Source organism: Tinamus guttatus, unplaced genomic scaffold (assembly GCF_059628265.1).
Source record: "Tinamus guttatus ecotype Peru unplaced genomic scaffold, ASM5962826v1 Tinamus_guttatus_pri_ptg000315l, whole genome shotgun sequence".
Taxonomy (NCBI): Eukaryota; Metazoa; Chordata; class Aves; order Tinamiformes; family Tinamidae; genus Tinamus; species Tinamus guttatus.
In genome coordinates, this window is record NW_028288849.1 from 238,589 (window position 1) to 309,967 (window position 71,379).

Below are 71,379 nucleotides of genomic sequence, written 5' to 3' on the forward strand. Positions count from 1 at the left end.
AACTCTAGCTGAAAAAGACTAGCAGATACCCTTGCCAATGCATCTGAGCCATTCAGTTAGCTGCCTGTTATCCTACTGATATTTTAAATAATGCAGAGGGAGTGATCTCATGCACTATTTTTAATTTATTTAAACCCAGAATCTAAAAGGACAGCCCCCATAGGCAGTCTCCTCTTGTCTATAATGATTAGTTAATTCTGAACAGATATTATTTCAAGCCAGATGGTCTAAATTGATTGCACCCATATGGATTGAAAGGTTGACATTTGAGTTCAGGCCAGGCCTTAGCCTGCGCCCAGTTTTACCCTGCTTGAAGAATAACATATCTCAGGCTGGTGAAAAAAGCCAAACAGTAAGCACTAAGCACTGGGAGAATTTGGCCAAAGTGTAAATTCAAGCTCAGCACTGAAGTGACACAATGTCATATTGAACTAGTTAAAGTACTACAAAACAGACTGCAGAGAAGTCACAAAGAAGTTCCAGTCATAAACAGCAAAAAAAATCTTACCAATGTAATGATCAAGCACTGGAACAAGTTGGCTACAGAGGCTGTGCAATCTCTGTCCTTAGAGATTTTCAAAACTCAGGTGAACATAGCCGTGATTAAACTGATCTAGCACTAAAGGTAGTGCTATTCTGAGATTTGAGGGATCCCTTCCAAACTAATTTTCTATGATTTCTATGAAGTATACTCTGAACAAGAAATTGAGAGTATAGTCTCTGTTAAATAATCCTCCTTGTATCATGTTTACAATAGAGGATAATCCTGTGAGTTCTCTTTTTCTCTATTTTTTTTCATTGCATTAACACATAATTCTAAATTCACAATTCTATAAGGTTATAGTGCAAATGACCTGAATGTTAACAGGATACAAAATGCAATGATCAGTTTTGTCCAATCAAAAAATGTTTTACTCCATAGATATAGAACATTATTTGACAGTGAAATACTTTTAAAAATCAGTGAAAAAAATGGTACTGAACATTCATGATCTTCACCCCTCAGTCACCTTACTTGTGATCTTAAATACTCAATAATCAAACATCATTTGTCAAACATACCACAAAGATATCGATACATGTACATAATATACTGTACATTATGTTCTGCTTGTAAGCGGGCATAGTAGGCACTGCCCTAAGACTACATATCTTCACTGAACTCGCTCAGCTCAGAACGTTACTGTGAGACGACTAGATCTACAAAGTATCATCACCGCCCACACCTTTGTGATAATCTTCTTTATAGTAATACCTGTAATTATCCAAGGCTTCAGAAATTTTTTAGTTCTTCTAATAACCGACAGCCCAACACGGCATTCCTGCACTGAAACAACATCAGTTTCTGACTACTGCTGCCCTCCTTCGCCCCCTGTTAGCAGGAACAGGATGAGCTGGAACTGGGCAGCACTGGAACTGGCTGCCCAGAGAGGTTGTGGACTCTCCTTCTCTGGAGATCTTTAAAATCTGCTTGGATGCCACCCTGTGCCACGTGCTTTAGGTGTCCCTGCTTGTGCATGGGGGTTGGACGAGATAGTCTCTAGAGGTCCCTTCCAACCTCAACCATTCTGTGGTTCTGTAATTTTACGAGCTGCTATACCATGCTACCTGGAAACCTCAACCATGTTAGAGGCTCTGTGGACTTGGCCATTGCACCAATCTAGCAGATATTGCCTCCATCCTATGGGCAATTAACTTTTTCACTACAGACATCAGCATTAAACCCCAGCTTTCTCACAACCTCAAACAGGCCTGTTCATTTGATCTGTCCTCATTATCTCCTTCTTATTGCTACTCTGCTCTTTGTGTTTGCTGCTGTGCTCCACATAGACCTAGACTTTCATGCCATTTTCTTCACTCCCAGCAGAGGAGACCCCATTGCATATCAATCATCTATCACCCAGAAAACATACATCCTCATCCTACCAGCCTTCAGAATCATCTCACGTGTAATCATTTACTGTGTAGGCAAAATAGAACCATTTGGCTGCATGGAAAAGACCAAGTCAGACTGTCTCTCAGATTCCTAGGATTTATTTCTTGAGCCCACCACGTTATTTACAGCAGGAATGGTAAAGATGGAGAGTAGGACACAGCGGGAATAGATGTAGATACCTGAGGCTACTTCACATCCATCACCATAATCTTAATAGAATTACTTTTTTAAAACAACATTCATTTTCTTCATAGAAAGGCATTATTAAAGATAAAGGTCCCTGAGAATATCATATAACAAAACTAAAAAAAAAAAAAAAAGAAAAAATTGAGCAGCTCCATTTTCCTCCTTCACAGCAACATTTCCACCCTTACTCACCAAAAATACAAGGCAGAAAAAAACAATGAAACACAACGGCAAACTCTGTTTTAAACCAAGGTGCAAAACTAATTTTACTTGGCAATCAAAATTTGAACTATACTACAGAAAGCTCTATTGAGGTTAGGCAATAATTTAAGAAAAAAAAGGAAGGGTAATTCTTGCTGACCCTGGTGTCAGTAGCAGCAATGTGATTAAGTAATTGAACTGTTCTACCTGATGTTGGAAGTATTGTTTTCTATGGAGTAATTAATCTTTAAATGGAAGCAAATACAAATACAAATACAAGCAAGCATATGTAATGTTTAAAACAGTCTTAGGTTTTAATTTTCCTGGTAGTGTTGACTATATAAAGCAAAAGCTCAAGTAATATCTAGGTCTGCTAGCTTGCAAGACTCTCAAATATACAGGTTGGTTCGGCAAATTTGCCCTCTGTAAGAACATTTAGCTTTTCAATAGTTCTCTCTCTTTTTTTTTTTTTCTTTTTTTTTTTTCTTTTTTTTTTTCTTTTTTAATAGGCCTGGGTGAGGTAAATCAGAAGAATATATAGAGCTTTTCTGAGGAATCCAGAGATAGTTAACCAAGGTTCACAACCAACCAAGTGAGCTTAGCCATAAGGTCATAAACTACAAACCATTTTGTTTTTTGCTTGGTTGTGGATTTGTTTGTTTGTTTGCTTGTTTGTTTTTAATAGGTATGGTTTATAATCATATCATTTTATGTTTCTCTTACTGATATGTTTGGGGTATTTTTTACTAGAAATGAAACTGAAAGGTAACACTCTCACATACTTCACATTTATTATTATAGAGGCATGCCACTGCACGGTGTACAGATTCACATTTCATCCACATTTTTTTCCAGTAAGAGTAAGAGAGATGAATCTGTGCTATTATTTTGTGAGAACATGATCAGTTTCTTGGTCTCGCAAGAGGGGTCAGGAGTTAGACAAAAGCACTCCAGCAGTGCTAGGTAGATACATGAGGAAAATCACTAGGTGAGAACATCAGCACAGAATTAGACTCTATAACCTTATTGCAAACACAAAAGAATTTAAGTATTCAGAGCTGTCAATTAAGCAAGTTCAAACCTTAGCTTTTTTTTTTTTTTTTTTAACTATTCAAGCTCATTATTGCACTAATTATATCACCACAGGTTCCACATATAAACTTCAGATCCTTCAGACATTTAAAATTACCTCCCACATGTGTGCTAATGCACCTCAGGTTGACATGGCTGAACAGCTCAGCATCTGTATTGTATTTAGGTCCGAATGAGACACAAAGTGCACAAGATAAAATATACTTAGTTTCTGAAGCAGAAACAGTGACAACAGTTCCCATTTCTAAGTGCCTAAGACTTGGATTGATGATTCATTTGCGTTTGGTGTCTTTGACTGAATAAACCCTGCTTAGTCTACACAATGGCATAGTTCCCATAAGATTGCAAGGGAATATATCTGAAGCCAAAGAACCAGAACAGCCATATGTTTATAGCACATTGCTATATAGAGCGCTTGTAAGAAATAGGACATGTATGCTTTTACTCTCCAGCACAGAGGAAAGAATTGAATTTAAATCATCTGCACCCTTGTGTGTGCTCTGTTAGTAACCTGTACTATGAAGTATGAGACCTCCTTCACTCTGAAAGAACAGATACATGGTCTCACCTTCGTATGAATTTCTAGTCAGAATCCTAAGCTGAGGTATCTGTAGATGTTGGGGCATCCCTCTTATGCCAGTAACCTCAATAAGACCAGGTCAAAGGTGCAAGAATGGCATGAAATAACATTTATTATTTAATTCCTAATGTATTTCCTGGTACAATTTTGTCCTGTGTCAGCTAGTAATGCCCCAGCCAATGCACTGTTGAAGGCAAAGGATGGCCCAAGAACTGTTTCTGACAGGTATTTTTGTAAAAGGCACCCTGGAGAGCTGAGCTCTGTGGACCTGTCCACTATCCACAGGGCCAAAGAACAGGCTTTAAATCCTTTTTGTTAGGTCTAAATCTTAAAGTCTATGGAATCTACATTTACTCCATACATATCTAACTGGAACTGGACATAGCTAGAATTACCCACCTATTGACAAATCTGTGTGGCAAGGTGCCAGTAGTATTATTCCTATGTTGTCTGAAGCATAAGATCCAACTTATAAGCATATTTTCCTAGCTTTAGAGCAAGCAGCCTTAGCTGTTTCTGTAAATTTGAAACATAATACCTCAGTTTAGCCCTGATTTAAGTTAGACCTCTTTCTCAGTGAATTTAAATCCATCTCACTCATAATAAACCATTCTAACAATAAGTCCTTAAAATAATTCAATTTGGTAAAATAACACTGGGTTTCAAGCCTCCAAAATTTGAGTGGCTTTCAACTATCAACATAAGAAAGGGCCATCTCAGGGCAAAGAAAGTCAATCTGTAGGTGACCCAAGTACTTCTTTATCTGCAGTGATGAAAACTTATTAAGCTCAGATACAGGAACTGTTTTATGTCTGTCTGCCAGCTCAGTGATAAGAATGAGATCAAACGAAGTCTTTCTGTTTGCTTGGTTTTTGTGGTTTAACACTTGCTAAGTACTGCCAACCACAATTCGTTAGCTGGCACCAGGACTTCTTAACTTCCTAAATGGACATGATGTCCAGAATAGTTGTGAGTGTAAGAGCTATTATTTTTATCTACATAACTTAATTTTTACAGCTCTCTATTTGCCTTCCTGAGAAAAGGAAGGAAATTTTGCATTCTGCTTTCTAGTTACTTCTATTTTTCTTTTAACCATTTGTGACTGGAACATTAAAGCACTGAATGAATTCTTTATTTTATTTTTAGGTAAGAATTTCAGTACACACTACCTTCAAATCATCTGTACATCTCCTGGATGTACAGTTCTGTGAAAAGTTCAAATGCAGCATTTTTTTATGTGGAACTTACTTAGGTTGTAAATTAACAGTAAAGTGGTCTGAAGATTTTAAGAGGTAATTGCAAATACTCTTGAGACTTTTGAGAGATGTGATTTATTATATTAGAATGTATACTGGGCATTTTATATGTGAATTTATTAACCATACCCTGAGGTAATGCAAATTCTTTTCTGTAACAGAATGATTCATAAGTCAGCACTAGTGCTCTGTGACATGATGAAATGACAGCTTTCACTTCAGTATACACAAATTTCTATAAATACAATGTGACACCTTTGGTTTGCTGTCAAAGGTTTCACATTTGAAAATATGTCCAGTTATGCCCTGTGGCTCAGCAAGCAGGAGAATATCGTTTCTGAGGAAAGCATTACACAGCTCCTATCTCAGGTTGCTGTTTTTAATGGCTCTCTTTCTTTGCCCAATGACACTTGGGCATATGGAACATGAGCCAACAGTCAACACAGAGAACACAAAATGCAAAAAAATTTACAGGGGATATCCAGAGTGGTCAGGATAAAAGGAATAAGACATCTCTAGAAGGGAACAGGATGAAAGTTAATTTAGGTCTAGGTTTAGATTAATGATATACAAAATGGTTAAGCAAATTAAAGTTCTACCTGAGCTGAGAATGGCTAGGAAGGCATCAGCTCCATATGGCTGTCAGTGCACTTTCTCTTTCTTCTTACAAGTCCTCAGAAATTGGCTGTTAGAAAAACTGCACGAGAGACAAAGCAGAAAAATGGTTCTGGAAAATCTTGGCCTACTTCCACTTTCCAGGAAAGACTTTAGTGTTTTGTTTCTGTTTGTATTAAGACACTCTCCAGCTAAACAAACCTTACTCTCTGTTCCTCTGGTAAGCTTTTGCTCAAATATCCCATTAAAGCACAATGCTGTCTGAGAGTGAATCCTTTAGTGAAGTTCTGAATTTTCACTCTGCAAAGATATTAAATAATCTATCCATTTATGGGAAATGAGCATCCAGTGCTTTCATTAGGATATACATTCAGTCGAGGAAAGTGTGTTTCAAATGACAGGCAAGAATCATGACGGAGCAGGGCAGCTGGAGTAGCTGAGGGGAGCTGGGGCAGCACAGATGGGCCAAGTCAAATCATGGGTTTGAAAGTCCCATGAACAGCATCAAAAGCATCCAGACCTTTAGAAGGAGGAAATGCTCAAAACTCTTACACTTAATAAAAGTACTATATAACCTCAAGGAAAAGGCAGCAGGAGTTGGGTCCAGGTGGACATTGCATCAAAATAATGCAATGCTAGCAAATTTCTGTTGCTGCTGACTGCTGCATCTCAAGAAACAGTTTAACTCAAGAAACAGTAAAGAACTTCTCCATTCTGGTTCTAGCAAGTTAACATTTATTTTTCTGCTTATTATTTACCCCTTTTGATTTCATAATTTTTCATCAGTACTTATATTTGACTTAATTTGCTACCCTTTGCAAGGAACTTTTAAACTTACACGTGTCAATAAATATTTTAGTTTCCCTGGAACACTTTCAAATATTATTTTCTCTAATTTTAATGCTGAGTTTACTAGTGCAACACAAATATTCACCACACTGAAGATCAAGAAATGTTTAGGAATATTGATATAATATTTTAACAGTTTCTAGAATATTAAGAACCCTGCATTGTATAAAATAAAAATTTTGAGAGATGGGGGTGGAGGATGAGATCTAATTTCCCAATTTTACTGTAAAAATAATCCTTATCTGCCAGATGTTCTTTTTTGCCCCCTAATGGACTGATTTCTTTATTGATTGTCTTTTCACTTGGCACAATGTGTACCTCTTCCTTGTCAAAGTACGTGAAAAAAAATCTGTAGAATAAGAGAAATGAGGTTAAGAATAAGCGAAATGAGGTTTTAAACCTCACCATTAATGTAATAGGTTAAGTTAAAATAATTATGGATTTCAGTAACAAGCACAGGGATATAGGACCTCAAAATAAATTATGAGTTGTGATTATAGTAACAGAGATTGCATAATAAATTGAGCTGGGCCAATGACTGAGATGTTTTTGGCTCTAGGGAAAAGAGATTGTTTCTTCTTTAGTCTAGCACAAGACATGTCTTATTATAAACAGGATACTCCACAGGGTTTATATGGATTCATCACTCTGTTATGGCTTGGTTTATAAATTTAAGGGCGCCAAAAAATTCGGATAAACCAATACTACAAAGTTTCAGACACAATCATGAAAAATCCATGTTGGTTTAGGCCAGAACTGACATTTTACAGGTTTTTCCAAATGACAGAAATAAAAAAAGGCGGGGTGGGGGTGGGGGGTGGGACTGGAGAACTGTGCCACAGGAAATGCATCCTTCCTTCTATTTAATCTGGAGCTATCATTTTAGTGCAATACAAATACATCTCCTTATCTATGAGCAAGGTTTTAAGATGCCCAGCAATAGTTTAAAAGTAACTAGCTTTTGAAAAGTAGGCTTTGACAGGACAATGGGGCTAAAAGGCTCTCTCCTCTCGGTTGTGCGTACAAAGAAACAAGCCATGCTTTTCTCTTTGAACCCGTTCTTCTTCTGGCCTGTAATACACTTCTCATGGCCAATACAGGCTTTTAAAATGAAATTGTAAACAATCTTTTAAACCCGATTCTTGGCCTCTGTTTTACCAAGCTGCTTCAATTAATCAAAAATATTTATATGGATTTAATATCACATTTGTAGTTCTGGCATTTCCTTTCCTTTTTTTTTTTTTCTTTTTTTTTTTTCTTTTTTCTCATGGTATTACCAATCCCTTTGCAGACAAGGTGGCTTACTGGTAAAGCTTCTATGCATCCCTACTTATAAAATTCAAAGAGACATTGTTACCTACAAAGAACACCCACATCACAAGCGCCTTTGAAGATGGCTTAGTAAGAAAAGGAAAGAAGGTATGAGAGAGGATGAAAATGTGAGCTGTATAATTAAGAAGTCATATGAGAGATTAGAAATTGATTAGGAAAGGCAATGGAGAATACAGAGCATTACAATTTGGATGAAACATCTACTCCTGTCCTTATTTGCATTCAGTATATAGCGACCCCGAGAAAAGACTGTCTCCCTGATGAGCTCTTAACACTAGTCAGTATTACCAACAAAAGGATAACGGCTTACCTCTAGCATTAGAGGCAAATTGCACTTCAGTGTGTGTATATACATACTCATACTAGCACACATACTAATATTAATAAATAATATTATGTAATACAGTGTGTACTGGCAATCTATATTTGCATACATGTTTTGCCTTTGAAAGTATAATTAATTGCCAGGTATCAGAGCAGCTAAGGATGTTGCCTGTCCAAAACTTTATTTAATTGAATGTTTTTGCATGCTCTGACACTAGTACTCCAGCAGCTTGGTGCTGAAACAGAACAATTACTACATCCACTGATTTAAAAGCAGAAGTGGAAGAAAGAAGCAATAATTTTCAACTATTTCCTTTCCCCAAGTGCAAGACTGCCTTTGCAGTATGTTTGGTAATCTTTATTTGTTTAACTCGGTCTGAAAACTAACTTTTCTCCTCACTATTCAGAATTAAGAATTACAGAAATACCCTGGAGACTTCATAGCCAAAACTACAAGTTAGTTAAAGCAAGAATGAAATCACTCTTCTGCATCAGACATTGAATGTCACATCAGAAGGGAATGTTCAAGTTTGGTATTTAGGTTCAATATACTCACCTTTCTTGAGCCAGTTATACAGTTCTCTGACTAATAAGTACTGCCAAACATTTTAAATTAAATTGTTTTGAACAGTTAGTAGATTTTAGTTTGGAAAGGATTCTTCAAGTAAAGGTACTTCTCACTAGCTACAAGTTTCCCTCTCACACCTCCTGCCCATAAATTCCTATTTGAGATCAATTATAGGCATTCTGAATTAAAAATTAAAAAACCTTGGGCTAATCCTAACCAAAAGTGTTTAAGAAATAACAAAAGAGTCTTCATCAATTAATATGTATGTAAACAATATGGATAAGTTTTTCAAATAAAGTAATTTCTTTCATTCAATTTGGAGCTTTATAAGTAGATGGCCAAGACTGTACAAGTGTGTGCACCCGAAGAACATATGAACATGTCTTAGATAATATGGTACTGAGACATTCAGAGACATGAAGAGAGTGTCTTCCTTGTTTCTCAGCTGCTTTATAACTTTCTGCGGAAGTAAGATTCTCCTGCTTTTTAATTTAGAAATGAAGGGAGTTTTAGTGGTCTATACAGCGGCGATTGGCACAAAAGTTAACTCTGGCACAAAAGTTATTAAGTTTTTGAGAAATAGTACTCTGGAGGGTATTATTAAAGGCTCTAGAGAGCCCTTAAAAGCATCCTACAGCCATAGAGTAATTAAACATCCCTACAGTGCATGCTGTTGCTGGCATGTTGTTTTTTAGAAGAAAATGCTTTCAACTGAGTTTTCAGTACTACCTCCTGATACATCCTACCTGCTGCCTCAGGTCTCTGGTTCAGTCAGTCTTCTCCAGCACTGCTCAGTGTGCTTGACAATGATTGTAGTTATGTGGTTGTCAAATGAAGCCTATAAAAGTTTATGAAATTTCTGTCTCGTTTAAATAAAGCATAATTTCATGAAAGAAGCAGATGATCAGGATTTACAGAGAAAGTTAAGAAGATAAAGAAGGATGAGGAATAAGACTAGATACAAACTTAATTGTCACTGTCTAGCTGTAGAAGCCCTCCCTTACAAATCATCTATATTTTCCGCACTTCAAGTGCAAAGAAAGGATTTACAAATCTACTCATATTAATTTAGGATTTATTAGGATGATTTGTAAATTAATCATAGGAATTACACATAGAGGGTAGGATTTATAATCCTAGTGGAGGATTATAAAGTGTGATGTAGGATTAGTAAATCTATTGTATGGTATATAAATACATTTCCTGCCTTCTAAAGCTAGTTACTTAAATCATACATCTAAATTAACGATGTTTATGTGTCTAAATTAACGATTTTTAATTCAAAACTGGGTAAAATATATGTAAGATATATAAAATATATATATGAGTGGCAATGTAAGACAACTTAGTACAAAGTCTAAGGAAAGCACATTAACAAATGAAGTGTATAGAACAAAGTCAGTGTGGATATTTTACCAATATAAGGGTATGAGAGAGAAGAAGAGGTAATACTACCAACGCTTCCCAGAACCAATTTTAAAATAAGCCTGTCCATTTGGAAGCAAGCCATAGCCTACACCAGCATACGCTGTGATCAATGACAAGGGGACGCAGAGACTGCTGGGGAAGCAAATAGAGTTTGCTTTGACTAAGGTGGTTATGGTAGCCAGCTCTGATAATAGCATAAAGACCAGAGAGAAATTTTACTACTATAGCCTGACAACAAATTTGCCATCCACGGTGACTTTAGCATGTCTCCTTTCCTTTTTCCTTAAGTCTTGAATAGAGCAAGGAAAGATTGGCTTGCTAAGCAGCTGGCACTGAGCCATTGCAACATTAAGAACTGCCTTCATCTTGCAGACGGACAAAATAACTAATAGTGGTAGTGAGCAATTTAAGACCTCTACTAGCACAGCTTTCTAAACGCAAAAACTTAAAATAACAGAAAAATGAGAGCCCTGAGCTGACCTCCAAATTATTCAGTAGAAGTTACTACAACGCAGAAATTACACTCAGACTTAAAATTCAGAAGAAAAACAACTGGCAGCGTTATAAAAACAATCTGGGCAATTTGAATCACACCACAAAAGTGTCTGAAATCTTCCTTGGCTGGGACTTGGATTTAATTTGCCAATTTGTAGTGGGTTGCTTTGTGTTTGAAAACACTCTACACTATTTTTATTCTGTTTCTAAATAGCCATAATATATGCTGTGTTTATATTTTTTTACTGTGAAGCAGGGAAAGGAAGTCAAAGCAAAACTGAGGCAAAATGACAAGTTTCACCAGAGCTTTGAATACAAAACAAATTAGTCAATTTGGCCATATTTCATAAATATTTAAACAAAAACATCTGAGGAAGAAGTGAAATTTTTCCTATTGTTCTAATGATTTTTGCACCAGTTTTATTTTTTCTTCCTTACAGTGCAGTTGTCAGACAACACTGAACAGACTGTCATATAAACGATCACTGCACCATGTCTCCCTTCCTAACACAAGACAGGTTTTAATTGTTATTAATTTGCTGCTACAGCTTACTTATTAAAGCACTGTCTTTGGCTCAGAAAGACCCTGACTCAAAAACCATGATCTTCAGCAATTTCTGCTCTGAGAGGAAGGCACACTACATGCTTATCTTATTTTTAGTTTCTTTCCTTGGCATCTTTTTTTGATGGCTGTTGGAGACAGACTATTTGGCTAGACAGATGCGTGGTTTGAGCTGGCATAGCCACTCTTGTCTGTTTTGTAAGACTCATGTCGGCTGTTTATTTACATTAGCACAGACTAGTGCTTTTCACCACTGCAGCACAAATTGAAAGATGATGTGTAAAATTAATGGCTAGCCAGATTTATATCTGTGCACCTCTATCTGTTGACTCTTCTTAGCCCTTGAAAAGTCAAAGACAGCTAAGAAATAGTGAGACAAATTCAACTCTTTCCTTGCATCAAGGGAATCTCTTAACAAATTCCAGTAACAGGCTCAATCACTTATTCTGCAAATCCATTCATGGACATAGAGTAAACGAAGACATAGTTTATCTTTTAAACTGCTGACAAGCTTGAAGATTCAGAGAAATGCAGGATTTGATTTTGAGATCCTGGAATAAACTTGCAGAGCGAAAGATAAGGGAATTTTTTGCTTCTTATTAAGAAAAGAACTTCTGATTTCAGGTAATTGGAACTAAGGACTTAGATGACAATTTTGCCGTTACATTTTAATATTTATTTATATTTCATTTACGCTTCCTCATTCTTTTCGGTGCTTTTCTTATATACTGCTTCAATTCTTATAAAATGCAACTGAAGAGAGTGTCTTGCTTTCCACCTGCTTTTCTAGTTTTGCAGAATCATAATTTAGGTTGCAAAAACCTCCTGAGGGTCATCTAGTACAACCTCCCTGCTCAAAGCAGGTTTCATTAGATCAGATTACACAGGGCCAAGCCCTGACAAGTCTTGAACACATCCAATGGTTGAGACTCTCTGAGCAACCTGTTCTGAATGGAGGGAAAGGATCACCTTTGTCAACCTGTTTGCAACGTGCAGAATAATGCAGCCCAAGAGACCATTGGCCTTCCTAGTTCATGGTTAATTTGTTGGATCTTCTCTGCAGAGCTGCTCTCCAGGAGGCAAGACCCAGCCTGTATTGGTGCATGGAGTTATTCTTCCCCAGACACAACACTCTGTACTTTCCTTTGCTGAACTGCATGAGGTTCCTCTCTGCTCATCTCTTCAGCTTGTCACGGTTCCCTCTGAATGGTCCCCTCTGTGCTCAGCCCTCCAACGTATCAGCCATTCCTCCCAGTTTTGGATCCTACGAGGAGAGGCTGAGGGAGCTGGGCCTGTTCAGCCTGGAGAAGAGAAGGCTGAGAGGGGATCTAATCAGTGTATATAAATACCTCAAGGGAGGGAGTGCAGAGGACGGTGCTGGTCTCTTTTCAGTGGTGGCCACTGATAGGACTAGAGGAAATGGCCGGAAACTGAAGCACCAAAAGTTCCACAGGAACTTAAGGAAAAATTTCTTAACTGTGAGGGTGACAGAGCACTGGAACAGGCTGCCCAGAGAGGTTGCGGAGTCTCCTTCTCTGGAGATCTTCAAAACCCGCTTGGATGTAGTCCTGTGCCACGTGCTCTAGGTGACCCTGTGTGTGCAGGGGGGTTGGACTAGATGACCTCTAACCCCTTCCAATCCTAAGCATTCTATGATTCTATGATCAGCGAACTTACTAAGGGTGCACTCTGTCCCTTCATCCAGGTCATGCATGAACAACAGAATTGGATCCAGGATTGATCCCAGGGGGACACTACTAGCCACAGTTCCAGTCAGATTTTGTGCCACTGATCATAACCCTCTGAGCTTTTCCATTTAGCCATTTTTCAAGCCACCTGACTGTCTGCCTCTCTAGACCATACTTCCTCAGCTTGCTTGTGAGAGTGTTACGGAAGACAGTGTTGAAAGCCTGGCTGAAGTCAAGGGAAACAACATACACTGCTCTCCCCCAGCCAGTCAACCCATCATAGACTAGGCTGATCAAGCATGGGGTTGGTTAAGCATTTCCTCTCTGTCATCCTATCAGGCAGCCATAGACAGCAATCAGGTCTTCCCTTAGCCTTCTCTTTTCTGAAGTGAATAAACCCACTTTTCTCAGTCTCTCCTTATATGTCACGTACTCCAGCCTTCAGTCATCTTGGTGGCCTCCACTGGACTCATTCTAGTATGTCAATATCTTCCTCATAACGGTGAGCCCAAAACTGGATGCAGTACTCCAGACACAGTCTAACAAGCGCCAAATTGGGCAGAAAGATCACTTCCTTGGACCTGCTGGCTACACTCTAATATAGCCAAGGATACATTTCTATTCCCCACAAAATGGAGTGTCTAGTAAATACTGTTTGCATTTTCCTCTCTGTGCAGAAACTCATATGGCTCAATTGGCTCTGATGCATCTGCTGATGAGTGCTTTTCTTTTCCTCAACAGGGTGTTATACCTGCTCTGAATTTGCAGATATGTAGGTGAAACATAAAAGAAAAGTCATCCCCACCTTGACAGCCTCCCACCACTGTTTGACCATTTTTTTCTTGTCTTGTATGGCTCATGTTCTTGTCTCTTTAGAGTTTCTGGGAACAGCATGTCAATATTGTCTTCATCCTCAATGGTGGCATCCAGCATGTTTACCTCTCCCTTCTTTGCACCTTCACCTGGCAACTCAATGCCACAGGCAGAGCATGTGCCCCACACCAGAGAGGTCCTGCTGTTCCCAGCCCTAGGGAGGTGCACTGAGGCACCCAGGCTGCGGTCTCTTCTCCCTGGAGTCTGGTCTGGATCAAGACCTCCATGACAATGCCAAGTGCATTTGTTCCAGCTGGTCCTGAGGACACCCAAAACATGTCATCCTTTAAGCAGCCTTGGGCAAACTTGAACAGAGTTGCCAGGCCCCTCTGGGCCCCTGCTGTGATAAGTGCTGTGAAAACTGCTGTGCTTCTGCTGTGCTCATATGTCTGGAACCATAGCAATTGCTTCCCACTCACTGCTGCTCCATTTTCTGCTGTGTCCTTGCTTCTCGGATTTATAGATAGCATCTGGACCTGGCAGCAAAGAGGAGACATGACATATCAAGTTATAAGAAGAGGATTTAAACATACGAGAAGAGAATTTAAATTGAAAATAAGTGAAGTAATAAAATATTAACTCTTCCCAGTTTTTCCAACTGGGGTGTTTAACCTTGTAAAGAAAAAGATATAGCATATACTACACTAAATATGAAAGCTAATTTCACTATTTTAGCACTTTTATTTTAAGTAGACATTTAAAATTCTTTAAATCCCTACTAGAACTGGCCAATTTAAATAGTCATGTCAGTATTGTGCTTACTGTTTTATCTGCTAGTATAGCACTGAAAGACAAAGGAAACCAAGCTTCCAGACCCTAATTACTTATAAATGCATTTGTATTGATTTATTGAACACATTGTTTGTGGCCCCTTATTGCAAAGATTACTTTGCTTGAGATCTCTTTACCTTTTCTCCTGACATATGCAAATAAAACATTTATTTGAAAGTCAAGAAAGCATGTTTACGTTACTATTCCTGTCTGACAAAGCACACCTGTTATGCTGTCAATGGATAAATTACATCTCCTATAGACCTCAAAAATAAAGCATGAAAGGGAAACGTCTGCTATTTGAAGTAACATGGCACACAAAATCTATGAATGGAAAAGTAAACAGCATGAAATATTGTGTACCAACATGTGTCAAAGTTCTGCAGGTTAGTGTTTGGATTAATTATTTCATCTTTAAGTAGTCACTCCAAAGGAAGTGGTAAGCTGTTTTTTTTTTCTCTTCTTCTTCTTTTAATTTTCTTTTATTTTTCCTCTTGACAATGACAGTTCTTTCATCTGAACTAAGGAGAAAATCAGTCCTCTAGAATACTAGTAACAAAATTGCACACAACGGTATGAGAAGCAAAACTAAGAGAGAAAGAGGAAAGAGCAGATTACCAGTGGCCAATATAACCACACCCATGTCTTGATGCTTGTTAGTCCTAGTCTTAAAAATTCCCCATGATGCCTTTCCATGCCTTTCCCCTAATCCATGCCTTTCTTGGACATTTCACCAGCGTCTAAGTGCACTGACCATCTTTAGGGTTAATCAAATCCTATGTTCTCCTGCAATTAAAAATTAAGGATGGTCTTTTTAAAAACTCTTTTTTTTTAAAAAAATAAGGTCTTTAAAAGACCTTATTATTATTACCTTATCTTCATTTTAATGTTTGGTCCCTTTTGGGACACATGGACACATTTTTTCCTATGGTATCTTTTTATTCGAGTCCTTTTTGAATTTTTTTTTTTTTCCTCACTGGTATCTTTGTTTGCTTTTTTGCTAATAAACTTTTAGGAAGGTGTTGTTTTGCTTTGGGAACTCCTTCCCAAAACCTTTTGATGACATTTTCCTAAAGTATTGTCATTTTAATTCAGTTAAAACTAACTAAAAGTATCTTTAAAGGTAGGTTGTTTTTTATTATGAACGATTCATTTTATACACACTGTTTTTACATACAGCACATATCAGAAGACACATTACTGATCATAAGAATTTATTTCTGTATTCTAGATTGTTTCTTACAGGAACAATAAAATCAGGGTCTTTGTAATTTTTAATGGCACTTATGCCTTTTTTTACTCACTATTAATTTCCCTCCCATTTTAGGTGCTATTATTGGGCAATTTGCAGGAAAAAGGTGGCATTTTACACCACCATGTGCGCTAAATGCCTCCACCATCATGCCTAGTGACACTGAGTAACCCCCCAAACCTGAAGGAATGCATACAACTAGTAAAAGATGCGAAAAGACAAATACCTGTCACTATGGGGAGACTGTTCATGAAGCAGCCACACTTTTACTCACCAGCATGACCATTCTGGGATGACTGAAGGTCTCTATCCCTCTTGGAGATTTCTTTCCATGGCCCTTCATCAGAGATGGTTGTGAGAGCAGCTAGCATAGAGTTAAACATTTTAACTGCCCCGTTTCCACACCACTCCCCGTATTTGCAGTCCTTTATATCCATCCACGTTGAGTTTCAGCTGTCATTACATTGCTTCTCCATTCTCCTTTTGCAATTTTTCAAGCAACTCTCAGGATTTAATATCCTGAATAACGTGGTAACATTAGCAGATGTTACCACATAACATTACCACAAAACACTAGCAGATTAGCAAGCACTGCTTGCTCTTTTCATGGGTTTTGTGGGTTTTACTAACTGGCACAGCTCTCAAAACAGCTTCCTAACTAACTCCACTGCTGACTATCCTCCATTTTGAAGGCTGAATATTTAATTTCCTGTTTCCTGTCTTGTAACTGAATATGCAAATTCCTTTCATCTTAGTTCACTGTCTTAGTTTTTTTAAAAGTCCTTTGTGGAGGATGTAGTCAAAGTTTTCTTCTGAAAATCTTTTTACTTGAGACTCTTAAGATTACCTCTTGTACAGAGCAATCTGCAAAGGGTAGCTACATTATGAAATGAGAAAGTAGATTTGGATTTAAGAACAGCAACAATAAGTCATTAAAAACTGACAATGTTTAGAAACAACTATGCAGCAGCCTCCTGCTGTACAAACTTGGCTATCATTACTAAGTTTCATAGTTTTACTGAAAATGTAAAAACACAGATTCATTATAGATGTTGGTTTTATGACATCACAATCTTTCCTTTTCCCAACACCCTATTTCTCTACATTATACATCCCTTAGACTGCATCCCTCAGGGGATAGACAGATACCCTATTAGAAACCAGAAATGGATTTTGTAGAAATAGAAGTCAACTCTGAAAAATCCCTTTCACTTCACAGGTACCAACTGTCTTATCTTTCAGAAACAGTCTAAGTAATAGATATCTAATTAAATTCTGTGCAGTTCTTCTAAATTTGTACTTCTAAATTTGAATGCCAGGAGCCTTGTCTGATTTCTCCACTTTGGTAGTTAATGTAATGAAAGAAGTGCTGCTCAAAAATTTTTCTATATTGTAGATTGCCATTGTAGCCACAAAATAACAGACTATTAATTTAAATTTTTTTGGTTGTATTTTTTTTATCTTCTTTAATTCAGAGTTTACATATAGATTATTTAATACAAATTCATGAATTCACAAATTCTGGAAAAATGTATCTGAAGAAATTCATCCGTTTTACCTTTCATTTCTTTATCTCTATACACAACATTTTTTATCCGGGGTATCAGGTTTATGTTGTTGTTTTGCATATTAAACTAATTCATATAATCATAGACGAACAAGAAAAAATGTGACTATCTTTGTATGCATTTCCAATGAAAAGTTTCTTTTCTAATTTATTTTGACTGTAAAATATCACAATCTATCATGTATTCTCTGTTATACCAGCAGAATAAAAACAAGATTCCAAATTGAATAAACACTAATACTCTTTACAAACATAAAATTATTAAGGAAAACAGTATGAAATTTGAATATCCAAGAACTGTGAGAATGACTAGAATTTAGCGTGGCAAAAGTAAAATGTTAGTTTCTGTCAGTGTTTGCTGATACTAAGAAGAATGTCCTTTCTTTGATTTGGCTCGAGTTTTTACCATGACTTCCAAAATACTGAATTCTATCTTCGTTTTTAAAAAACTGCAGAGTTGTAGAAATGGCTTTTTAGACATTTCTTACACTGTACTTCATACATCTCTCACATGATTAATGGGAAGTCAGAACTGGAAAGTATACGATGGACACCATGTGACAAATTCTTATCGGATTTTAAAATATTTAAAAGGGGTTTGTGTTTATTTTGCAGCAAGATATTTTCTTAAGGAATGCCTATTCGTTCTATTCAAGTAGTTAAAAAGACTTTGAATCTCATTTGTTTTTTAAAATATTCTTAAAAGGGATATTAAGAATTTATTTTTGCTGTAAAAATTACCAGGTACATATAATTCAATACTTCGCTTAGTTCCATATTAATGTGATGTTCATCAGAAATCATCTGGAAGAATAGATCTCCTAAAGTAATAAAGGTCTTAAAACTATTACATCCAGCACCCTGCACGTCAACTTCTGGAGAGTGCACTCATCTAACTCTTCCAGTAGGCCAGAGAAAAGGACAAAGAAGGAACGGCTCAGATCTTCTAAAGGGATTGCACTTAACGCTGGATATATGCAAGTGTAAATGCACACAGCTGTAAACACATGCAGCATGGGGAATAAACAAGCCAAACTGGAGATGTGTATGCAATTGCAGGGCCATGATCTCATTGCAATTACTGAGACATGGTGGGACAGCTCTCATGACTGGAACACGGCCATGGATGGCTTCAGGCTTTTCAGGAAGGACAGGCCAGGAAGGCGAGGTGGCAGTGTTGCTCTTTACGTGAGAGAGCAACTGGAATGTATGGAGCTCAGTGTAGGGGAGGATGAAGTGCAGGTATAGAGCCTGTGAGTGAGGATTAAAGGGCAGGCCAACAGGGGCAACACTGTCTTAGGAGTTTACTAAGGGCCTCCTTAGGACAAGGGAGAGGAAGTGGATGAGGCTTTCTACAGGCAGCTGCAAGAAGCCTCATGATTCCAGGCCTTGGTCCTTATGGGGGACTTCAACCACCCTGATGTCTGGGATAACTACACAGCTAGGAGCAGACAGTCCAGGAGGTTCCTGTAGAACATTGCAGATAACTACTTGATGCAGGTGGTTGATGAGCCAACAAGGGGAGGGGTGCTGCTAGACCTGATACTATCAAACAGAGATGGTCTAGTAGGAAATGTGAAGGTTGGAGGCAGTCTTGGCTGCAGTGACCATGAGATGCTGGAATTCACAATCCTGCGAGGAGGAAGCTGGGCAAGAAGTAGGATTGCAATCCTGGACTTTAAGAGAGCTAACTTTGACCTCTTCAGAGAGCTCCTTGGAGGAATCCCCTGGGCAAGGGTCCTAGAAGGAAAGGGGGTCGAGGCAAGTTAGATACTATTCAAGCACCACTTTCTCCAAGCTCAGGATCGGTGCATTCCTATAAGAAAGAAGTCGAGCAAGACGGGCAGGAGACCTGCGTGGATGGACAAGGAGCTGTTGGGTAAACTTCATGAGAAAAGGAGCACATACATAATGTGGAAGAAGGGCTAGGTCACATGGGAAGAATATAGGAACATTGTCAGAGAATGAAGGGATGCAACAAAAAAGGCCAAGGCCCGTTTGGAATTAGAGTTAGCGAGAGATGTCAGGGGCAACAGGAAGGGCTTCTACAAACACATAGGCAGCAAGAGGAAGACTAGGGAAAATGTTAGTCTGCTGCTGGATGGGGAGAGTGCCTTGATAGCGGAGGATGCAGAGAAGGCAGAGTTACTAAATGCCTTCTTGCCTCAGTCTTCACTGCCAAGGCCAGTTCCCATGTACTGAGCCTGGAGACAAGAGAGAGACCCAAGAGAGAGGAGGACTTTCCGATGGTCAAGGAGGATTGGGTTAGGGATTATTTAGGCAAACTGGACACCCATAAATCTATGGGCCCGGATGGGATGCACCCAAGAGTGCTGAGGGAACTGGCAGGAGTCATTGCTCAGCTGCTCTCCATCATCTTTGAGAGGCCATGGAGAGTGGGGGAGCTGCCAGAAGACTGGAAGAAAGCCAACATCACTCTAGTCTTCAAAAAAGGCAAGAAGGAGGACTGGGAAACTACACCTCAGCCTCACCTCCATCCCTGGAAAAGTGATGGAGCAGCTCATCCTAGAGACCATCTCTAGATATGTCAAGGAAAAGAAGGTGACCAGGAGTAGTCAGCATGGATTCACCAAGGTGAAGTCATGTCTGAGAAACCTGATAGCCTTCTACGATGAGGTTACTGGCTGGATGGACGATGGAAGAGCTGTGGAGGTTGTCTACCTTGACTTCAGCAAGGCTTTTGACGGAGTCTCCCATAACATCCTCATAGGAAAGCTTAGGAAGTGTGGACTGGATGAGCGGACAGTGAAGTGGATTGAGGACTGGCTGGATGTCAGAGCCCTGAGGGTGGTGATAAATGGGCTGAGTCTGGTTGGAGGCCTATGGCCAGTGGGGTCTCACAGGGGTCAGCACAGGGCCGGTGCTCCTCAACTTGTTCATCAATGACTTGGATGAGGGCACAGAGTGCACCCTCAGCAAGTTTGCAGATGACACCAAACTGGGACGAGTGGCCAACACTCCTGAGGGCTGTGCTGCCATTCAGAGAGACCTAGACAGGATGGAGAGCTGGGCAGAGAGGAATCTTATGAGGCTCGACAAGGACAAGTGCAGGGTACTGTACCTGGGGAGGAATAACCCCCAGGCACCAGTACAGATTAGGGGCTGACCTGCTGGAAAGCAGCTCTGTGGAGAGGGACTTGGGAGTCCTAGCTGACAACAGGTTAACCATAGACAGCAATGTGCCCTCGTGGCCAAGAAGGCCAACGGGATCCTGGCTTGCATCAGGAGGAGCGTTGCCAGCAGGTCGAGGAAGGGGATCCTCTCCTTCTACTCAGCTCTGGTGAGGCTGCACCTGTAGTATTGTGTGTAGTTCTGGGCTCCCCAGTACAAGAAGGACATTGAGCTTCTAGAGAGGGTCCAGCACAGAGCCACAAAGATGATTAAGGGACTGGAGCATTTGTCGTATGACGAAAGACTAAACGAGCTGGGCCTGTTTAGTTTGGAGAAAAGAAGGCTTCAAGAAGGTTCAAGTACCTGCGAGGTGATTGTAGGGAGCACGGGGCCAGGCTCTTCTCTGTGAGGCTGGTGACAGGATAAGCACTAACGGGTGTAAGTTAAAGCACAGGAAGTTCCACCTTGAGTGAGAACTTCTTTACTGTGAGGGTGACAGAGCACTGGAACAGGCTGCCCAGAGAGGCTGTAGAGTCTCCTTCTCTGGAGATCTTCCAAATCTGCCTGGAAGCCACCCTGTGACACGTGCTCTAGGTATCCCTGCTGGAGCAGGGGGGTTGGACTAGATGATCTGTAGAGGTCCCTTCCAACCTCAACCATTCTTTGATTCTGTGAAGTGGCTTTTCTTTGGAAGAAGTGGGCATGAGCAACATATGCTTTTATATACACCTTTATTTTCATTTTAATTCTAGGGCAAATTGCAATATGGATCAAGCGGTTCTTTGTTTTTGGAGTGCTGAAGATTCCCAACTGGAAGAGATTTTCAGAAAGATCTTTTCAGACAGCCTTTCAGACAATTAAATCTAGTTAATTTTTCTGGTACTCAGCACCCTCTAAAGATCTTCCAGTCAGATTTTGCAAAATAGCTCGGCAGCTGACAACTAACTGGCAATTTACCCATTTATTTGAATACCTAAATAGGACCATGACTGCTTTAAAAATCTCTCCCTTGACAAATCTTTCTCTTGGGGTCAGGACTAAAGATGGACCCAACTTTAAATTTAGGGTAGTTAAATGGAGTCTAAGATTCTTCTGAATGGAGGGAACTCAGCTGCAGCACTTGAGAGTTAAGACCTAAATTTCATGCCATTCTTAGAGACAGAAATGATCTTTTTCAGTTTCCCTGTCCTCTAAGCCATCATGAGATACTAATATGAGCTGAAATTGAGCCTCTCATTTCTGACATGTTAGGATGATATTAAGACATTAATGACAATGAAGAATTGCTTGTCTGCACAGCATATTGTATATTGTAGCATTCATTGCATACAAGAATCTTGGAGTGGTGACAATGATGACTTGGTACGTACAAGACTTCAAAATTACTGATGTCACATATAGAACATCAGGTTATAAGTGTGACTCATCTTGGTGCCTGATTTGTCACATATTGCACAGATTCAAGGACAGCATATTTGCCACATTAGCCTGTACCTTTATTCATATTTCCAAAATGACCTCACAAGCATGAAACAATCCCACCAACGCTGATAATTTTTAAATGACTAGCTATCTTGCTAGTGTCTGCATTAAATTTACTGAAGAAGATTTGTCATTTTGTCTTCTACGTTTTACTACTACACATAACCATGTCCCCATTTAAAATTAGGCTAAAAAATTCATTATGAGAAAGCCATAAATAGAACTCAAAATTTGTACTTTTTATGGTTATTTGTATTTTTCTTGTTGGGAGTGGGGAGGAGTGCAAGGTGAGCAGCCTTGAAATATTGAAATATTTCTAATTACAAACTTCCAATAATCTAACAGAATGTAAGACTGCCTGAGGAACTATGTTGATTCCTTCCTCACTCATTTCTTAAAGTATTAAAGATGCATTATTGGGAGTGCTCTGATAACTGCTTATATATCTATTTATTTTAGCTCTGCAACTGTTTGTGTTAGAATTATGGACTTGGTTTTCTATTCAGACATGTAGTTAGTTTGCTTCCTTGCTGAGTCTTGAAGCTATTTTTGTTCAAATTATATGGAGAGATTTCATACAAAAGATTTCTTTGTTCACAGACTATCCAAGAAAATAGAGAGGGCTTCAGAGGCATCTGTAGCTTCAGGGCGCAGTAAATTAGGTCTTGGCTAGAAAAATAAAGGGAATAAAAATTGTAATATGTAAAAGGGTGGATGGGGTGTGTTGTCTTCCACTAATGACAGGGGAACAATATTCTGTTGTAAGTTTAAAGTACATTTAATCTACATACTTCTTCAAAACAGTATATATTCATAGATAACAGGATCTTCTCTAACATAAAGAAAAAAAAAGTCTGGTTTGTATACTTTCTGCAGACCAAATTACACTTTTCTAAGAAGAAAGAGGAAGGAATCAGACCAGAAATAGCCAAGAAACTTATATCATCCTGGTGACCGCTCATTTTTGTACCAGCCACAGAAAATGTTGAGGAAACTGGTTCCAGAGCAGCTAGCCTTTGTAATAGCCTCAGCATAACTGTTATATCGTTATTGTTATGAAGGAGTAAAGTCAGAAAACAGCATGTATTATTAGGAGTTGCCTCAGGATAGAGTGGTTTTCTTGTATTCTTTCTTTGCTTCTTTTTTTTTCCCCCCAGAAAAATCATATGCAGTTCATGCTTGCAGTACTTCCAGGCAATCCCTGAAAGATAACTCAGGAGAGTCCATGCCATGAACATCCCAGGATAAGCCTGTCTACTTGTGCTTTCTTCTATATATATGCACACTGGAGATCTGATATTTGATTATATGAAAACGAGGTTTTAAAACACAGAGATCTAATAGGATTCAAAATCTGGAGGGTTCATTTTTGGCAAATTAAGGCTGGGAAGTTGATTTAGGTCTTCTAGTGGTTGACTTGGGTTTTGTTTGTTTGTTTATTTGTTTCCCAAATACCATGATTGCCCTCTAGGAGGGCTTTCATGGTCGCACCCCATAAAACCTGTCTACTTACTGGCTTTCCTAAAAACTCCACCTCCATGGCAAAATATATTGGTGAAAAAATAATTCATGGTGTGGAATATTTTGTTTCCTGGGGAAGATGTCTTGTTAGCTGTGTTATTTTTACTAATAATTAAGTTTAGCTAGCTGGTGCAGAGCAGCAAGTAGAAAACAATGAAATTAGTCTTATGTACAGCTTTGATAGTTTGTTTTAGATCCAATATTACTTTTCTGCTTTAATACAAGCTGTACATAGTGGATTATTGTTCAGTCAGTTGATTAACCTTTAATATAGGAGTGGGACAGAAGATTTGATTTGATTTTAATCACAGCTATGTAGAGATGCTCTTAGATGATTTTATATCTCAGAGCCCTAACTTCCATTCATTGAGTGCTAACTTGCATATAGGAGTGTATGCACCAGCTATTCTTTAGTTAATAGCATTTTTATTTCTACTTCACTCTTTTCACACTTCCAATAGGTTCATTTCAGTCTTGTTTCAGCACTTATTACAAAGATGTATTTGGATCCCTTTAAAGATCTTTAAAATATAAGATCCATGCATCTGATTTATGTATTAGCAGAAAAGCTAATAAAGGAGGAAGTATGTCTTACTGGAAATGTTCAAAAAAATAATAATATATTGAAAATAAACCAGATGCTATTTTTATACATCCTTATTACACCCATGCATCTGTAAACTAAATAGAATATGATATATATGTTGAATTCGTTTGTGTAGTAAGCTAAAATCTTAGTCTATGTGGTCTCTTAGTCTTCATGTGGTGTTGCTTCAAATCTGGAAGGAATTGTTTCTAATTTAAGAATCTAAGCAATAAACCATTAACATTATAGACAGGTTTTCATTAAAGTGATGAAGTATTGGTTTGATCCACAACTATGTCAGCTAGAGCTGTTTTCTATAAAAAGTTTAATGTCTTTTTTTTTTCCCTCATTCTTCACATGAAAAAGGTTGTTTATAACCAAGTAGTTTAAACAACCACTAGTGACAACAGAATAGAAACACGGAACAAGGAAATAATACATTAATAGGCAGTTAGATAAAGAAGACTCATTCAAGATACAGGTTTTACTGTAAGGTGGTTAAGAGCTAGTCATAGAAAACCTTTTCTACTGTTTAACTTCAGGAGCTACAAGAAGATAGGCCTGATCTCAGGGGGACCCGCAGACACAGCCTCCTTTATTTCAAAGCAGGGAAATTAAAATATGAATCTAAGACTAGTTTAAGCTAGCTAATGTAGCTTCTAACCTAGAAAGATACCAGCACTCATTAGAGAAATTTGTATGCACTTACCTAAAATATAAGATGACCTGCAATATCCAGGATTAATTTACTGAGATCAATTTTTTCTCATTGACAGAATTACTGGATGGAATGGTTGACAGGTGTGATATACCTTGATTTCAATAATGTTTTGACAATATCACATCACACAAAACTTTCATAAACAAACTAGGGAAATAAATTCTAGAAGAATCTGTTATAAAGTACATAAACTATTGCTCACATAAGTTCCAAAGTAAATATAAAATATTTGTTGAGAGTTTCTCTGCCACGAAGAGGCTCCAATTTCCCTGGATAGCCTCCTCTTGGGCTCCCATCCATGCACCCTCTCCCCCATCGGCCCAGAAGATGCATGAGCCTTTTCCCTAATCCCCATCTGGTCTCTCGGGGTCTGATCACTATAGACATGGCTGGGGGGGGGTCACTGGACTGTGACTAACCCTAGTCACACTCACCCTAACTGAAAGCATGCAAAGCTTAGAAATGGCCCTGAAATAAGGGAGAATTTACTAACACACAGTAGACTCAAAGAGTCCTCATTTATTCCATCTTGAAATTCAAAAGAATATCCAGCTCAGGGTCTGATCTGTTTGATATGATCCAAAAAGGTGACTTCCTAACCAGATCCAATGAATCTTTCTTACCCCCTTCAAAATAAAAAACTAGCTTAATGTCTTAATGTCAGTCACATTTTTTTTCTCTTCACAACATTTATTTCAAACTAAGAAAGTGGGAGTGGGGAGAACCTGAAGCTACTAAAGAGTATCAGCTTGAAAAGTTGTAGCATGGCACTGGAGCCTGCCTTTGCAACTAAGCACCTTCTGGCAAAATTTTGGACAAGCTATGGCTCCTGGGAAAGGATGAAAGAGTGTTTAAGACACTTCTAAAAATAACCATTTCTGTGCAAAAGTCTTATTTTGATCCTTTGTATGGACAGTGGGTTCTTTTCTCAGCATTGCACAGGCACTTTCAAAATGAATGTAGACTATGAAGAAACAGAAAATGTCTTTCAGTAGTTAGCCAAGATGCAGCAGTAAAACACCAGGGGCCTTTTTGATTATATAACATTTTCCAATGATTCTTCCAGAGATATCTGGAGTCAGACTCTTTAAGGTGGTGCGTGGTGCATGGTGGGAGAACAAGAAACAGCAGATATGAACAGAAAAAAAAGAGGGTTCAATCCGATACAAAAAATATCTTTTTCATGCACTGGCACAGGTTGCCCAGAGGGGTTGGTAAGTCTACCCTGTTGAAGGTTTTCAAGACCAGACTGAATAAAATCCTAAGAAACCTGCTCTGACCTCATAGCTGACACTGCTTTGAGCAGGATGAGTCTGTGAGGTCTTTTCCCTCATTAATTATCCTGTGTTCCTATTACTAGCAGTTTTTCAAATAATTAGCCAAAATGTCTCTTTCTCAAGCCTCTCCCTGACTTGGTTTTCAATGAAGTTCGTAACATTACCAAGTACAGAATATAGTTTTACTCTTTTAGTGAGATTGAAAATCCCATCTTTTTACAGATTGTGAGCAAAAATATTGTACTTTAAATACTATTTATGATCTAAAGAAGACTAAGAGACACAGGCTTTCTCATTCATACTCACTTTCTATATCAAAAGTGGAAATATACCATCTCTTTATATGGCTGCATGCTTTATCAGAATTTCTTTTCACTTAAATGGAAGTTTGGCAAAACAAGAGAGGGTTTCATATCTGAGGTAAAAAGGAACTGATTTGGTGTGAGAGTGAAACACTTGACTTTTTTTTCTGCATTCTAAGAAAGTCTCTGTTAATATGTTGCATTAATGCCAGGGTTGCATTAAATACCTTAGAAATGATTGATGCTCTGCAACTTCTTACAACTATGGGATTTCACAGTTCCAGACGCCCACATACAATACAATAATAATAATAAAAAAAGAAGTAAAAGTGGATAGTAATGCAAAACACAGTGTCCATAAGGAGTCAATTTCTATCACTAGATGAAGGGCATTTCTGTGACACCATGCTTATTGGTCTATTTCTTCAAAACTTCAGTGATTTGAAAGAAAAAGTATTCAAAGAGAATCTATTAGGGTATTTTCATATGCTTCCATTTCCTGTGAAAGTTTGATCCATCCTGTCAAAAAAAAAAAAAAATGACATGGAGATGTCCAAGATGTTTTTGACCTAATCATTGCCATTTAGGGTTGGCAGGTTTCTAAGGGAAAGGAAACTGTCTCAGCTGATTGCTGCAAGATTCTCTAGAACAGCAGAATTTTCTTTTCTTTTTTTTTACTGTGTCTTGCACTTGGATGATGTGATCTGAGTATTAATTACAAGTAAATTGAAGTATCCAAATAATGATCGAAATTAGATTTCAAGTATATTCCTGTTTCCTCTTCACAATGCATATAGACGTAGACTCATTTTTGATAAAGTGTAAATATTCGCTGACAGAATATTTTTATTTGAATAGTTTGAACAGTAGTCTGACTGTTACTAATTAACATTCTTGTTTTCTTTGCACTTTTTTTTTTTTTTTAATAACTAAGGATTGCATCCACAAATAAAAAGTACTAAGTCCTTCCCAGGTCGCCTGCAGCTGCAGATTTTCCTCCTTTTACCGAAGCCCCATTGTTCTTAAAAAACAAATCTCAAAAGATGAAATATGATTAAACCAAATAGTTCTTCGGAACCTAAATAAGTTTTCACTCTGCGAAACCGCTTCCATTGGGAATAGTCAGTTAATCCCTGACACAGACACAAAATGCAGGAAAGCATCAATATTTGATTTCTGACCCTTGTGAAAATTTGTCAGCCCTTGCTGCACTTGCCAGTTTATACTACTAGGCTCTGGGATGACTGCATAGAAATAATCACTTACCATAACTTATGTCATTCGTTACTTTCAGTGCATCACTGACATTAAAGTTCTACCTCTCTAGTGTGAAGAAATGGCATCACTAAAAAATAATAGGTATACCTTAGCACAAATACCTTTCAGCGTAACATATGGTGACTTTTACATGTTTAAATTTTTAACTGTTTGGAAAACTGATGGAAAAAGGTGGGCAAATTTGACAAGCTTATCAAGCTGCATCAGATGTAATGAGCCTGACCTTCAGATTTATTAATAAGAGTTCTTTGACTTACTCTTCAGATTTTTTTCTTTAACAAGCTTAAACTCTGAAAATGTCTACATTTCTAGATGTTCCAACATGCCTTTTGGAGGGAAAGGATACCCATAGAGCTTTTAATTTTATGTTTTACAGTACTTTTCAAAAGACTCAAATTTTTTTCTTCCTAAAGATAGCTACCACAGTTAGTCTACACCTAAAATTCAAGTTATGTTAACCAAGTAACAATTCTGTACTGAATACTTTCATATTTTCCATTACATTTATCAGTAGTCTATTATGAACCTGAAAAAAACATCAGCAACACAGGCAGAAAGCAGATAACACACAGTTGGTTCTCAGCCTAAATAAACATTTGTGTGGTGAACAAGATTGAAAACAATTGCTGATTAGCTATATGAGTACACTGGGAGATAAATAATTTTTCACACAAAATATATTTAATTGAAAACTCTTCAGGGTAATTAAACTGCATAATTAAAGTGAGATGATCCAAGGTAGTCTTTTGAAATGCCCAGACAAGCATCTAGATGAAAGAAGCATTAAACAATATACATACAATATCATTACTCTATAATATGCTGTCACCCTGTTCCTTAAGGTTAAGAGAACTGATATGATATGCGTGAATAATTAAAAAGGCTTTTCATTATTTCAACAAGTATCACTGAAACTAACAAGTTATATCCATTGAGTTACTAAGATATTAATTTAATCATTAATAATGAATTGTGTCACTTTTTGAGTTTAAATTATACAATTCACAGTAGCCAGCTCTTTTATAAAGTCAAACTGATATGTGCACTCTTCAATGTGTCATCAAAATAATATCAAAAAATATTTATAGATAAAGCCCTTTCTCACACTCTTTTGGTAAATATTGCCATTTACTGTTTTCCATTGCACACTTAATATGCTGCATCCAAATCTAACTATTCTTTAAGTATAACAGCAAAATAGTTATTACTTCAAATAACAATTGTCTTTAAGAAGAGCTCAAAGACTTCTACTGAGTGCTATGGCACACAGAAATAAAGAACAGCAGAATAATATTATTTGTATTGTTTTAGCTTGTTCTCACATGGTATGTGCGCTTCATAAGCAACTGAAAATAAGTAATTGCTGAATTTATTTTGAAACAATTCCTCTGTTGAGTAATGTTTATAAAGTTTTCCTGCAAGAATTCTAGTGGTTAGTATTTCTGAAATGCATATTTCTATAAAGGTACCCTTAGTGAGGACAGATCAATCTAATCCACTTCAACAGAAAGCTGAACGTTATAATTTAAAAGGAAAAAATAGCATGCAAATGAAACAAAAAGAAGGTGATGTAATAATTTTGAGGATTGAAGAAAATTTTCATACAATTTTACTTTTGTGCTTTAGGACACAGGCACAGGCATAGGCACAGGCATATAAAGACATTTTCCACAGCATTATATCTTTGGGTAGTCTACATGGATGCAAAATTGAGGGAAGAGCTCATCATTCTGATCAGGTAGTACTTTTTGCAGCTATGTTGACTAAGTTACTTTCATCCTCCTCTGCATCATGTGTCATTTGTTCCCCAGGCTCATCAGTGCATACGTACCTAATCTGCCATTCTACTGACATGGGGAATGCTGATACACTTGATTTTTCCTGCCCTGCTCCTTCTTTTTTGTCATCTTTCACAGTAATGATCTTAATTTCTAAGGCACAAGTGTTTTCTGATGCAGGATAGCCCTTTCGAGATGAGATTAAATAGTTACCTGTAATCACAGCTGGGTGGATCTGATTGATAGGCCAGGAGGTCTGTTTGAGCTCTTCCTGAAAGAAAATGTGATTACATAAGTTGGGAAGTAACAAAGGATACTTAATTATTAAATCACAAAGGCTTTTATTTGTGAAAGCAGTGATGCATCATGAATAAGGTAGCGGAGCACATTGCTTTTAACCTCTCCCTTCAGCAGTCAAGGACATCTGAATCATTCCTCCGCAGATTGCTTATCCCATGCAGGGGTTGCTCTAGTCTGTGTAGTACATAAGATTATTCTTTTAAGGAAGACCTGGATCTACAATATACTGACATACTTCTTGTTGAAGTATGTAACACCTCAGGTGCTTACACTTGTTGGATTTTTTTTCCTGAAACTCAGTCTGAGTAAAGGTATCCTTTTTATTATTTATTTATATATTAATTATATTATTATATATATATTATTTATTTATATATTAAAAGGTATCCTTTTTACTTTCCTTTTTTTTTTTTTTTTCCTATGAGTTTTTCATGTAGGCTATCCCTACTTTGGTCAGCTGCATACAAACAGCTAGACATCTGACTAGGTCTTGGTCTGAGCTTAAGAAAGCTGAAGAGGATGTGAAAGCCTACCAGCCATGAGAAACTGTTGGATGTAGTAAGATGGATGTGGAAGAAGCTGTCAAAAGTTGCAAAAGTGCTGTAAGGGCTGGCTAATTTCATAGCTAAGAAAGAAAGAACTAGCAACAGCTAGACTGCACAGATTTTTGGAGGGGGGCACTGAGGACCCTTGAGGGAGGGACATCTTGCAAGGCAAACAGTACCTAGACAACCATATACCACATAAGGCTGAGTTCACCTATAAAACATTATCGGAAATAGCAAAATAAGATACACATGTACCAAACCAGAGGGTGATGGGAGGAAAGTAATTAGGGGCAGGTTGTTTATTTGGAAGAGGGAAAGGGCAGAAAAACAGAACAATCTGGAGGAAAAAGGGAAATAAAAAGGTGCAGCAGAGCGTGCGGTTGGGGCTGCCTGGGTGCTTGATTACAGTAGCTGGGACAAGACAATGTCAACTCTTGCTCTGTCCACACAACACCTGTTAAACCTACTTCTATGGTCACGTGGACTGGAGGAAATTAGGATACCTACACTAGTAGGGCAACCCCTGGCACAGATGGATCAAGTGTCACCTTGTGTGGGAAAACTGCTCGAGAAAGAGGAAATTAGAGAAAAACTAGGGCCTAAGAGAACGACAAGTTGACCATGAGGCAGCAGTGTGCCCTCGTGGCCAAGAAGGCCAATGGGATCCTGGAGTCGTGCGTCTCCAGCAGGTCGAGGGAGGTGATCCTGCCCCTCTACTCAGTCCTGGTGAGGCCACATCTGGAGTATTGTGTCCAGTTCTGGGCTCCACAGTACAAGAGGGATGTGGAGCTGCTGGAGAGAGTCCAGCTCAGGGCTACAAGGATGATCAGGGGCCTGGAACATCTGCCCTATGAGGAGAGACTGAGAGAGCTGGGCCTGTTCAGCCTGGAGAAGAGAAGGCTGAGAGGGGATCTTATAGAGGAATGGTTAGTGAACTGCGGACATGGCTGCCCAGCAGGCCTGCTCAATCCGGGTTTTCAGGCTTCGGTGAAAGAACAAAGGTGACTGGGGGATAAGGAAGTAGGCCAAGGTCAGAGGGAATAAAAGAGCTGTTGAACTAAAAGGCTGAGCTAAACAAGTAAGCAGGGAGGGGGCGGGGCATAAGGTTCTCAGTTACATCATTGTCTACCAATTAGGAGCCTGTATAGTCACATCACTAACTGCCAGAATCATATAAATTTACTGCATGCAAGCTAATAAACGAGCAAGATCTTTTAACTCACATTGAGTGTGCGTCTTGACTCCAGCTGACCTCCTGCATTTGGTGCCCGAACAGGGACTCTGGGACTAATGCTTAAATGCGGACGGGGTACCCTGGATAGCTTAAATGCGGAATCGGGAAAGCTGGAATTATGCTTAAATGCGGCGAACCCTTGGATCTGCATCCCAAGTCGCCAAGAGCCAGAAGGAAGGGTACAGGAGGTAAATAGGCAGCCTGAAGGGGCAGCGTAGAGGACCAAGAGGTATTGCTTAAACGCGGAAACCTCTCAGAGAGGCGGCTGTCAGAGAGGCAGACAGAGAGGGGAGGTCAGGGGCAGGCTACCAACACGAATAGCGCGCAAAAGGCTGGCCCTGCATTTGAAGACCGCCGGCGACCATGGAGAGGGGGGTGGCACTCACTTGGCTGGGAGAAATTCTCGCTAAGCGAGAGGCCAGTGTGAGTACAGAGAACCTCTATGAGTGGGACAGAATAGGGGTAGAGGAAGAAGCTGTGGTTAAACTCCTCCAACATATTCTCTCTAAGAGAGGAATTAAGTATGATGAAGAGACTCTCTGCAAGCTTTCGATCTGGTGCAGAGAGAATGGGTTCAAAGCCGAGCCCCACCTCGTATTCAATGTGGAGACATGGGAGAACGTAGGGCAGCAGCTTTGGAATCATATCGCTGATGGGGATAAGCAGGCCAGGGACCTTGCTACTACATGGCAGCTGGTCCTGTCTACCTTATCCGATGTGAAAGTCAAAAGGAAAGTGGCCGCCGGAGCCACGGCAGCCTTTGCGAGCACTTCAGGACCGGGACTGCCACGCCACTGAAAACTGCTGGTGTTCAGAAGATCCATCGCCAACCCCCCCGCCCGCATCCCTGCCTGTGCCTGCAGTGCCTACACCGTCTGTGCCCCTGCTTCCGGACCCACCAGCCCATCGGGCCCGGCTGGGTCCAGAACTTGTTAGATCACCTTGAAAAAAGGAGAAGGGGGACCAGAGAAAAAAGGCGAATGAGATCTAGGAGACTTACATTGCTGAGGGCTTTACGAAATCCAGGAGGGAGGTGCAGGGGAATCTGGCCCATCTTTTAAAGTGTGGGTTGAAGAATTGCAATGCTTTAAGTGAGGACAGAAACCATTATTAGGGCTATTATTTCTATTTGCTATGTTAATCTGTATTATGTGTTGTATCCTTTGTATATTGATGCTGACATGAGGTATGGTTGAAAGCTGGAAATCTGTATGATCTGTAGAGTCATAAAACTATTGTGCGAAATAGAATCTAGACCGTGAGAAAGAACATGTTTGCCTGCCCGGGCTGAGCAATAAGGAGCACGGAGGCGGCTGCCCAGCCAGGCTCACAGCCGACCTCCTCCGAAAGCAGTTGAAGGCAGCTGCTCGACCGGACTTGTAGCCAACTTAACTGCAAACATCCTCTAAACTAATTTGAAGGTCAAACACCCGAGAGGGAGGGAGATGAGAAAGGCAGGACCCTCAGACTGACGGCTGGGACCACTTACTGGTATGCGCACCTGCGCAACCAGGACGGAAGGTTATGTGACTGAAGGCGGAGTTTGTCCGCCCCCCCCGGTCTGCCTGCTGGCACGTACTGGCCCTACATGGCAGGATGCACCGGGCATAAACAGACCGTGCGGGGGGCGGGGAGACTCCTAACACCGAGGCCTACGTTGTCTCCGCGGGGACGCCCGCCAAGTTGGGAGCCTATCAGCAACTCTCTGAATTCTCTCATTCTCAGTCTCTCTCATTCTTGAGAGAATGTTCAGTCTCAGTATCCTGCCGACAAATATTACCTCAAGAGTAATTATTCATACTTTGCTTCTTTAATATGCTTTCACCTGAATAGTCGTAGCCACCTTGTTCTGTGTGATTATTGCCGAATCCCAAGCCCATTCACAACCTAATTGGCGACAAGGACAGGATTCGACAATTGAAACAGTGGAACTCACTAGTGGAGTGCACAGCTACACGAGGTCGTGCCACTGGATAGAAACTGTGTTCATGCTGTTTGTGTGTGTGGTCTTTAGATCTTTATTGTGTAATATATATCAGCAGAGAGGGCTGAATAAGCACAACCAGAAAGTGCGGAAAGCCAGGAATAACTCAGACTACAGCGTCCCCCCCCACCACCAGTGGAGGACTGGGAGCCATACTCTGACTTGTATCCTTGGAAAGAGATTAGGGAAATACTTCAGCATGGGAAACAAGAATGCAACGGCCAAGCTCCAGTGCGACTGGCACAGAAGGACCTGCAACAGTCCTTACGAATTGTAAAAGCTTCAATTGCTACTGGAGCAGAGGCCTCCTTAATATATGGAAATCCCAAGCAATTTCTGGGGAGGAAACCAAATTGAATCTATGCAAACATAAATAGAAATGGCAATAGAGAACCTTCCAAAATGATTGGGACATCTTAATAATCGATTTAAAAGATTGTTTTTTCACTATACCGTTGCATCCTCATGACACACAGCGCTTCGCATTCACTTTACTCTCAATTAACAAGGAGGAGCCAGCCACACACTTCGAATGGACAGTATTACCGCAAGGAATGAAGAATAGCCCTACTATGTGCCAGCTATTTGTTGCTGCAGTCCTTCAACCCCTGAGGCGCCTATGGACTGATACAATAATCTATCATTATATGGACAATATCCTGCTGGCACGAGAGCGTGGTTTTTCGGGTCACGATGTGGAGACCTTTGCAAAATTTTTAGCGGCAGCCGGCTTACAAATTGCTCCGGAAAAGGTGCAGCAGACCTGGAAATATTTGGGTGGGTAATTACTGATAGCATTATTACGCCACAAAAGACAACCCTCACCACGTCATTGTGGACTCTCACTGACGTTCAGACCCTCATGGGGGACCTCCAGTGGGTGCGTCCCCTACTGGGCCTCACTAATCAGGACCTCGCACCCTTACCGCCACTTCTAAAAGGAACCAATGCAGCAAAATCAAACACGCTTTCACCTGAGCGAGAGCAGTGCATACACCATCTGTGATACCTCATCTCTGCCCAGTTGGTGGAAAGGAGGTGACTTGATCTCCCAATAAGACTTATGGTTCTTTCCAACCAGGATACAGTGTGTGCCATCGTCATGCAATGGCAAAAGAAAAAGGGGGGAGATGACATCGCTATTCTGGAATGGGTGTTTCCCACCCAAAAAAAGAGTATCCAAACCTGGATGGAGGCACTTGGCGAAGTAACTAGGAAAGGACGGTCCAAGAGGCCTGCTTAGTTCGCCTCATTGGGTGGCAAAAATATGGGGTTCAATGCAAGGGCATTCTTGCTGGCTTTGAAGTTGGCGTCCTGGCTGCAGGATTTCATCACTTTACTGTTATGCTTCGTGGCGCCGCAGCCACGGTGGCCGCCACCGCTGGCTGCCCTACATGCTGTGTGACTGAGGCGGTGCTGCCCACAGCCGTACTGCTCGCCTTGGCGCACTCGGCGTTGGCGTTGGGTGCGGGCGACACCGGCCACCTGCCTGTTGCGGCGGAGCCCGAGGCGCTGCCACCAGCCGCAGCCTCCGCGCCGCCCATGTGGGGGCAAGAGTTCCTGCGCTGCTGCAGGATCGCCCAGTCGAGCGCTTTATTCATCAGCGGCATACTTTTCTCGCTCTCCTCACTGGGGCCGGGGCCGGGAACGATCCACGAGGACGAGGCCGTGCTGATGATTTCGGGTCTGTAGAGGGGGCAGCCACTGCCTGGAGAAAGCGTTTCCTTCTGAATGTCGCCTCTGGGCAGGGGCAAACCACCCCCCAGCCAGCTGTGCACCAGCACCGTCGGCACCATCTTTTTAATGTGGTCTGACTTGGCGCTTTCTGCGTCGACCACCTTTGCCGACAGGTCGAGCAGTTTGTCCACAACGTCTTTGGTTGGCGCCTGCTTCTCCAGCAGCAGCGGCGTGCGGCTCTCCTTCCGCTCGGGGCCGGCTTTTCTGCAGGTGCGGCCGACTCCACTGCCTCGCTCGCCTTGGGCAGCTTCCCGTTGGGCAGCCAGGACGGCGGGAACTTGCCCAGCAGTTTTTAAGGCTAGTCATCTCCCATTCAAATGATTCCAGTTGATTCCAATGACCCCATTCCAATGAAAGTTTTTGTGTGCCCAGAAAACTTTTCATCGCTGCTGCAATGAGTATTTTTCTGAGTGATGCCCCTAAGTGTCCGCAGCTTGTGCACATGGTTTTGAGTGTCGAGGCAACTTCGCAGACGTCTCTGACCTCCCCAGTGCAGAACAATCCTACGCTCACATTCAAGGAGTTGACATCTTTGCAGCAGCTTGCATATTCGTTTTTGACTCGCTTCTTTGCTGAGTAGTAATCTGCTTTCATTTCTCCCTTGTTTTTTCCCACTTCTTTTGCAGAAATTGGGGTTTCAGGACTATACACTTCAGAAAGAAGACCTGTCGGAGATGTCTGTCTTCGTTTTTTCCTTTCTGGGCTCCTCTTGACCCCTGTTTTCTTTGAAGCTTTGGATTTCTCAGTCAGTATCACCTGGGCAAAGTGCTGAATCTTGTCCTCCCTGCCCAGGGGCAAGTTCAAGTGCTCTAGGGGTCTCCAAGTGTCCCCCACCACACAGCTGTGGTAGAAGGCGGGCACCTGGTGGCCCTCCACCTCTTCCCACTGCAGAAGCCCCTCAGCTGGCGTGTCCTGGAGGAAATTGAAGTTCCACTTCTGCCGGGCTCCCTCGATGCTGCTGCGCAGCATGTGCTGGAAATCCTGCTGCAGCTGCTTGTGGTCTACGGGGCCAAAGAGGTTCCTCTGGGCATGGGTTGTTTTCTCTGGCTTCCACTCCATCTTTTCACCCTTCTGCCACTCTCCAGCAAGTGTATACAGCAGCGCTTCCATGAGCGGGTCGCGGCTGCCACCCCGCTGCCCGAGGCCAGAGTGGAAATCGGGGAAGCTCCGGGGAATTCTGGGGCAGCGGCAGCAAGAGCCCACAAAATCTTAGACACCCTGTCCTGCTGGGTAGTTAAACAAGCAAATGTCACCAGTCAGGTCCTCTCTAATCTGGCGCTAGATTTATCACAGGTGCAACACGCGGTGCTACAAAATAGGGTGGCTATTGACTTCCTGCTACTGGCCCACGGACATGGATGTTAAGACTTTGAAGGGATGTGCTGCATGGACCTACAAGACCACTCTAAGGCAATCCACCAGCAGATTCAGCAGCTGATGGAGCACACCCAGAAGATGCAAAAGGACGTGCGTTTCTTTGGACTGGATGGGTTGACAGATCTGTTGGGTATTGGTGGGTGGCTCAAATCTTTGCTTAAAACGGGATTACTGCTTTTGATTGTTATGCTTTTTATCCTGTGCTTATTTAGCTGTGCTTTCACATGCGCTAAATGAATGTTATTCTCTACTACCAATCAGGCCTGGCTAGTGCAAAAGAAAAAAGGGGGAATTATAGAGGAATGGTTAGTGAACCGAGCACATGGCTGCCCAGCAGGCCTGCTCAATCTGGGTTTTCAGGCTTCAGTGAAAGAACAAAGGGACTGCTGACTAGGGGATAAGGAAGTAGGCCAAGGTCAGAGGGAATAAAAGAGCTGTTGAACTAAAAGGCTGAGCTAAACAAGTAAGGGGAGGAGGTGTAAGGTTCTCAGTTACATCATTGTCTATCGATTAGGAGCCTGTGTAGTTACATCACTAACTGCCAGAATCATATAAATTTACTGCATGCAAGCTAATAAATGGGCAAGATCTTTTAACTCACATTGAGTGTGCGTCTTGACCCCAGCTGACCTCCTTCAGGATCTGATCAGTGTCTATAAGTACCTCAAGGGAGCGAGTGAGGATGGTGCTGGCCTCTTTCCAGTGGTGGCCACTGACAGAATTAGAGGTAATGGCCACAAACTGAAGCACCAAAAGTTCCACAGGAACTTAAGGAAAAATTTCTTAACTGTGAGGGTGACAGAGCACTGGAACAGGCTGCCCAGAGAGCTTGTGGAGTCTCCTTCTCTGGATCTTCAAAATCCGCTTGGATACAGTCCTGTGCCACGTGCTCTAGGTGACCCTGTGTGTGCAGGGCGGTTGGACTAGATGACCTCTGGAGGTCCCTTCCAACCTTAAGCATTCTATGATTCTATGATTCTATGGCATTACAGAGGCTTGCTTGAGGTGAGAGACAGCTACCACTTCCAGGATGGCTGGTATGTACAGAAACTACTCCTCCATGATTCCCTCAGCAGCACAATCTTCCCTCCTAGCACACACTAATAAGAGTAAACAAAGTGTGGAACAGAATAGAGACACCATGGCCAAACTTTGTTGAATTCCCTGTGGAGGTGGTAATCTGATGGTGCCGTGCGGCTGACAAGTGAATGAGAGGGTGGAGCGGAGTGAGGATCCCGCGGCCAAGCTCTGTTGTACTCCCTGTAGAGAGGGTGCCCTGGTCCTACCATGAGCTGATAAATCGCGTAGTATGATAAGATGTCTGGTGCTGAGCCAACAATGATGGCAGATTAGTCCCTTCCGATGAACTTTGCTCCTTGTTCTAATCTCATTATAACACCAATATACACCCGCTTCCCAAAAGTTACCCGCCTCCAAGGAACGACCATTCCTCACTGAGCATGCTCTCTAGATTTTTGATTGACTCGAGAGACTTTTAAACTAAACAGTAACGAACATAAGTATGACTAGAGTTACTCAAGCTCCACCTAAATGTAAAAGAAAATACATAAAAGATGAACTAAGGAGGGAAAGGGAGAGAAGGAAGACTCCATCATAACCTTAGGATCAGTCTACAACCTGAATCCCTTTCCTCCCTTCAGGTCAGGACATCGCCTGAGAGACTCCTGGAGACTGAGAGCCCTCTCCCATCTTCCTGGGTGGGTGATTATTGCTCATTTGTACATTAGACCTAGCTAAGAGCCCCATGCTATAGTAGAGAATTTCCTGTAAGGATATACGAAACCTGCTTGGTAAATATTGCAGTTGAATAAACTCGTGAACTTGTTTTGAAGGTGATTGCACCTGCAGTCGACAGATTGTTCATGAATCCGATAGTGCCAGTCGGGCCTATAGTTACCACAGTATTTGGTATCCCTGTTCTTTAAACTTTGAGGATCAATGGGAACACAAGGAGATTTATACCAAATCTGGTATAAAAAGTTATACCAAATTTGTCCTCCTTTCAGACCGCAACACCTTGCCAGTGCCCCTTCTGCTCCTCCTGGCATTAACAGCTCCTTTACAACTTTCTAGCATGTTTCCAGTCTGCCAGTAAAATATATTTGATTAAAAGTCTGGGAGAAAATATGAAGCAAAGTGTTATCCAATGTCCTTGGGACTATTTTAGATGTGCACACAGTTGCAGATAAGAAGATATTAGAACCTAATCATACCCTAGAGAGTCCAGAATGGGAGGACCAGAAAATTATATGAGATTATATACTAAGACCAGACTTCTAGATATTTTCTGATACTTTGCAGTTCGAGGTAAATTAAAGGATTTTCAGTCTGCACAAGGAAGTTTCTCAAGTAGGATACACCACTAATTAATTGTCAGTCTTTGCGGTTGCTCTAGGACGACAATCTGGACAAATATATCACTGTAGGAGAGCTCTGTTCCTAATGTCCTTCCTAGGCCACCACTGTTAACCATTGTCCAAAAACAGTCTATGGAGTTGGGTGGCTATTTGGTCTGACCCACACATTTAGTAGTAGATGCGCAGAAAGCCTTGTCAGCATAATTATGTTGAATCCTTACTTTCAGGAAGGCTCTTTGAAAGAACTGGCCTGTTTTACAGTAGCCTACACATTACAAAGGTCCATGGATTTGGAACTGAGTTGCTTATTCCTGACGACCACCCCTGTCCTCTGTGGAGTTGTTCTTGGTGGAAAATGGCCACCCGATGCACCAGCCATACCAGACGTTGCAGTAAGCATGTGGAGCAGAACAAAAGGCTATGTGGAACCTGCGACCTAAGGGAAGATCGACGGAGCCTGACAACAGCCAATCAGAAGAAAGGCTCTAGCCAATCAGATGAGACGGGAGCGCGCGTGTGAAAGGAACTGGTATATAAGGGACGGCTTTATTTCAATAAACCGTTTTTTTCAGGTTGATTCACATTGGATGGTTCTGAGCCCAAGGTTTTTCTCTCCTCAAATGGTGACCCCGATGTGATCTCCGGCACGAAGCTTCAAATTGAAGAGGTGCGTGGGGAACCCCGAAGGAGAGTCCCAGCTGGAGGACGGCTCAGTGGGACTGAGACAGGGACGAGTCAGAGGGTGGCCCAGGGACAAAGAAGAACGAACGTTGCAATGGGACAGCCTGTGAGGTGAGCAGCTGGGGCAGGAGATGGGTCAAGGAATCACAAAAGAAGAAAGATGCAATTGTTAGACTTCTCCTTCATATACTCTCTAAGAGAGGAATTAAGTACGATGAGCTTATGCTCCGGAACTTACTAATTTGGTGTCCAGAAAATGGGCTCCCCGCTGAACCAGAAAATGCTTTTGAAGCTGAAGTATGGGAAAAGGTCGGAGAAAAACTGTGGGACAGAGTAAGCAATGGTAGTGAAGAAGCAGAAAACGTAGTTACCACGTGGAGGTTGGTGCTATCAATCAACCTTGCAAAAAGCAGAAAGATCTGCAGCTGCTGGCGTGTTCGCCGCCCAGAGACCTTCGTCAGGGTCAGCAGCATATCTGGCTCATATTAGAGTATTTGAACAACCTCTTGTCCCGTGTCACCATCAGCACCCCAGATGGAGCAGCAGCTAGGAATGGGAGAGGAGAAGATGGAGGTTGACGAGCCCTGGCCGTTGTCTCTGCCTTCGGGAGAAGCAGCTCCTGAAAGAACTGTGGGAGCCGAAGGTCCAAAGGATCAGCCGCGGTGTCAGCAGCCCGATAGCAGCAGGACAACGTTTTATCCACCCCTACCGCCCTCACCATCTCCATCTCCTGCACCTCAGCCGCCCCTCACACCCCCGGGAGGTGCAGGACTGTTAATGGCTGCGCTCACGCTTGGGAGGAGAACAAAAAGCGGGGTGGAGGAGACGATGAGGGGGGTGGAGGAGCCGGGTTTGAAGGATATGATCCAAAGAAACACTGGAAATGAATTATTCAAAATGCAATAATAGAAGGGGAATTCTTTCCTAAGGCCTATACGGTAGTTATGGGGGGTCAAAATCAGCAAATCGGTGGGTGCCCCTGTCATGGGATCTAATTAAGGAAGCACGTAAGTCGTCGGTACAACAATACGGTTTGCATGGGCCTTTTATGCAAGCTATACTTAATAAATATTCAAAATAATAAATAATACTTAGTACTTAATAAATACTTAATACTTAATAAAATATAATAAATAATATATATGTTATGTATATACTATGTAATAATATATATAATAAATAATAACTATTACAATAAGTAATAAATATTCAAAAGGTACTGGGAGATTTAAATTGGGTAAGAGCAATTTGCGGTCTTACCAGTTTGGAACTAGCGCCTTTAATGAAACTGTTAAAGGGAGGAGAGGGTGCGGACGCACCTCAAGCATTGACAGAAGAGGCAGAACAAGCTTTAAAAACAATAAGCGAAAAGTCACTACAGCATATACATATCGCTAGGATCCTGACTATGATATTGGCCTTTTACTTATAATCCTTTTGCATTGATTATTCAGTTTATAATGAAGGGGAGACAGAGAGTTGTGGCGGCAAAATACTTACGGATGTCCAACATACTTGGCATCATGCAAACAGATTTTGCATAAAGTTACACAGATTTTGCATAAAGTTACACAGCATGAGGGTCTGTCATGGTTGGACAGTTTCTTAGGTGGACGGGAACTTCAGGATGGTTACAATTGTTAATTAGAGGTGCAGGGATGGTGTTGTTGATTTTTGTGTTGTATTCTGTTAATTGTGCCTTGCTTGTTGAAATGTGTGCTTAATATGATCGAAAAAGCCTTAAGGAAGGTTTGGCCGGTTCAAGAACTAAAAGGGGGAATTGTGGAGTCATTCTTGGAGGAAAATGGCCGCCCGATGAACCAGCCATATGAGACTTTGCAGTAAGCACGCGGCGCAGAACAGAAGGTTACCTGGAACCTGCGACCTAAGGAAAGACCGACGGAGCCTGACCAGAGCCAATCAGAAGAAAGGCTCTAGCCAATCAGATGAGACGGGAGCACGCGCGGGAAAGGAACTGGTATATAAGGGATGGCTTTGTTTCAGTAAACCATTTTTTTCAGGTTGATTCATATTGGATCGTGCTGAGCCCACGGTTTTTCTCTCACAGAGCTGCTTCAATCCGCGTTGCACACACAACCAGACCTCAGAAAGAGGCCAGGGAAGTGTGCTTTGTGAAACTATCCAGCTCAGTTAGGAGACTTATGCCACACTGTCCGTCTGCTTGATATGAACCACTGCAAATAAGACACTAAGGAGGTGGCAGATTAGGTTCTTGGAGATTTACAGCTGTGGTCTGGTCTGACAAAAACAAACATTGAAACAGAAGGGTGGACTGCATGAAAAGGACACTATTTCCCACACAAAAATGTTCACCGCAAAGAGCAAAGAACGCAAAGAGGTCCTTCCAGAAGAGGCAATCGTTCAGAAAAGAATTAAATAGCAATCATGCACATTTTAAGCCTTCCTTTTCCAAGGCTATAAACTAGACTATTGTGTACAAGAAAGTGAACACACACAAGTCTCAGTGAAGCCTTATAATTTCTCAGATCTCACCGCCAGCCGCAGTAAGAGAGGTAATAGTGCCAGAGACGAGGCAAAGATAAAGTTCTTGGCTTGATGGATCTGCCTGCCCACCCAGCTGTGCGCTCATGCATGTGTCTCTCCATATACATGCAACCTTCTATGTGTGCAAGGACATCTGGTAACTGCAAGCAACGCAGCGCTGGTGTTGCTCTCAGTGACATATGAAAAGGGACAGTAAAGAAAAGAATTATTTTGCTCTTCTGCGGTCTTATTAACCAGAAGGCAAAATCTTTAAAGCATGTTAATTTTAATTTAAAAGCTAATTTCCATGTGTCAGAAAGAAAAGGATTACTTACATTGTTGGTAGGTCTAATGACAGCAAATAGCTTTAAGGTAGCTGTGACAAAAGTAGAGGTCACAACTTGGTGGATTTGCGCGCACACCCTAGTAGCTCTAATCTTTGGATCAGTATCTTTGTGAGACTGCCATTTCCCCCTGTTGATATTCCACATTTTTAAAAAAATTACTGCTTCCCCTGATCTCTGCTAGTCTATCTTCAAGCAAAGCAGTGACCAGACAGGCAGTACTCGCAGCACTGGCAACACCACCATCAAGGCACTTGATGTCATCCATCCTTCTCTGTAGCTGTGACACTGTAAAATGCGACACGAAGGCGTAAAAGAGAAGGCTCTGTGAATCATCTGAAAGGAAGCCGCCTCTTGGGAATGCTGAACGAGCCCAGGTCCCTCCACGTCCCCTTCTGTGCCACAGAGCTGCTGCGGCACCTGAGCACCTCTGTGGCCCTGTGCTGGGCTCCGCCAGTCTGTCAGGCATCTTGATGGCGGGGAAAGCCCAAAGCCAACACTGCAATCCAGAGGAACTCTGCCAAGTGCCAAAGAGCGAGGCAAATAAAAATCTAGGCTGTTTGAGCAAGCTAGCCCTAGGGAAGCCATTAGCCAGGAAAGCACTCCCTGCCGGAGGCCAGCACATCTTCCTGCTGGAATGGAAGGCCTTGGCTTCTCCAGGGGAGCACAGCTCCTTCGATCGATACGGTGCTCTTATTTGTGCACATCCAAGGAGGGCTTTGCACCATTTTCAGCCCGGCGTTAGGCAGCTGAAGAGTGAAGGAGATGGAGACAGCTACTCCCATCCACCTTCTTGACCACCGACCAAAAACGCCCCCTCCGGGCGCTCAGAGACCTCGGCACCCCCCGCCACACTGCCCCGTCACCGCGGCGCAGCAGCCCCAAGGGAGCCAGGGCCTCTCATCGCCTCTCCCTTGGGGCTCAGGGCTGAAGACAGGCCACATCTTCAGGCCCCAGGGGTGCGGGGCAGGAAAGAAGGGCTCGCACAACACTTGATACTCAGCAATTCTTTTATTTATTGGCCCACGGTGGTTGGCTGGTCTTGGTGAACAGTCTGCAGATGGCTCCTTCTGCAGCCCCTTCATCGTGACGATCTGAGAAAGGGGTAGGAGAGGGGGAAAGGGGAGTGGAGGGAAGGGGGGAACCAGCTGCTGCATGCTGCGCCCATAGGTGTTCTTGGGCCACGCAGTCCCTCAGGTGGATCTTCTGCGGAGGGACTGGTGGCCGGGCGCAGCTGGGTGGCCATAGGGGGCCCAGGCTCTCCTGGGATGCCTCTGCCGAGGTGTTTTCCGGCAGGGCATCCCAGGCGCCAGGGCCTTCATGCAGGCCACCGTTGGTGGAGGTGGATCCACCTCCATGGGCTCCTCCTCAGGAAGAGGTGGATCCACCTCCATCTCCTCAGGGGTGTCTTGAGGAGGGTCGACCTCCATTGGTTCTTCTGGTGTCCTCCTCGGCCACATGATGTTCCCATCTACCATTCTCATGATCTTTTCCAAGAATTCTCTTCTTCGGAGTCGCCTCCTTTGGACACCCCTGAGGGCAGCAGCTGGTTTCATTTTCTGGGATACAGGGAAAAGGGCACGAAGCACCAAGCACCAAGCACTACACCACCGCAATGCCAGAGCCTCAGCGAGCTCGGGGCCAGCGCCAGCGCTCCCGCTTTTATAGGGGCAATGGCAGTGTTCTGGAACTGCGTCACAATGATACGTGACGTGACATCACAGGAACCCACCTCCAGACCACCGCTGTTGATGTCACGTCACGTATCATTGTGATGCACCCCCAGAACACTGCCATTGCCCCTATAAAAGCGGGAGCGCTGGCGCTGGCCCCGAGCTCGCTGAGGCTCTGGCATTGCGGTGGTGTAGTGCTTGGTGCTTGGTGCTTCGTGCCCTTTTCCCTGTATCCCAGAAAATGAAACCAGCTGCTGCCCTCAGGGGTGTCCAAAGGAGGCGACTCCGAAGAAGAGAATTCTTGGAAAAGATCATGAGAATGGTAGATGGGAACATCATGTGGCCGAGGAGGACACCAGAAGAACCAATGGAGGTCGACCCTCCTCAAGACACCCCTGAGGAGATGGAGGTGGATCCACCTCTTCCTGAGGAGGAGCCCATGGAGGTGGATCCACCTCCACCAACGGTGGCCTGCATGAAGGCCCTGGCGCCTGGGATGCCCTGCCGGAAAACACCTCGGCAGAGGCATCCCAGGAGAGCCTGGGCCCCCTATGGCCACCCAGCTGCGCCCGGCCACCAGTCCCTCGGCAGAAGATCCACCTGAGGGACTGCGTGGCCCAAGAACACCTATGGGCGCAGCATGCAGCAGCTGGTTCCCCCCTTCCCTCCACTCCCCTTTCCCCCTCTCCTACCCCTTTCTCAGATCGTCACGATGAAGGGGCTGCAGAAGGAGCCATCTGCAGACTGTTCACCAAGACCAGCCAACCACCGTGGGCCAATAAATAAAAGAATTGCTGAGTATCAAGTGTTGTGCGAGCCCTTCTTTCCTGCCCCGCACCCCTGGGGCCTGAAGATGTGGCCTGTCTTCAGCCCTGAGCCCCAAGGGAGAGGCGATGAGAGGCCCTGGCTCCCTTGGGGCTGCTGCGCCGCGGTGACGGGGCAGTGTGGCGGGGGGTGCCGAGGTCTCTGAGCGCCCGGAGGGGGCGTTTTTGGTCGGTGGTCAAGAAGGTGGATGGGAGTAGCTGTCTCCATCTCCTTCGCTCTTCAGCTGCCTAACGCCGGGCTGAAAATGGTGCAAAGCCCTCCTTGGATGTGCACAAATAAGAGCACCGTATTGATCGAAGGAGCTGTGCTCCCCTGGAGAAGCCAAGGCCTTCCATTCCAGCAGGAAGATGTGCTGGCCTCCGGCAGGGAGTGCTTTCCTGGCTAATGGCTTCCCTAGGGCTAGCTTGCTCAAACGGCCTAGATTTTTATTTGCCTCGCTCTTTGGCACTTGGCAGAGTTCCTCTGGATTGCAGTGTTGGCTTTGGGCTTTCCCCGCCATCAAGATGCCTGACAGACTGGCGGAGCCCAGAACAGGGCCACAGAGGTGCTCAGGTGCCGCAGCAGCTCTGTGGCACAGAAGGGGACGTGGAGGGACCTGGGCTCGTTCAGCATTCCCAAGAGGCGGCTTCCTTTCAGATGATTCACAGAGCCTTCTCTTTAACCTCTGTGTATTTTGAGTCCTTTGAAGAACGCCATGGGTTAGGCTTCTAGAAGGAAGGGGGGGTCCAAGGGAGATGGTTAAGATTCAAGCATTACTTCCTCCAAGCTCAAAATTGGTGCATACCTGTGAGTAAGAAGTCAGGCAAAGGGGCTGGAGACCTGCATGCATGAGAAAACAACTCCTGGCAAAACTCGGAAGAAAGAAGTGTACAAAAAAAGCGAGAGGCTGCTTGGGAGGACTAGAGGAATGTTGTCAGAGGGCACAGGGATGCAATGAGGAAGGCCAAGGCCTATTGGGAAATGAATCTTGCAATGGATGTGAAGGACAACAAGAAGGGCTTCTCCCAGTACACGAATAGTAAAAGGAAAACTAGGGATAATGTGGGTCCGCTGAATGGGCTGTGTGGGCCTTGATGACAAAGGATACAGAGAAATCAGAGTGACTGACTTGCTTCTTTACCTCAGGCTTTACTTCTAAGGTCAGCCCTCAAGAATCCTGCACCCTGGAGAGGAAGTGTGGAGAAAGGCAGACTTTCCCTTGGCTAAGGAGGATCAGGCTGGAGATCGTTTAGGCAGACTTGACACCCACAAGAGCTGAGGGAACTGGTGGATGTTATTGCTGGGCCACGCTCCATCAACTCTGAAAGTTCATGGAGAACAGGAGAGGTGCCCTGAGGCCTGGAAGAAGGCCAATGTCACTCCAGTCTTCAAAGAGGGTAAGTAGGAGGGCAGGGGAACTAGAGTTTAGTCAACTTTGCCTCCATCGCAGGGGAGGTAATGCAGCAGCTAACTCATCCTAGATGTCATCTCTGAGCATGTGGAGGACTAGAAGGTCATCATGTGGAGTAGTCCACCTTTTTTTTTTTTTGCCAAGGGGAAATCCTGCTTAATGAACCTGAGAGCCTTCTGTGATAGAATGACAGGTTGGGGAGATGAGGGCAGAGTAGTGCATGTTGTCTACCTTGACTTCAGGAAGCCTTTTGACACTCTCCACCATAATATCCACATAAGAAAGCTCAGGAGGTGTAAGATAGGCGAGGGGACAGTGAAGCAGCCTGAGGACTAGCTGAACTGGCAAAGCTCAGAGGCCAGTTGTGAGCGGTGCAATGTCTAGTTGGGCACGTTCCATCACCTCCCTCGTTTATCATTGCAGTCACTAGCGAGAGGACAAGAGGAAACAGCCACAAAATGAAGCACCAAAAGTTCCACAGGAACTTAAGGAAAAATTTCTTGACAGTGAGGGTGACAGAGCACTGGAACAGGCTGCCCAGAGAGGCTGTGGAGTCTCCTTCTCTGGAGATATCCAAAACGCACTTGGGACGCAATCCTGTGCCATGTGCTCTAGGTGACCCTGCGTGTGCAGGAGGGTTGGACTAGATGATCTCTAGAGGTCCCTTCCAACCTTAATGATTCTATGTTTCTATGATTCTGTATATGTGGCGGCTTCGATTTTTAAGATTTTTTCTGGAACCAGGGCAGCTATGCTTGTTGACAACATGGCTCTTTCGCAGCTTCATCCGCTTTCCTTTTTCCTCTAATCACATTGGTTTGTCAAGGCTGGTGTGCCTTGCAGTGCGTTACTGCCCTTTCTTTAGGTTTATTTACTGCCTCAAACAGCAGCATAATCTCTCTGCTGTATTTTTAGGGTTCCTCTGTGAGTATAACAATCCCCTTTCCTTCCCCATTGCCCCATGTGCATGTATTACCTCAAAGGCATATTTAGAGTCAGTAGAGATATTAGCCCACTTTTCCTTGTGGTAACTCCAGAGCCCCCGTTAAAGCTGTCCATTCAAAGTTGGGAGACGATGTATTTATTGGCAATGGTATTGTCTCTATTTCTTCATCAAAGGTGATTGTGGGAGCATATCTAAGTAACCGAGGCTTCCTGATAGAAGACGAATACGATGAGCCGGACTAAGACCAAGGCGAAAAGATTGTGGGAAAGTCACCAGCTGCAAGAACACAGAAGTAGGAGAGGAAGAACCTGTAAACAAGCTTATCAGTGCAGGATAGAGGACATATGCGGGCCAATCATGTAAACGCCTGCCCCAATATCTACAGCCAACCTAGTACGGTAGAAGACGTATGGACAGTAGTATGCAACCAATCACAATGTAAGCGTACGCGTGGCTAGATGATTTAACAGAAATGTAGTAGATAAATAGACTGCTGTAACGCAAATAAAGCAATTTCTGTTAGACTCATATTGAAGCCTTCAGGCGTCATGTCTGGCCTCCCGCAGATGGTGACCCCAACGTGATGCGGTTTCAGCGCATTTGAAGTAGGACACCCCGACGGGAGCACCCGGCTGGGGAACGGCTCGGCGGGACCGAGGTCCGGGACGGATTGGGTGGCAATCCGTGAAGATGTGAAGATTCGTTGCAACGGTCACCAGGTGGAGGTTAGCAGCCGGGGCAGGAGATGGGGCAGTCGGTAACTAAGGAAGAAAGTGCAATTGTTAAGCTCCTCCTGCATATTCTCTCTAAGAGAGGAATCAAGTATGATGAACAGACCCTCTGCAAGCTTTTGATCTGGTGCTGAGAGAATGGGTTCAAAGCTGAGCCCCACCTAGCATTCAGTGTGGAGACGTGGGAGAACGTAGGGTAGCTGCTCTGGGATCATACCGCTGATAGGGATAAGCAGGCCAGGGACCTTGCTGCTACATGGAAGCTGGTCCTAGCTACCTTATCCGATATGGAAGCAGAAAAGAAAGTAGCTGCCGGAGCCACGGCAGCCTTTGCGAGCACTTCAGGAACAGGACCGTCACGCCACCGAAAACCGCTGGTGTTTGGAGATCCATCGCCAACCCCCCGGCCCGCGCCTGGGTCCCCGCCCCTAACCCCGCCCATGCCTGCACCTGCGCCTGCACCCGCACCTGCGCCGTCTGTGCCCCAGCTTCCGGACCCCGCCGGAGAGCCTGAAGAACGGCCCGGCTGGGTCTGCGAGTTGTTGGATCTCCTTGAAAACTTACAGAAGGGGGCCGGGGAAGGGAAAGCGAATGAGACCAAGGAAACGGTGGTGCAAGGAAAAGTGGATTGTGATCCCCAAAGTCACTGGAGGGAGATGAGACTGTCATTAGTGAGGCAAGGAGCGTTGTCAGCATTTCCTGTAATAGCAGGTCCTCAGGATCAGCCAAATCAGTGGACACCTTTATTGTTTGATTTAGTGAAAGAGGCATGTAAATCGGTGCAGCAATACGGCTTATATGGTCCCTTCACCCAGGCTATTGTTAATTCGATTCTATCAAATCACTTGCTGACACCTTTTGACCTGCGCCAGCTCATGCAGGTAATTTTGACCCCTATGCAAAAAGTCCTCTGACATTGCAGGCCTCAATAACATGGAACGGTGTGACGGGGATCTGTTGCGCCTAGGAGGGCCTGCTGCCTTAACGGGATCTGGAAATTTTGCTAACCCTGCAGATCAAGCACAACTTCTGCCCGAGGTGCTACGCATGTCGGCAGACTTAGCCAGGGAAGCTTTGCGGTCTATACGTGAGGACGGCAAACCGGTCCCACCTTATACAAAGGTAAAACAATCAAGTGGGGAGTCATATATGTCTTTCTTAGACCGCTTGCAAGAGGCCCTAGAACGTGCCTCTCTGACTCCAGAAGCGAGAGAAGCCATACTGATGTCTTTAGCAGTTGAGAACGCTACTGTGGAGTGTAAGCAAGCACTTAGAGCACTACCACGGGATGCCTCGATTGCAAAAATGATGGAGGCTTGTGAGCGTATTGGCTCGGATGAGCAAAAGGCGGATTACATGGCACGTGCATTTGCAGCAGCCGTACAACCTTTAGTTAACAAAAACAACCCGCACTGCTTTAAGTGCGGACGCCCCGGTCATCTCAAAGCCCAGTGCTAGTTCGATAAAAGGCGTGGCGGATATGCGTTTAATGGACGTTGCAATAGATGTGGGAGGTTTGGTCACCGGGAGAAGGAGTGCCGCTCCCAGGCACACGCAAACGGAACCAGGTTGGGAAACGGGAAGGCGAGCGCGCTGGGATCTCACGCGCCGATGAAAGTAAGATCCCGGAGAGCTTGGATAGCATCACCGCCACCACAACAGGAAGCGCCAGAGTGGACACTGCCCTCACAGTAGACTCAATGCTCACTGACTCCAGTGTACAATGCCTCCCATCCACTACTTGCGGCCCGCTGGGAAAAGGATTAACTGCACTACTGTTAGGTCGCTCATCAGTTACGCGCAAAGGCCTTTTTGTATTGCCTGGCATGATCGATGCGGACTTTACGGGTACCATTCATGTGATGGTCTGGACCCCTAGTCCACCGACTGATGTTCCAGCTGGGGAGAAGATCGCACAGTTAGTGCCATTTTTTGCATGTGTTCCCAAATCTAAATCAAAAGTCAGAGGGAAACAGGGTTTTGGCTCAACCGGGACCCCTGCAATACACCTGGCAATGGACATCTCAAAACAACAACCAATGGAACGGGTAACATTAAAACACCCATGTGGGCATCAGACATCAATTTCAATGTTAGTGGACACTGGGGTGGACATAACGATTGTCAGTGTGGCTGCCTGGCCTCACACACTCCCATCGATTCTTGTTATGGGGGTAGGTGGAGTGCAAATGATGCGTGTTAGTAAGGAGGTAGTTCAATGCTGCATGCCAGATGGCGGATGCTGCAGTATTAAACCATGTGTCACCAATGCACCAGTATCGCTGCTAGGATGAGACACGCTAAGCCAGCTAGGTGCGTGATTGGTTACTGATCAACAGGTTTTCTAGCGGCGGTCACTGGGAGAGAGCGACCGGTGATAAAAGTATCCTGGACGTCTAGTACACCTGTCTGGGTCGACCAGTGGCCGCTGTCTACAGAAAAGGTCGCTCACTTACGACCATTAGTACAAGAGCAATTAGAAAAGGGTCATATACAGCCTTCAACTAGCCCCTGGAATACTCTCGTCTTTACTATCCCAAAAAAATATGGGAAGTGGCGATTACTGCATGATTTGCGGAAAGTAAATGCAGTTATGAAAGATATGGGAGCTTTGCAACCAGGCTTACCATCGCCTGTGATGATCCCAAAAGACTGGGACATCTTAATAATCGCTTTAAAAGATTGTTTCTTTACCATACCATTGCATCCTGAGGATCATGAAAAATTTGCGTTCTCTGTACCCTCAGTTAACAAACAAGCCCCTATGCAGCGATATCATTGGGTAGTGCTTCCCCAGGGTATGAAAAATTCGCCCACCCTGTGCCAGCTCTATGTCTTGTGGGCATTAACTCCCATCCGTCAGATACACCCTGAACTACTGATCTACCATTATATGGATGATATCTTAGTAGCCGGAAAGCATCTGGAGGCAGAAAGTCTGCTGACAGAGATGGAAAAGATCCTAGGAGCAGCAGGTCTACAGATAGCGCCAGAGAAAGTGCAACGGCAGCCAGCTTGGCGCTACCTGGGCTGGGAGATTACCAGAACAGTTGTTAGGCCACAAAAGCTCTTTCTGCGAACAGAAGTCACTACCCTAAATGATGTACAGAAGCTCCTGGGCGATATTAATTGGGTACACTTGGTGTGCGGTATTTCCAACGCGGATTTAGAACCCCTCATACAACTCCTTCGGGGGGGAGGCGGAGTTGATGCCCCATGTGAGCTTTCCCCCAAAGCAAAACTAGCACTACAAAAGGTATCTGAAAGGGTATCAACCGCATATGCCAGCCGCTGGGACCCTGATGAACCGGTGGGTTTGCTCTTGCTAAACCACAACCACTACCCGCTGCTGTTATTAATGCAATGGTTTGAGAATAGAGATCCCCTTCATATACTCGAGTGGATTTTTTTGCCTCTTCAACCCAAGCATACAGTGACAACTCGTTTAGAAGCTTTTGCACAGCTGATAATGAAAGGACGATCTCGGGCAGTGGAAATAGCAGGATTTGAACCCAGTTTTATCGTTGTGCCATTGGCTGCAGAATACCTACAGTGGGCTTTACAGAACTCTGTGCCACTTCAAGTTGCCCTCTTGGACTATCCAGGGGAGGTTAGAGTCCACCTGCCCCCACATCGTTTTATGGCCGCGCTCAAACTTGGACAGTTCGAGAAGCGCCCTCCTCAGCGAACCCCAAGGCCGGTTAAGGGAGTGACTGTGTTTATGGACGCCAGAGGGAGATCACAGAAGTCAGCATTAACCTGGAAAGAGGGAGACGTCTGGAAGGAGGCGGTGCTATCGGACTTTAGTGGTTCCACTCAACAACTAAAATTACGTGCTGTCGTCATGGCTTTTCAGCGCTGGCCGGATCAGGCCCTGAATGTGGTCTGTGACTCCCTGTATGTAGTAGGTATTGTTAAACGCGTGGAGCGTGCAATTCTGAAAGAAGTTAGCGATGCAGCTCCGTTTGCCCTCTTTAAAACACTCTGGCTCACGCTCGACAAACGCGAGGCACCATATTTTATTACACATATTCGGAGTCACACGGATTTACCAGGTGAGCTGTCCGAGGGAAACCAACAGGCAGATCGGCTGGTAGCTCCACCATGGACAGGCCCCATGCTGGATAAGTTTCAACAGGCTCAGCGTTCCCATCAATTTTTCCATCAGTCTGCCAAGGCGCTACAACGACAGTTTAGCCTGTCAGACGCTGCGGCACGAGGGATTATACAAACTTGCCCTGATTGCCAGCAATTCACGGGTGGCCGCCCGACTGGGGTGAATCCCAGAGGTACCGGTCCGTTGGAACTGTGGCAAATGGACGTTACCCATATACCAGAGTTTGGCAGACTAAAATATGTCCCTGTGTCGGTTGACTGCTTTTCTATGGCCATCTGAGCCACGGCACACATGGGTGAATCCAGCAAATATGTTCAACGCCACATGCGGGTGGCTATGGCAGCATTGGGAGTCCCACAAAGGGTAAAAACTGATAATGGATCTGGCTATGTTGCACGAAGGACACAAGAGTTTTTCCATCTTTGGGGCATAGAGCATGTTACGGGCATTCCACACTCCCCTACTGGGCAGGCCATAGTGGAACGTATGAACCAAACGCTGAAACACCAGCTTCAAAAACAAAAAGGGGGAGAATTGGGAATTATGCCTGCAGAGAGTTTGGCAAAAGCAGTATATGTTTTAAATTTTTTGAGATTATCCCAGGACAGCCTAGTCCCTCCGATGGTCAAACACGGGGCTGGGCTAAAGGGAGCCCTGACAGAAGTAAAATTGGGCCTGTGTAAGGTGATGCTGAGAGACTGGAACACGGGAAAATGGACGGGACCTTTGGACTTGATAACCTGGGGTAAAGGGTATGCTTGTGTCGTTACAGATACTGGAACCAGATGGGTGCCAGCAAAATGGGTGAGACCATGGCTGGAAACAGACTCGCATACATCAGACGTAGCAGGCAAGCAACCGGTACCCTAGCTGTGGAAAGTGTGAGCCTGCAGAACAACAGCATGGGAGGAAGAAGTGTTACTGTTATTATTAGCTGTATATTGTGGCTTTTAGGAGGTAATGTTGCTTTTAACGCTTCTGTAGGAGCTGATGCTGCTTTTAATGCTAATGGATATGTTATGCTTCTTAGGCGGATTGTTAATTATACCCAAATTAAGAGTTGTTGGCTTTGTGGGACAGCAGATCAATTTAATGCACTGGTGTTAGGTATTCCTCTAAGCAACTGGACAGACCTGAATCCGTATACCCTACTCAATACGTCATATCAGTGTACACAGGAGCATGTTGCAATGGAAGGAACGCCTTTTATACTTCAATTGGTTAGTAACATGGTGCCTTATATATATTATAACTTATCAGGCCCGAATCTAGGCACCTTTCAAAACAAAACAGGCCATTGGACGACCATAAAGCTTAAATTGAACCATAGCGGGGATATAAATTCTGCAAATAGCTATTCTGTGGGAGTAGGAGACCAACACTGGAAGAGCCACCACGAATACATATCTAATATTGATCAGTCCGGAAAAATACTCACTGATATCCAAGACATTTGGGATCACGCAAAGATTTTGCATAAAGTCACAGAGGATGAGGGTCTGTCATGGTTGGATAATTCATTAAATGGATGGGGAATTTCGGGATGGTTTTGCTCGTTATTTAGAAGTGCTGGAATGGTGTTGTTGACTCTATGTTGCATTCTGCTAGTTGTGCCCTGTTTATTGAAATGTGTATCCAATATGATTGAGAATGCTGTAAAGAAGGTTTGGCTGGTTCAAGAACAAAAAGGGGCAATTGTGGGAGCATATCTAAGTAACCGAGGCTTCCTGATAGAAGACAAATAGGATGAGCCGGACTAAGACCAAGGCGAAAAGATCGTGGGAAAGTCACCAGCTGCAAGAACACAGAAGTAGGAGAGGAAGAACCTGTAAACAAGCTTATCAGTGCAGGATAGAGGACTGTGTGCAGACCAATCATGTAAACATGTGCCCTCAATATCTACAGCCAACCTAGTACGGTAGAAGATGTGTGGACAGTAGTATGCAACCAATCGCAATGTAAGCGTACGCGTGGCTAGATGACTTAACAGAAATGTAGTAGATAAATAGACTGCTGTAACGCAAATAAAGCAATTTCTGCTAAACTCATATTGAAGCCTTCAGGAGTCATGTCTGGCCTCCCGCAGGTGATGGTGACATATGCGGCCTTCTGTTCTCCTTTCTCCACAAAACTGTTTCCATCAGTAAATAACTCTCAGTTGGGACCTCATAATTGAGTATCCCTCAGGTGGCGTGACTGGAGTGCACCATTCTATAGTCTGTAGGCAATCATGTGCCACTTCTTCTTCTTTACACAAAGGGAACAATGATGCTGGATTCACAGTGCCGGAGAGCTTCATGGTTATATCCTCTTGTTTGAGCAGCAGTGCTTGGCATTTTACTGTCCTATCTGGAGAGATCCAATGGTGTCCTTTCTGTTCCAGTACCGCCGCAACAGCATGTGGCACGTAACAGTAATTTTCTGCCCCAAAGTCAATTTTCATGCCTCTTGTATTAACAGTACAATGGCTGCCACTGCTCTCAAGGCCCACGGCCATCCAGAGCTTACCTTGTCCAGTTATTTTGAAAAGTAAGGGGCTGGTCTTTTCCAGTCTTCCAAAGTCCCCGTGCCTGATGTTCCCTCTCATGCACATAAAGTTCAAAAGATTGAGTCAGGTCCAGGAGACTGAAGGCAGGAGCAATCTTCAGTTCCCCAAGTGCCTTCCAGCACTCTGGCATCCACTCCACTGTCTCTCCAGATCCTTTGACAGCCTCATGCAGTGGTTTGGCCATTAATCCAAAATTAGATATCCACAGGCAACACCATCTGGCTACCCCTAAAAACGCTTTAAGTTCTTTCAATGATTTGGGTATGCGGGGCAATTTGATGTATTGCCTCCTTTCTTCATGTTTCCAACTTTCCTTCTCCCTAGGATGTTTCGTATCCCAAGTAGATCTCATTTTTCTGTGCAGCCTGTGCCTTCCTTTGTGATACTGTCTATTCTACCTTTCCCAAAATAATCTAACAGTGGTCTCTTCAACCCCCAGTAAGATATCTATCTTCTACATACTGTAACCAAGCAATATTATTATATATATTGCAACAGATACATGTCTAAATATATTTACATATATATCTACAGGTAAAAAGGGCCTGACCGCTTGCTTTCCCATGGCACTAGTTCCTGATATAGAGAATTTACTCATTGGTCCCTCACAGATATTTAATACTGAATATATTGCTCCAGTACCTACTAAAAAAAACTTAATTATTTCATTCCCTTGCTGAATGGAAGCCAGAGGATTGGTTGTGGAATCCACTTTCTCACCCCCTGGCCCCATCAATCTGAATCCGCTGTACTAATCGTAAGCAAATCTGCCTGCGGAACTGATCTGTTGTTTTACCCAATTCTCTGGTCGCCTCTTTGGGCACTCATTTTTTTCCAGGACCCCTTTTCACTATGACTTGCACACTGACTTCTTCCCAGTGGGATCCTACTTCCTAGATTCCCCCCTGCTCTGTGTCCTTTTCCACGCCCTCGGCCCCTTGGAAAACCCCTTTCCTGAGAGGACGTTTGTGCCTGGACAAATGCGGCTGCCAAAATGGCAGCGTTGTGCTTCTGGTTTTTCTACTTCTCCTTCTGGGTTTCTTTCCTTGCTGTTTCCTCTCTGCTATTGCATGCCTCAGATGCAATTTCTACTAGCTAAGATATTGACGTTGCAGACATACCATCCACTCTCTGAAGTTTTCTCCTTACATCTGGTGCCGACTGCCCTACAAAATGTGTAGTAAAGGTCACCTGCTTAGTTTCATCTTCAGGATCCATGTCTGTCCATTTTTGAGCAGTCTCACATAACTGCTCATAAACTGAAGAAGGATCCTCAGCCTTACTCTGTACGGCTTCATCTTGGGCCAGCATAAAATGATCTGGTCTGTCCCTAGCATTCTGTTTCCCACATACCTCTCAAGCTTTTTCCAACTCCATTCATTTTCCCTTGAGCACGAGTAATGTATTCAGAAGCTCCTGTAAATCTGCCAATCTGGATTATGTTTTTCAGTTCTCATTCTAAAGGATTTTCTGGATTTTCTCTGGGTATGACCCAGCTCCCTCCTTCCAATTCATTCCAATTCAAAGGGATTTTTACATAGACAGGCATTCCCTATGGCCTCACTGCTGAACTCAGAGGAGCCTCCACCACAGAGTTCTGCTGTGCTCAACTTCTGCCTGCAATTGGACTGAACATCTCACGTCCTCTAGCTCTACCACCAGCACTATCTAAATGACTTTCCCAAGAGACCAAGAATTGCACATCCTCTTCCTCATCATGCACTTTCACACACGTTTTCCCAGTGCTCCAAGCTGAACAACACCGAGGCACCCTCTTTTTGTCCTCAATCTTCATTAACGTGTTTGAACTGGATAGCAACAATTTACATTTCTTTCTTTTTTTCAAGATCATTTCTTAAGGAAAAGAACAAATCTACCTAAGGGATTTCCTCCCATGTATCCTGCCTTCTGACAAACAACTTATGTTGCAAGAATGTGTTATAAACTACCATTTCTGACTGTTTTATCTCATCCATTTTTGTACTTCGGCCACCATTGACTACAACATTCCTTTAATTTCCTCCTCACTAGCAGATCCCCACCAAACATCTCCCAGAGTCTCAGGATGCATCCTAAAGGAGAACGAAGGGGCACCTCCGCCGATTGTCCTGCCCCCAATCCTGTTCCCATATTATTCTCCCTAAAAGAATCTTCTTCCTGATCCTGCTTTTGTATGTTCCAGTCACCACTGTCCACGCAAGTAATTACTGGCCTTGGACAATACCCTTAGATTGTGAGTATTACTCCTAGATGATTACCCTTAGATCTTTTTGTGCATGCAGTGTCTCCTTTTACTTGTTCCGTTGCACCTTTGAGTCGCTTAGCTGCTCTGGTTGAGGAGGATGCTCGCAGAGCCAGCTCTGAATCAAAGGCCGGTGTGCGCTGGAGTCTGGAAAGCAGCCTCTCCCCGCTGGGAGTTGGCAGGACTATCTGACCAGGGTTTTTACAACAGTCTCATCTGGGTCCCATCGTGGTTGTCCAAAAACTATATTCGCTGCTCAGTGCAATGAGCCCCACCCAGGAAAGACATTTGGTTCTTATGGGGTAACTTTAAGCATCCCAATATGTGCTAGGATGACAACACAGCTAGGAACAGAGAGTCCACAAACTAGGAGCAAAATGTTCCTGCAGAACACTGTGGATCACTTTTTCATGCAGGTGGTAGAGAAGCCAACGAGGAGAGGGGTGCTGCTCAACCTTGTACTGACAAGCAGAGATGGTCTGGCTGGAAACGTGAAGGTCGAGGGCAGTCTCAGCTGCAGTGGCCATGAGATGTTGGAGTCCAAGATCCTGTGAGCGGGAGGCAGGGGAAGAAGTAGGATCATGACCCTGGATTTCAGGAGAGGGAACTTTGGTCTCTTCAGGGACCTACTTGGAGAAATCCCCTGGGCAAGGGCCCTAGAAGGAAAGGGGTTCCAGAACAGTTGGCTTTACATTAAAGAACCACTTCCTCCAAGTTCAGGGTCCGTGCACCCCTATGAGAAAGAAGTTAAGCAACAAGGGTAGGAGACCTGCATGAATGGGCAAGGAGCTCTTGAGAAAATTAGATGCCTCCATGGATGGGCAAGCAGCTTCTTGAGAAGAAGGTGGAATACATATTATATGAGAGCTGGACCTGTTTAGCTTAGAGGAGAGAAGATTGAGAGGGGATCTTATCGACAGGTACAAATACCTGAGGGGAGGATGTAAAGAGGATGGGACAAACTCTTCTCAGTGGTGGCTGGCAATAGGACAAGGAGTAATGGGTACCATAGAATCATGGAATGCTTAAGGTTGGAAGGGACCTCTAGAGGTCATCTAGTCCAACCCCCCTGCACACGCAGGGTTACCTAGAGCACGTGGCACAGGACTGCATCCAAGCAGATTTTGAAGATCTCCAGAGAAGGAGATTCCACAACCTCTCTGGGCAGCCTGTTCCAGTGCTCTGTCACCCTCACTGTTAAGAAATTTTTCCTTAAGTTCCTGTGGAACTTTTGATGCTTCAGTTTCTGGCCGTTTCCTCTAGTTCTACCAGTGGCCACCAGTGAAGAGAGGCCAGCACCATCCTCCTCACTCCCTCCCTTGAGGTACTTACAGAGACTGATCAGGTCCCCTCTCAGCCTTCTCTTCTCCAGGCTGAACAGGCCCAGCTCCCTCAGCCTCTCCTCATAGGGCAGATGTTCCAGGCCCCTGATCATCCTTGTAGCCCTGAGCTGGACTCTTTCCAGCAGCTCCACATCCCTCTTGTACTGTGGGGCCCAGAACTGGACACAATACTCCAGATGCGGCCTCACTAGGGCTGAGTGAAGGAGCAGGATCACCTCCCTCGACCTGCTGGAGACGCTCTTCTTAATGCACCCCAGGATCCCATTGGCCTTCTTGGCCACGAGGGCACACTGCTGCCTCATGGTCAACTTGTCGTCCACCATTAAACCCACGTCCCTTTCTGCAGAGCTGCTCTCCAGAAGGTCAGTCCCTGGCCTGTACTGGTGTCTGGGGTTATTCCTCCCCAGGTGCAGGACCTTGCACTTGGCCTTGTTGAATTGCATGAGGTTTTTCACCGCCCAGTTGTCCAGTCTGTGTAGGTTCCTCTGGATGGCAGCACAGCCCTCTGGGGTATCAGCTACTCCTCCCAGTTTGGTATCATCAGCAAACTTGCTGAGGGAGCACTCTGTGCCTTCATCCAGGTCATTGATGAATAAATTGAACAGGACTGGACCAAGGACTGACCCCTGGGGGACACCGCTAGCTACAGGCCTTCAACTAGACTCTACACCACTGATCACCACCCTCTGAGCTCTGCCATCCAGCTAGTTCCTAATCCACCTCAGAACCAACTGAAACACAGGAAGTTTCATCTGCATGTGAGGAAGAACTTCTTTACTGTGAGAGTGACAGAGCCCTGCAACAGGCTGCCTAGAGAGGTTGTAGACTCCCCTTCCTTGGAGATACTCAAAACCCACATGGATGTGACCCTATGCCACATGTTCTAGGTGTACCTGCTGGAGCGGGGGGTTTGGACTAGATGATCTCTAAAGATTTCTTCCAGCCTCAACGGTTCTGTGATTCTGTGATTCTGTGAAATCCTGACACCTCATCTGAATTACCCATGGACTAACTTGGGGAATTTGCGTTGTCCAACTTCTCTGTTGTCTCCCATCCCATTGCTGGGCACTTCCAAGAACAGTCTGGCTCCACCTTCCCTGTATCTTCCAGACAGGTAGCTGGCAAGATCAATAACGTCTCCCGTCAGCCTTCTCTGCTCCAGCCTCTACAGAGCCTCTTCTCCCTGCACGTCATGTGCCCCAGCCTCCTGAGCATCCTGCTGGCCCTGCACCTTGCCTCAGTATGTCAATACCTTTCTTGCACTGTGGATCCCCAGACTGGACACAGTACTCAGAAGCAGTTTCACTGCCAGTTGCCAAAGCCAAGGGAAGGATCATGTCCACAGCCGTGCTGCACTGGCCTTCCCTGCTGCAAGGCCACACTGCTCTCACTCAGCTTCCTGTCCTCCTCAATCCCCAGATCCTTTTGGACAGAGAAGCCTCCTAGCAGCCTGTAGGGTATCCCACCTCAAATACAAGACTCAGCCATTCCCTTGGTTGAGCTTCATGAGGTGTCTCTCAGCCCCTTTCTCCAGCCTGTACAGCTCCCTCTGAACACCGGCCACTGTCCTCCAGACTGTTCCCTCTCAGCTTGCTGACATCGGCAAACCTGCCCACTCAGCCCTCCACCCTACCTTCCAGGCCTTTAAAGACAACCTTCAACTGGGAACTGCTCCCTGCCTTGATTCCCAAGAGACACTCCCACTTACTGGCTGCCACGGGGACTTTGCAGCACTCCTCACCGCTCCAAGCACAGCAGTGCAGCTAGGTTTCCACCTCTCTTAGAGTCTACTTAGGCAGCTGAAATCTCACTAATTTGGCAATAAGGAGGATCAGCTGCAAGGCCTTCCTAAAGACAAGATATACTAACTACATCCACTGTCTTCCCCTGGTCCACAGGGCCTGACACTTCACCAGAGAAAGTTATGAAGTAGCTCAAACATGGCTTGCCCTTGCTAAATCCATGCTCGCTGCTGCAAACCACCATCTTATCCTTCACGTGTTCAGAAATGGCTTCTGAAACACTTTGCTTCTGTGATTCTGTGCTTCCGACTCTGTGATTTGCTCGTTTATTTTGGAGCTGCACAACACTGGGTGCACCGTCCCAACGCACCCTCCCAACCTTCCAATTTCCTCTTTTCATATTCGATATCTTTCCAAGTACATCCCTCTTGCACTGCTTGGTTAGTAGTTTACATGCAGTTCTCACACTGCTTACTCAACATAGCCACTGTTACGCATGCTCAGGGGAAGGGTCTTTACCTGGGTGAGGGTCTTTTTGACCTAGAGATGTGATTTTTAGTATTAAAACAGAGCTCACTTAAGGCTACATGGGTTTTGGTTTTCCTGCCAAGTTTGCAACGTGTAAAAAAATGTATCCAATAATGTCTTCTTATGGCCTTGCAGTTCCAGGGTATCCTTGGTTAAGGAATGACAACCTTCCATCATACCAAAATACGGAGGACCCCAGTTCAGACAAAGTAACTCATCCTTCAACATTACGACAGGTTGAGAGAATATCTTATCCAAATGCAGGTGTTTAAAATCTTCTTAACATTAAAAAAAAAAAAAAGAATCTTCTTCTAATCTGAAGAGATAGGAATAAATGAAAAGCTGTTTCAAATACCGCTTTTACAAGCTGCTTTAACATAAATTTCCTTTCTATAGCTCTTGAACACAAACTAAATAATACCCTTTCTAGGTTGCTTGGTCCAAAAGATCTGACATCAAAATAACTGGGTGCAGGTTTGGGCTCCCCAGTACGTGAAAGACAGGGTGCTCCTGGAGCAAGGCCAGAGAAAGGCCACCACAATGAGTAAGGGACTGGAACATCTCTCATACAAGGAGAGAAAGAGAGAGCGGGGCCCATTCAGCCTGCACAAGAGAAGGCTCAGGGGCAATCTTATCCGTGTGTTTTAAATACCTGCTGATGGGAGGCAGCAAAGACAACAGAGCCAGACACTTCTCAGCGGTGCCCAGTGACAGGGCAGAAAGGCCCTGGGCACAAACTGAAACACAGGAAGGTCCGCCTGAATGTGAGAAAGCTTCTTCACGGAGAGGGGGACTGAGGGCCGGACCAGCTTGCCCAAACAGCTTGTGGATTCTCCCTCCTGGCAGCTATTCCAAACTGGACTGGTCACAGGCACAGCTTGGTAGTTGGGTGAGATGAACTCCAAAGAGGCCTTCCAACACGTTGTTTACGCAGGAAGGTCCAAGAGACTCTCTGCAAAACTGGTTACCACTAGCCCTTTGCCACTAGACGCAGTGGCTGCCAACCTGACTTGCTAAGAAGAGAAGGGAGAAGGGCAGCAGAGGTGAATTATACAATACTGTGGAACCGCACTGTCGTGGCTTACTATAACAACAAGCATCCCTTTCTGAATACCAAATTGCCTTTGTTCTAAGCTGAATACTAAACACACCCAATAAAAGTAAAGAATTGCTCCGGGAATGACTGGGTATATTATAGACAACCAACTGCTCATGCTTGCAGTCCCTGGCACAAGCTAAATATTAGAGGTATAGAAACTGCATAAATAGCAATGAGTTCTGCTCATGCTTCTGTAATTATTTTACTAGCCCAAGCAGTAGATTCTGCTGACTTTTCAAACCAGTTTAAGACCTACAAGGTGTCAGGTTCCTGGGAAGCTTATATGGGACAGAATTGATATTTGGACTGCTGCGCCTTCTTACTAAATGGTGCTCTCAGTGCTCCGATTCCTCTGCTCTGCATGCTTCCACAAAGCTGAGGGCAATCGTTCAGCACTTGCGCAATGTGCGGCTCTCTTGACCACTCTTCAACAGACTTACCCTGACAGGTGCTCGTGTACAGAAGAGGTTGACAACACACAAACAACCTTGGCACCCTTGTCCTTTCCCATAGCACAAGGCTAAAGACACAGTGAGATCTGCTGCCAGGATAGATGTCCCAAAATGTGGAGTTGTTCTTGGAGGAAAATGGCCACCCGATGAACCAGCTATACGAGACGTTGGAGTCAGCACGTGGCGCAGAACAAAAGGATACTTGGAACCTGCAACCTAAGGGAAGATCGACGGAGCCTGACAAGAGCCAATCAGAAGAAAGGCTCCAGCCAATCAGATGAGACAGGAGCACACGCGCGTGTGAAAGGAACTGGTATATAAGGGATGGCTTTGTTTCAATAAACTGTTTTTTTCAGGGATCGTTCTCAGCCCATGTTTTTTTCTCTCCTCAGTCCTCTTCTGTACCTTGGAAGAACTAGAAGAGGACCAAGATGAGGAAACTTCTTGAAGCATTTTCCCTAGGTAGTCCACTAAGAGGTTTTTTTTCAAAAGGTCAAGCTGGAAAAAATATATGAGATAAAAGAAAAAAAAAATTAGTGGTAAAATTTATTAGCTTAGCCTGAGACTTGAAGTTGAAAAGGACTAGTTTTATGGATGTGCTATAAAAACACAAGCTTACAAAATCTAAACATTTTAAAGAGGTTAATTCCAGCAAAATACAGTCTGTGCAAAAAAAAAACACTTCAAAAACTGTGTTGCCCTACATGACAAATAATGAAAGAAAACAGCAAGGTAAAGTTTCCAGTGCAATGTCCAAATGCAGCTTCACTTCTTTTAATCTAACTGCTCTGAAACTCCAGCAAATAACAGGGCCAGAGTGAGGCGGGACTAATGGAGCCAGTGCCTAGCCAGAGGCCAGTGGAGCACAGACATCCTTCTCCAGAGCTGCATGTCAGCACGGCAACACAATTTGTGAACAGGTGAAGGTAAAATGCAATAATCTGTTCTCGGGCAGTTTGAGGGACAGGGACATGACATACTTGTTTTCTGAAGAGAAGAGGATGTTTACTTAAACATAATACCCTGCTTTTCAGTGCTGACACTAGACACCTTTTATAAAGCACCCTTTACAGTTGCCTGCTTGTGAAATGAATGTATCCTTTTTTCAGCAGTTTCATCCACATTCTTATGATGACCTGGCAGATACACTACTAATTAGCTAAGTATTCACACATAAGCTATAATTCTCTGAGTAATTATTTAATTTCTGTCCAGACAAACAGACTTGAGCTAACAACTGTATATATTTTCCTATAAAATTACCCATGCTTCAAATGAACACTATTTACATATAGCCTGTATGGCTTTTGCTCTCTTTCTCACATGTACTAAAGTTAGATTTAAATAATATTGCATATATCTTCACACAACGTATACTGTAAGTATACAGCATACACACAATTTACAGTGCAGTTTACAGAAAGTGCTGTGAAATATTGGATGATTGGTTTTCCTGAATGTACTCAAGAAGACTTTCATTAAAGCATGAAAACATTTCTTTGCATCTATTCTTTTACATTTACATTTTTCACTCATACACATGCATGTAAAATTTGTCATGGAAAGCTTGGAAAAGAGTTGAAGATCCTATGCATCCTACACATCTTAAGATGGTTTGGGGCTGAACATGTAGTAATAAAACAGTAATGAGATCAGTGGTGCCACTTCTACCATACACAAAAGCTGAACCATTTACAAATGACCTTAAATCGGCAAATAAGTATACCTGGTTATGTGATAGTCAGAGGCCATTCGTATATTTTCAATATTGCTGCCTAAACAGAATGGGATACTTCTCAGTACAAATGAATCTGCTGAAATGTTTTCACGGGCTTATTATATTTATAACAAGACTCTTTTAATAATGTGATAAAGTGAACCCAATAGGAAAGGAAAATGCAAATTCCATTTTTTCATTTTGTAAGGATTTTCTTTCCTTGCAACACAGACACCAAGTAACCATGCAACAGAACTTGGTGTTATATGAAAACTTCCATTATATTATTTTTTTTTTGGCAGGGATTGCCTTTTCCCTGCTGTAGATTATATTTATCAAACATATTCCTCATATTTATCAAACATATTCATCAACAAATATCATCAGACATATTTATATCATTAAAGAAAAAATTATGTTGCACAATCCTCCAGTATTAATGGGGCTTTTTTTTTTCTGCTGGAAAACTAAACCTACTTACACATAAATCTTTTTGCTTTTTCAAGTTCTTTTGGTTAAATCTGTAAGCAAATTGTGAACTGCAGCTTTATCTTCCTATTCCATGTCCATTTCTGTTTTTGCTACGTCATTTACCGGGATTTCAAATGAAGAAAATCTTACAAGGCAAAGGTGTATCATCAGAAGACCAGCAACAATTATAATGAAAAGGTTCTCCTGCCTGGAAATACATGCTATAGGGAGGTATAATAGAAACATAAAGATATTATTCATTTGTTTTTATATTAATGTGACAATTTCTGAATATAATCTTCATATGGCTGGGAAAATTCAGGGCAAAAAATTAATTAAAGATTAAAGCCTTTTTCTCAAAAAAAAAGGGGGAAATATTTTATGGAAGCACATTTTAGTAGAAAGAAAAAGAATAATTAATAGCTCTGTGGGCATCATCAGGGTTTTGGATCATGGGCTTGCATACAACTACAGCACCTGAGCAAGAGCAATACTGCCAGACAGATTTTTAGCATCTCAGGCCCAAGCATAAGCAACCAGACAGTGAAGTGGTGCAGACCCTACAAGCATAACCTATAACCCTGCTGTATAAGAAGGGAAACCTACTGTAGAGACTAGACAGAAAGCATGTGCAAGGTATGGGAAACAGCTTTGAGTTGCTTCTGTTATTTCTGAGACTCAGTGACCTTGTTGTTCCCATTTGGTGTTGGTCCTTTCAGTTCTTAAAGGTCAGAAAAGAAAGAGAGGGCTTTTTTTTTTTTTTGACAAAAGAATTTGACACAGCTGGTTGCCAGTTGGCCAAAAATGCAGGAAAAACAAGTCTATTTCCAAAACAGAGTTTCAGAGGTTCAGATTGCCCTTATTGACATCAACTCGTGCAACTCTTCACTGGGGATTATGTAGCATTTCAAGTTTTTTTCTATATTATTAATGTTATTACTGAACGTTTGTTGTTTTTTGGTACTTTCCTACAAATAAATAACACCCAGAAGTTAATCTTTCTTTGGATTTCATCTCTAAGCAGTATGATTTACAATTACATAAAGCAAGCATTTGCTCCATTATAGCCAAGAAATTAACCTTTCATTCACTTTTTTTTTTTTAGAAGAACATTAATATATGTGCGCTGGGGAGCACTTGGTATCACATGCAATAAGGAGTTGAAAAAAATGTTATTTCAGAAAAAAAACAAGGTTTGCTGTCTCACATTTTCTGCCCTGCAGGCTGTTGCCAATTAGCATTCCCATTCTCCACCAGGATTGTCAAGGATGTGAGGTTGTCAGGTGTGTTAGATAATTAAAAGGGAACTTTCCCCACCACCACCTTGTGCAAAGTGAATATCTTCAGAATTTTCATAATTCATCTCTTCTAATCCTTTAATTATTTTGTCATCTGCTTTGAATTCTATTTTTTTCATGAAAAGTATTGTGATGAGCTATTTCAACCTAAGTTCTCACATTTTCTTTTCCCCCTAGATAAATCAAAGTAATTCAGAGTGAATATGTATATGAATACGAATTTTCAAAATGGAGATGGTAGTTAACATCTCAGGACATGGAAATATTGTGCTAAGAATCCAGAAACATTTTCTGTTTTGCCATCAGAAATAATGTTTACATGAAAGCCTGTGCTCCTGAAATAACTAAGAAAAGAGAAGTCTGCGAAGAGAACAATCATCTTTATAAATCAAAGGTTACTTACTTTGTTTTAACCGAGTCTTATGCTTTTCAAATGAATTCAAGAAAATTCGGACAGCTTATGGGTTATAAGTACAACTAATACAGAAAATACAGAGAAAAGTGTAAGTTTATTATTAATTATATCTTAATTCACAAGTTTTTGATTTGACCATTCACAGGTGTTTTGAATGACAAGCTGACAGATAACTTTTTTTTAATATATTGAGACTTTAAGATGAATAACAATTTCAAAGGAGCAAAATATAACCTTTGTAGTAAAACTTCTATATATAAACATAGAATTTGTTCTTGATAAAAGGGTATACATTAAAAAATATGAATAATGGGTCATAGAGAGTGAAGAACCCCATAGAACGAATTTGAATTGACATGATAAAAAAGAGTATGCCTACAAAGCCATAAATTTAATTTGTTCTAACTGTAGTTAGAAACAGAAGCCATACACATAGTTCTCCATTTTAAGTAAAATTTATAAGGACAAATAACAGAAGAGATTGCATTCTGATGCTGGATGAAGTCACTATGGCTTTGGCAACTTCCCACATCTAATTCATTTCTAATCCAACAGAAAAGTGAGATGGTAAGACCTAACAAAGATTGCACATTAAAAAAGTAAAGGTTACTATTTATATGCTTTATGTTAATATAATCATTCAACATTTTGTATAATTATTTTTATATCAAATTCAAGTGGATTATGTTGTTCTGCCTTCAAATATAACAATTATTCTCTTCTTCACATTATTGTTTATTTGACTTTTTTATTGATTAGATGGAAAATGTGATTTTTCTGTTTCTGTGTCTTATTAGTTATGGATCTTGAGAAAAGTCAGAAGTTTGAAGGCAGGAATGTAGATATATGGATGTATAAATGTAAGATTATCATTTAATAGGTAAAGTAGGTAGAAGCATATTAATTAAGGATATTTATCAATGTGACAAAATTTTTGAGGATGAATCTTGTTTAATGGTGTTCTGATCATTACAGTTGCTATAGAAACTTACCTCAATTTTTATGAATATAAACTCAAACAGTAGAATTGTGATTAGACATAGTAGGAGAAACAAGAGCACCCACCATGTTCTGACACTTCAAAGTAAATGATAAGATAATGAGTCTTGGTATGTAAGACCAGGATCTCAGGGTATACCCCTTGTTCCCTTAAAACTACATCCATTGCTCCTTTTCATGGATATACAGACTTGCCCTTAAATGTAATATTGATTTAATGTAATTTGCCTGATTAGCTATAATTACCAAATAACCAGGTGCATGAATTAAGTGTAGAAGAAAGAAATGTTAAACACTTACAGTGCTTTCAATCTGTGTAAAGGCATAATCTTTCAAGCCAGCCAGGGGAAGAACTCAGTGCCATAATTAAGGATTTAGAACAGAATATAAGCAGAAAAGAGTCATTCTCAAGTGATTAAAAAGGTAGGGGTTGGGTTACCTTGGGAAATTTTTCAGAGCATCTAAATAAAGGCAAGTGATTATGGAGTAGATGCCATAGGTAATGTTAACAAACACAAAGCTAATTATGCTTCAAGGGATAGCATTGACTGCATGTGAATATTGCTGAATATATGTGGTTGCTCAAATATTGTTGAATATGTGCAATTGCTTAGATGCAGCTGTTCAGGAAAAAAAAAGTGTTAACTCAGTTGCAGTACGGTGTTCCATTCCGGTCATTTTAATTAAAAAGAGAAACAGTACAGGAGTAGACTCAGTGACTCACTCTCCATGTGAATCACTAGGAGCAGCGAAAGAGTACTACTTTTGAGAAGAATAAAAATGCATTGTAGTATCATACAAAACAGTAAAGCCAGAGCAAAAAATAAAAAACCAAAAAGAAAAAAAAAAAAAGGCACGTTCTTCAATTTGCCATTTTTCTAAGAGAGAAAGAGAGAAAAAAGAATGCTGATGCTGCTGTGTGTAGCTCTCCAGTAGCACTCCTTACCAGAAAATATCACTGGGACTAAGCTTTTAATAGAAATTAGAAGGGTGTGGGTTTGATGTCTGTGAGTTAGTTGAGTATTTCTGAACTTAAATTCTAGACAGAATTATACATCAGAAGAATTTGCAAACTGTCTTTTCAGGACCAAAACCACTTCTATCATGTGCCAGTTTTGTCAGTCTCTTTTTTTTTTTTTTTTTTTCCTGTATTATTTTATACTGACCAGCATCAAAGAAGAGTCAACTGCATGTTAGTTATAATAGTTTCTAAGCCATTTATCTGATGGTTATCTCCTGCCTTCAATTATCACCAAAAATCTCAACAATCCCTATGATACTGTAATTCTATATTAAATTAACATGCACTATTTACATGAGTTTGGTCTGTACCAAAAACTATATATTTTTTTAACATTTGAGATAACTTCAGAAGGAAACTCAGTGTTTCATAAACAGTGACACATTATTAATTTTTACTCTGTGGAGTAAATGATGAGTCCTCATTTATGGTTTAAAAATATATCTAGGAATAAACATTCTAAAAATGAATTCTGAAATCCTGAAAAATATGAATTTGGAAAATGAAAAAAGAAAAATGCCATGAGTTTAAATTGTTGACCAAGTTTTATCACAGCAAAAACTTCAAGTGATAAATTAAGTGTTTGGAGAATTAGGATATAAACCACATGCTAGAATTATGAAGGCTAGATGTCTTGTCAGGGAAAGTAACTTTGTGATTTTTTTTTTTTCTGACAAAGATCAGAATCGCACTGGGCCAACTTCATACCTAAACACAGCTACAACTTTATGTTGAACTGAAACTCAATTTCTGTAAAACCTGGTTAATAACAAGTAATTGCCTCATAAGGACATTGTAAGAATTGATTAGTGCTTTAAATGCTCATTGCAAAAATCTATATTTTCTTAAAAGGAAGCCTTAAGTCAGAGAAAATACTGTTGCAAACCATTCAGTAGCACAATTTCAATCCATAAGACACCTTTCCAAGCAAAACAACACAAATTCTATGCTACATTCTAGATCAAGAACAAAGGAAAGCAGATTGTTTCACTTTCACGCTTAGGGAGTGCTGTAACTAATTCTCCACTCTCCAGCTGTTGTATGAACATGCAGTTGTGGAGACAAACAGAAGAGGTAAACTTTCTTGTAGAAGAAAGTACTCGAGTACTTAAGTGAGCACTATTTGAACCCTTGTGTTCTATGCATAGGGTTTGTTGTTGTTTTTCCTGAAAGGAAGCCTTAATAGCAGTGAGACATCTACTGTACTTCCAAATTTGGCCGAAATTGGACATCGGGTTCAATAGTTGAAGGTAGACCAACAAAGAGACAGATAAATGAACATGGACAATATGTTTTTCTTCTTAGGAAGTCACCATAAAAAAATATATGCTACTACATCACCCAGTAGACTTTCAGATTCACTCATAAGAAAGCTCCATAATTACAGTACTACACTCCTAAGAATATTTGAAGATATGTAATAGTTATAATCATTTTTGCCTATCTATAAAATTTCTGTATGTCTGTCATTCCTAGTGGCTGATTTAAAGTTATTATTGTTGAATATGTGTGACTAAAGGCCTACAGGTGGAAAAACAAGAAGCAAGACAAACCTCAATATTCTTGGGCTGTCCTTGTTGAGGTCAGTTTGTACATAACTCCTGTTAATTCAACTAGGAATATGATAAGCTCTAAAATTAAAGTTCAATGCAGAAGAGCTGACCTCTCTGCATAGCAAAGTTCCCATAAGACAAGTAAGTGATTTGTAATTATATTATGATGCTATCTTTTGAGTATTTTTGCAGTAAATACTTGATTCTCAAGTACTTCGGGAAAAGCTGATGCCTTTTTAGACATTTAACAGAATACAAGAAAAAAGTCATTAAAATAAACCGCATTCCTCAAATGAGTGTCTATTCATATTCTGAAGTGGTTTACTTCAATGACTTCAATTTTTAAAATTCACCTTTGCTGCATACCAGTTGTTATATTCAGTAAACAGATTGACACTTATGTAGAGGCAGAAGAACATTTGCCATTTGCCTGTAAAAATAACCCATTCCGGTGAAATTACCAAGGTTATAATGCATGCAGCATTCAGCAAGGCAAGTCACCTTTCCAGAGAACTCTAAATGCTTAGTCCAATTAAGTTTTTTCCTCTGTGGAAAGAAATATTGATCTTTTGTGTTTCAGTAAAGAAACAGAAGACTCGACTGAAATTTCAAAGCTAAGGTGCAGTGATACAAACCCCATAGGTTACCTGAATTTTAGGTCCTTTTAGGTCAGCTATGGAGACAGCAACACTGCAGCTTAAGTTTGAATTAAATATATATACATATTTTATAGCAAGTATTGAGTTTCTATCTGATTGTGTTTGTTATATTCAGTAGCATGGCCAAAAGTTACAAAATGGCTGGATTTGGTTCTTATTCGGCTTATTTTGATGGAAAGACTCCTACTAGCATCCTACTAGCCTGATAAGTCACACATGCTTGAACCATATGATCCATTCCATCTTGTTGTGTGATTGTCAAGGACAGAAAAGCTGAAGATTTAGGACAGCAGTGAAAATAATAAAAAAAATAGTCTAGTCTTATCAGTGATACATTTAATTAAAATAACCTTGTCACTTCTTACACTGATTTTCTTTGTGATTTCCTGAACTTTTTTTTTTTTGATCCTGGTATATGTCCTTTAAATAGTAAAGAAAATTCTCTATCTTCTGCTGAAGAACTAGACTACTGATATGAGTGATTTTACATCCCCAGAGAATGTTTACTGTATCATAATGGTCCTCCCTGTTCAAAGTCTACAAGTGAGGCAATGCAGTTCACCCAGCCTTACCTCTGAAGCCATCCCTTAATACCTGCGATAGCATTGTCTTCCTTGTTTACCTATCTATTGTATGTACTTTTTTATCTTAGTGACTTACTCAATTCAGATGGTGTTTTTGAATGAGTATCTGCTACAGAAAGCAAATGGATGTCAGACTTAAAGTAGAACATATTTTTCATGACATTTTTTCTTTTTTTTCATATATTTAATATTTTTCTTGTATTCATCCATTTACTCCAATGGCATCTCAGTGTTTTGTTTCTCTTAAAAGACCTTGGAGTTGAGTTCTTTTGATAAAGAGCTATTG

General features: G+C 42.4%; 1 pseudogene across 1 annotated transcript; it reads right to left on the reverse strand.

Annotated features, from left to right (window-relative positions):
• Nucleotides 1-35,920: 35,920 nt before the first annotated feature.
• Nucleotides 35,921-36,546, reverse strand: LOC148593958 (cyclin-dependent kinase inhibitor 1-like; annotated as a pseudogene). Its single transcript, XR_015913608.1, has 2 exons — nt 36,121-36,546; nt 35,921-36,039 (listed from the first exon to the last, which is right to left on the reverse strand). The product of XR_015913608.1 is annotated as a cyclin-dependent kinase inhibitor 1-like (transcript).
• Nucleotides 36,547-71,379: the final 34,833 nt, after the last annotated feature.